This window comes from Myotis myotis, unplaced genomic scaffold, assembly GCF_014108235.1.
Source record: "Myotis myotis isolate mMyoMyo1 unplaced genomic scaffold, mMyoMyo1.p scaffold_m19_p_37, whole genome shotgun sequence".
NCBI lineage: Eukaryota > Metazoa > Chordata > Mammalia > Chiroptera > Vespertilionidae > Myotis > Myotis myotis.
Window position 1 is genome coordinate 157,096 of NW_023416343.1, and position 68,123 is coordinate 225,218.

The 68,123-nt window shown below is 62.3% G+C and overlaps 2 protein-coding genes across 3 annotated transcripts; both read left to right on the forward strand.

Annotated features, from left to right (window-relative positions):
- Positions 1-2,401: 2,401 nt before the first annotated feature.
- On the forward strand, positions 2,402-5,718 carry RAN (RAN, member RAS oncogene family). Its single transcript, XM_036303470.1, has 6 exons — positions 2,402-2,544; positions 3,089-3,134; positions 3,336-3,546; positions 4,736-4,923; positions 5,074-5,244; positions 5,325-5,718. The coding sequence occupies exons 2-6, from the start codon at positions 3,099-3,101 to the stop codon at positions 5,367-5,369; spliced, it is 651 nt and encodes a 216-aa protein (XP_036159363.1). The 5' UTR covers positions 2,402-2,544; positions 3,089-3,098; the 3' UTR covers positions 5,370-5,718.
- A 14,723-nt stretch (positions 5,719-20,441) lies between these two features.
- On the forward strand, positions 20,442-56,893 carry ADGRD1 (adhesion G protein-coupled receptor D1). 2 transcript variants are annotated; one of them, XM_036303453.1, is made up of 26 exons: positions 20,442-20,961; positions 21,047-21,083; positions 25,210-25,293; positions 26,847-26,942; positions 29,179-29,301; positions 30,468-30,647; positions 31,279-31,533; positions 32,529-32,590; positions 33,089-33,244; positions 33,570-33,626; positions 34,211-34,328; positions 34,662-34,772; positions 35,398-35,473; positions 36,059-36,200; positions 43,332-43,405; positions 44,942-45,065; positions 47,137-47,240; positions 48,009-48,120; positions 48,687-48,840; positions 49,658-49,724; positions 50,196-50,262; positions 51,438-51,529; positions 52,353-52,479; positions 52,834-52,875; positions 53,406-53,498; positions 54,294-56,893. In XM_036303453.1, exons 1-26 carry the CDS (start codon positions 20,893-20,895, stop codon positions 54,387-54,389), a joined length of 2,718 nt encoding a protein of 905 aa, XP_036159346.1. In that variant the 5' UTR covers positions 20,442-20,892; the 3' UTR covers positions 54,390-56,893. The 2 variants fall into 2 exon arrangements, with proteins under 2 accessions (XP_036159346.1, XP_036159347.1); XM_036303454.1 differs by lacking the exon at positions 26,847-26,942 and having other exon boundaries at positions 54,294-56,892.
- The last annotated feature ends 11,230 nt before the right edge of the window (positions 56,894-68,123 follow it).

Consider the following 68,123-nt stretch of genomic DNA (forward strand, 5'->3'; position numbering starts at 1 on the left):
GGTTGAGCGTCCATCTATGAACCAGGAGGTCACGGTTTGATTCCCGGTCAGGGCACAGGCCCAGGTTGCCGGCTGGATCCCCAATGTGGGGTGTGCAGGAGGCAGCCCATCCGTGATTCTCTCTCATCACTGATGTTTCCATCTCACTCGCCCTCTCCCTTCCTCTCTGAAATAAATAAATATATGTATTTTTTAAATCCTATATAATAAAAGCCTAATATGCAAATTGTCCCCTCAACCGGGAGTTTGACCAGGGGGCAGGGCCAGGAAGGGAGGCCTGGAAGGGAGCAGGGGGCAGGGCCAGCGATAGCGGGCGGCCAGGGGGAGGGAGGTGCCCCAGCCTGTAGCCGCTAGGGATCCTACCTGTGTACAAATTTTGTGCACTGGGCCTCTAGTAAGTAAATAAAATACAACGCTGTAGAGTAATCCATAGAATAGCTCACACCCTCGTTCACTTACGCATTTGCCCAATTGGACATTCACGGAGGTTCCACTGACTGCCGTCCCGTCACAGCGAGCACTGTGATCCGTCTCCACGTGCCTTCGTGCTAAACTCTGGGGCATCTCCCTAGAAATGAACACACAGGGCTAGGAACGCAGGACACGTGTGTTCTGTTCGTTTCTGCTGTCCCGGAGGCGGGACCAATTCACGCGCCCACCAGCAGCACGGCTCTGCTGGGAGCTGCCACCGTCCCTGGGGCCCTGGCCCAGAGTCCCCGGCAGGCAGACTGCCAGACGTGTTGGGCCCAACCCGCGTCACTCGGGCTCCCAGCAGACGTGCCTGCGAGTGCGCTGGGGGCTCGAGGCGAGGCCCTCGGTCACCTGGGTCCTCCTGCTCCTGGACGTCCCCGGGGCCTCATCTGAGTCCCGTTGTGGGAAGGGACGCCCGGCTGCCTGCAGCGGCCACGCGTGGATGCTGGCTTGGGGAGGGGGCCTAGAGGTCAGTTCTCACACCGTCGCCGCCCGTCTGGCGTGGCTCAGGGGTTGAGTCCATCCTCTGAACCAGGAGGTCGCAGTTCGATTCCCCGTCAGGGCACAGGCCCAGGTTGGGGGCCCCAGTGTGGGGCGTGCAGGAGGCAGCCGGTCCATGATTTTCTCTCTCATCATGGATGTTTCTCTCTCTCTCCCCCTCTCCCTTCCTCTCTGAAATCAGTAAAAATATATTAAAAAAAAAAAAATTTAAATACCCCCCAAACAAAAAAACACAGTGGCTGTCCCTACAAATGCCAAAACCAGCCTTAGACTTGGGAGCTTGGAGGACTCCGTTCGGCCCACTCATCGCATTTTCTAGCCTGACCACCCCATGGAGGGGGCACCCCAGTGTCAACGTGAACACGCACACACACACAAAACAAACCTGTAAAGAATTTTGTGAGTTTATTTGAGCCAAACTGTGGACAACGCAGTGGTTCTCAACCTTCCTAACGCCGCGACCCTTTAACACAGCTCCTCATGTGGTGGTGACCCCCAACCAAAAAATTACTTTCGTGGCTACTTCATAACTGTCATGTTGCTACTGTTATGAATCGCCATGTAAATATCTGATACACAGGATGCATTTTCATTGTTGCAAATTGGACATAATTAGAGCATAGTGATTAACCACAAAAACAATATGTGATTATAGATGTGTTTTCCGATGGTCTTAGGCGACCCACAGGTTGAGAACCGCTGTTAGATGCAGACAGACGACAGGCTCGGTAACGGTCGGAAGTTGCCCTTCGTCGGGGAAAATACTGGCCCGGACACGACCACCCCCCGTCAACCGCTTTTAGTGAAGTGTTTCACTCCAGACCCTCCTTTGGGGTTCCCGGAGGTCTCGGGGTTTGCAAAGCCGCCGGGCAGGCCTCCCCCGAGCGCCCAGCTTAGCATGTGGCCTCCCCGCTTTCCCGTCCACGGCGGGAGCAATAGCTTCTGGACCCGGCAGCCTTCGGCCCCGAGTCTGGAGCCTAAAACCTCAGGAGCTGCACCGGGTTTGCCACGAGGATGAGCCGCGCGGGTTGCACACGCGCAAACCCATCACCCCGTTTGCAGGAAACGCCCCAAAGCCTGCGGGCCGATTCCACACTGTCCCGCCCCCCGCCTCCCCAGGTCCCGATGGAGACCCAGGGGCAGGGATCGGGGACCGCACCCCCACCAGGGCGCCGGAGGGGCTGCCGGGCCTGCGTGCTTGCGGGAGGCCGGGGTCTTTGTGTGGGCGCGGCCCGCGTTTCCCGCCCAGGCGGCCCGGCCCGGCCCCTCCCAGCTCTGTGACCGCGGCGGCCGGAGGGCGCGCCGCCTCGCGACGGCGCATGCGCAGGCGGGAGGCCGCCCCGGCGGAGGGCGCACGTGGCCCGCCGGCAGCCCTGCGCGTGCGCGCCCGCAGACGGGTGCGGCCGGCGTGCGTGCGTGCGCGCGCGCGCCAGGCCACGTGGGAGCCGCGCCGCGCCGTTGCCCCGCCCCCTTCGGCGCGCGCCGGCGTCGGCTGCGTCTCCGGGCATTTGAATCGCGCTTCCGCCATCTTTCCAGCTCTCAGTCAGTCGGCCCGGGAGACGGTTCTGGAAGGTATCGGCGGCGGCGGAGCCGGGCCGGGGGCCGGGGCCGGGGCCCGAGGACGGGGGCCGGGGCCGAGGGCGGGGCCGGGGCGGCGCGGCGGCGGCCCGGGCGGCGGCCAGCAGCGGGCGGTTACTGCGGGCCCAGGCGGCGGGCGGGCGGGCGGGCGCGGGCTCCGGCTCCTCTCCCTCCCGGTGGCGGAGGCCGCGGGCCGGGGTCCCAGCGCGGGGATCGGGCGGGTGGGCGGGCGCTGGGTCGCACCGGAGGGCCGGGGAGGGGCGGGCCGGGGAGCCGAGGCCCGGCCGGCCGCGTGACCAGGCGCTTGGGGCGGCCCGGCCTCCGAGCGGCTCCCGGGCGGGCGGGCGCGCGGCCGGCCCGGCGCTGAATGAGCGGGCGGGGACCCGCCGCCATTGCGCGCCCTCGTGCCGCCGCCGCCCTGCCCGCCCGCGCTGGGCGCGGGGCGCCGGCCTTTGTGGGCGCACGTGGGCCGCCCGCCATGTGCCCCGGCCCGTCCGCCCGCCCCGCGCGGGCCTGACGCCTCCTCTCCGCCCCGCAGTGACATCGCCATGGCCGCCCAAGGGGAACCCCAAGTGCAGTTCAAGGTACGTCGCCCCCGGGGCGGGGGCCGGAGGGGAGGCGGCCCTGGGCGCGGGGGGCCGTGCCCCCGCCTTTGTTAGCTGGGGCTCCTGCGGGTCGCGGGCGGGCGGGCAGCGTGGCCGGAGCCGGGCCGCTTCCCGGGGTCCTGGGCGGGAAGGGCCCGCGAGGCCCGGGCTTGGGCGCCGCTCACGGACGCGCCTCCGCAGCTGGTGCTGGTCGGGGACGGCGGCACCGGGAAGACCACCTTCGTGAAGCGCCACCTGACGGGCGAGTTCGAGAAGAAGTACGTGGCCACCCTGGGCGTGGAGGTGCACCCGCTCGTGTTCCACACCAACCGCGGGCCCATCAAGTTCAACGTGTGGGACACGGCCGGGCAGGAGAAGTTCGGGGGGCTGCGCGACGGCTACTACATCCAAGGTGGGTCCCCCCGCGGGCCTGGGGGCAGGGGGCGCCCGCCTCTGCAGGGGAGACGCTCGGATGCAGGTGCCGGGCGTCCGGGGGCGCGGTGCCCTGGTTGGCACGGAGGCTCGCGGTGATCAGGCCGCGGCAGCGCGTGGAGACTTGGTTTTGGGGGCGCATTGGGGGTCGCCCCGGGAAGGGGACGCGGACGGGCCGACCACACACTGGGTCCGAGGAGTAGCGTGCTGGTGGCCAGCGTGGAGTGGGACCCGCTGATTTCTTTTTAACGGCACTGAGTTTTGCAAAATAAGAAATTCCCCCCAAAATGCTTGGTTTAAAAATGGCAAAGGAAAGGGATGTTCATTGTTGCTCCAGAAAGAGACCGGAGAGAAAACTGGCTTCTGGGACTGGGCTCTGGGTCTGAGCCGCTGGCCGCCTTCCCCCCTGGCCGCGCTGCTCGCCCTCCGACTCCCTTGGTCGCTGTGGGTGCAGGTCCATTCAAGCACAAACACCCTGTGGACTCGCCACCGAGGGCCTAGTAAAGGGCCGGTCTCTGGACCCCCGCCGTGCGGGGTGGGCTCTCTGGGATGAAGGCTGGTTGCCGTGATCTGGGGGTGCTCGTGGGGACGGGCGAAGAGGGGGTGTTTCAGGGCAGCGGGGGTGGCGGGCTGGCCTTTCCTGATGGCCCTTCCTGCTGCCCCTGGGTGACCAGTCACCAACGTGAGCCCGCTTACACCGTCCCCATCTCGGACGTTGTGTGTGAATATTTTTGTGTTTTCCGCTTTTGTTGCTGATACTGGTTACATTTTCATTTTTACCGAACGTTTCCTTCTCTCTGTTAAATTTACATTTCACGTCCTTTTTATTTTTAGTGTGTATAGCACAACAGACTTGCACCGAATGTAAGAAAGGTTAAAGTGGCGTCATTTGGGGGCCTGGAACAGGTTAACTCAGTTTATTTCTAATGGGAAAAATGATTCGGTTTTCGAACAGCCTTCTGGAACAAATGAAGTTTGAGAAACGAGGTTCCACTGCACACACATACTGTTTAGTACAACTTAGAATTGGGAGACCTTGAAATTGAGAAACAGTTAGTTGACCTGCAGTTTGGCCTGAGACCACGAGTTCGAATTCATAGTTCCTATTATTTCTCATCCGTGTTGGAAATTCCTGGGAAAGTGCTAATCTCTGTAAACCCACCTTTCAGCCCAGTGTGCCATCATAATGTTCGATGTAACCTCGAGAGTTACTTACAAGAACGTGCCCAACTGGCATCGAGACCTGGTGCGCGTGTGTGAGAACATCCCCATCGTCTTGTGTGGCAACAAAGTGGACATCAAGGACAGGAAAGTGAAGGCAAAGTCCATTGTCTTCCACCGAAAGAAGAACCTTCAGGTGCGGGCCCTCGTTTTACAGAACTGTCCCCTTCGGTGAAAGCTCAGTGGCGTCCATTACGGCGACTCGTAATGTGTGGATCGAAAGGATTTTGGCTTTTGGGTCGAAACGTCTCCTAGAATAACTGAATTTTACTTCTCTTTTTCACAGTACTACGACATTTCTGCCAAAAGTAACTACAACTTTGAAAAGCCTTTCCTCTGGCTTGCTAGAAAACTCATCGGCGACCCCAACTTGGAGTTCGTCGCCATGCCTGCTCTCGCCCCTCCAGAGGTGGTCATGGACCCCGCGCTGGCAGCACAGTATGAGCACGATCTAGAGGTGAGTGTCCTCCCCGGGGACGCTGGGAGCTCGCGCCGGCCACTGCGCCTGCAGCGTGACACGCCCGTCTCTCTGTCCAGGTTGCTCAGACCACGGCGCTCCCAGACGAGGATGACGACCTGTGAGCGGAAGCTGGAGCCCAGCGTCAGAAGTCTAGTTTTATAGGCAACTGTCCTGTGATGTCAGTGGTGCCGCGTGTTTGCCACTTTATTATATAGCTAAGCAAAGAGAACCTGTGCTTGATCCTGGGATGCTGAGATGAATGGGCTTCGAGTGAATGTGGCAGTTAAAATACCTTCACTTTTCGGACCTGCATATTTAGCTGTTTTGGAACGCAGTTGTTTCCGTATTGAGTTTCAACTATAAGAATGCTGCAGTCGCATCACAATACTCAGTGGTGAAACCTTGTTTGTTACTGTCATTCCCATTCCTTTTCGTTTAGAATCAGAATAAAGTTGTATTTCAAATATCTAAGCAAGTGAGCTTATCCCTTGTTTAATGAGCATTTGAAAACCGCTAACGAGACTGTGCCGTTGCTGTTTAGAATGCCTTTACTATTGTCACTTAATTGGGAGTCTGTTACCTTCGATTTTCCCAGTCTTTATTTTTTGTACATTTGGGTCATTTCACATGAATGTTATGGCAGGTCAATATTTATTTGGTAAGTTGTTAAGAGCTGTAAATATTGCCAATGCAGTTAAGCTAAAGTAGCACCTCTTCCGCCCCCTCCGCCCCCCGCCTTCTGGCCCTCGGTGTCACCTGGGAAGTGCTCGTTCAGGATTTAGCAGCCGCCAGAGTGAAGGTGGTGCGTGTGACCGGCACTTGAAGAACCAAGGATGCTTCTGTTTGATGGCAAAGGTCGCCATGTGGTAGCACAGAGCTGTTGGGGGGAGGGGGGGGTATGTGCAAGTGACAGCAGGGGCTGGTGGGAAGCCGCCTCTGTTAGGATGAATGTAAAGGCCACATTCACCTGCGTTTTGCTCTGGTGGTAATGTCGACGTGGAGCCGAGTCCAGGAGGTGTTCCATGTTTGCCACTGCTTTCTAGTGACTCCCAGCTTTGAAGATGCCAGACCAAGGATGTCAGTCGGACACACCACAGCTTTCGTGCTGTCATTTTGTGAGTTGGTGCAAGGATGTGGACCACCAGCCAGCAGGCCGCTACGGGGAGGAGTAGGTCTTGTCCTCGGTGTCTTGTACGGTTTCCATGGTGAGAATGAGCGGGCACCGCCTTGCCTGGCGGTCCTGGGGGCACCGCCCTGTAGAATTGGGGGTCTTACTGGACGAGCTGCTGTGCTCATGTAAGCAGGTGCGGCTACAGTTTTACCAAAGCTCTTGAGTGGCCCAGTTTTCCCTTACAAAGAACCACTTAAATATGCAGAAAAATAAGATTCAAAGGGTAGAATTGATTTTCACTTAAGATAGAATAAACATGAACATATTTGCATTGCTGCTGTGTGCTGAGCTATATTCAATTCAGACCCAGGTGTGGGAGGGTCAGGATGAGCCCTTGCAGGTGCTTTGCTGTGGGGGCTGCGCGTGCGTGTGCAGAACTGAGTGGTGGGTCCTCGATCTTGAGTGTCCCCGCGTGGCTGCGTCTCAGAAGCTGCTTGTTTGCTGGGGGTGGGAGAGCATTCACCCGTCGGCGGGAGGAAATACCCTGCAGAAGCTTGGGCTCCCCGAGTCGCCAGTGTCTGAAACGTAGCACAGGTCGCCTTGTGGGGAACGGATTTCTGTCCGGGTTATACAAGGGGAGGCGGCCTGTTTCTGCAGGCTGGTGTCGGGGGCCTGTCACTGTGAGCCTGTGACCTACGGGAGAGACCAGCCCTGGGTCTAGGTCACTGGCTGCACTGGTTTGCTGCCTGGGAGGCGAGTCTTCTTTCCATTTGCTGAATATCCCACCTAAAGCGAGAGTTAAGGGGGGGTGGGGGGCTGTCAGGTGCGGGTGAAACGGTTTTGAGAAGCAGCTTTCTCGTGTGCGTGGCCAGTGCTGTTTAAAGCCCCGACAGACTGGTTTTCAACCTCAAAATACTGGGTTTTCAAAAATAAGCACCAATTTCCTGGCTGATGGCGGGGACCTGAAGTGACTCCCTTCGTGAGGATTTGCTGTTTCTTTGGTAACACGACCGACTCAGGAAATCACATGCTGAGCAGATGCCGGCGGCATTGGTTCGACCCGTGCAGGTGGGACCAGCCGCCTTCCCTGAGGTTCGGGGGCCCCGGCGGCCGGCACTGCGGACGGCATCAGCCCAGGCCCCTCGCGCCCCCGGGACCCTTCGGGCTGGAAGCCTGTCCGCAGGGAAGCCTCCCAGAGGTCTCAGCACCACAGCCCTCACGGCCTAAGGCTGAGGCCACAGGAGGGGGGTCTGGCCCAGCCTGGGTCACCGTCGCCCCCGTCACGGCAGCCTCCGTGTTCCCTTTTCAAATTCTGGGGAAAGTTGGTGGAAGGAGCCAGCGGGGCTGAGGGTTCCCCGAGGAGGAGGTTCCGCAGCCCGGCCTGCGGTCGGCGCCTCTGCGTCCCGCGCTCACGGTGCGTCCCTGGGCCTGGGCCTGGGCAGCCGGGGGGAGTGGGGGGAACTGGTCCGGGCTGGGGTGTCCCCCCCCCCCCCCCCCCCCCCCCCCGGTCTCACTGCCATGAGGGCCAGGGCCTGTCTGCTCACTCCTGTCCCCAGGGCTCAACTTCCCGTGGGAACGAGGGAGACAGGGATGGGGGCGGGTTGGGTGGGGCTGGCCCAATGGGATGGGGGAGCAGGCTCTTAGCCTCGGAGGCGCTCGGTGGTGGTGTCGCCCAGAGCGTCGCCGTCGTCCTGGGAGCCCAGCTGCAGAGAGGAGGGGCACCAAGGCCCTTGTGAGGCGGGGACCTGCCTGAGGGCTGGGAGGGGCGGGTGGCGAAGGGCCAAGTGGGCGGAGACCTGGGCCAGGACCTGGAGGGGAAGGGGCTCGGGCAGGGGTTCCGGAAGCCCATGTGCTGAGCCCCGCGGGTCCCCAGGGAGCCCAGCCATGGCCGTCCTCCACGCTGCGACGTTCCAGAAACATCTGGTCACCGACCCGTCAGCAAAGACTCGAATCCGCATCCACTGCGTGCCCGGCACCGCCTTCTCTTCAAACCCACAGGCCGCACCCACCTTCACTCAGGTCCCCTTGACCAGTGAAAACGAAGCACCACGTGCAGTGCCTGCGGGCGAGATGGTGCCACAGTCAAGCCGCTCACACACTCACCGCCTTGGCGATGCGTTCGCGTGCCCCAAGAACATTGAAATGATTCTCTAACCACCGGGTCCCACCGGCCAGGGTGACATTCTAACCTCAAACAATGACGAGCGGGGACCTCGGAAACGGGAACCAATGAGGGGAGCCCCTCGAGGACTCCAGCTCTGCCCTGGCTCGCTCTCAGTGGTTAGGGCGCCAGCCCACAGACTGAAGGGTCAAGGGCATGCGCCCCAGTTGCAGGTTCGATCCCCAGCCCTGCTTGGGGGGTGGGAGGGAGGCAACCAAGAGATGTGTCCCTCTCACATCCATCTCTCTCTCTCTCCCTCTCTCTCTCTCCCCCCTTTACCCCCCCCCCCCTCTGTCCCTTCCTTCCTCTCAAAAAACAAAATGGAAGAAGATCCTCCGGTGAGGACTTTAAAAAATCCCACCCGGCCAGCGCGGCCCAGTGGTTGAGCGTCGCCCTATGAACCCGGAGGTCGCGGTCCCAGTAGGGGCGTGCAGGGGGCAGGCGATGGGTGATTCTCATCATTGATGTTTCTCTCCCTTCCTCTCTGAAATCAATAAAAACATATTAATCATAAAAAATACTCCCTGGAGCGTTTCCAGGCTGTGGCCCAGAGAGGGTGACCAGGTGGAGTCCAGCAGCCCCCAAGTTGTGATGGGCTTGGGTTCAAGGAGCAAAAGCGGCGACTGCAGCGTGCAGGCCAGAGTCGTGGGTGGGAGCCTTGGGGAGCGCACCCCAGATCCGCAGGGGGGATGAGTCCTGTGGTCTCCGTCTCAGTCCTGGGACCTACGTCTGGGGGAACCGTGGAGCCAAGGAGCCCCGGGAAGGCTTAGAACAAGTGTCAGCCCCCCGGCCGGGACCCAGAAGGGGGAGCTCATGGTTTGTGGGCATTGAGTCAAGTGCTCCACAGGTTGCCTCAGAAACCCCCCGAATGGGGCTGAGACCTAAAGCAGCTCTAATCTTCCCCAGAAGCTTAAAATCAAGCCCTGAAGGAATCAGATTGTTTCCAGACAACGTCATGCACCCAGAGCAGAGCCGGAGGAGAGGTGGAGGGTGCAGGGGAAGCCAGCGTCGATCATGGAAGGTTGGCGATGCTCTGCGGCCAATAGAAAAACTAGCAGCACGCAGAAAGGCAGGAAAACGGTGGCCTGTGATCATGTTAATCCACCAAAACCAACCCAGAGAACAGCACTCATTATTAGAAAAGCACATGAAAGCCCCGTAAGTTTATTTTTTATTTTTTAAATATATGTTTATGGTTTTCAGAGAGGGAGAGAGGGAAACACCAATGATGAGAGAGAATCATGGGTCGGCTGCCTCCTGCACGCCCCCCACTGGGCATGGAGCCCGCAGCCCCGGCCTGTGCCCCGACCGGGAGTCCAGCCATGACCTGGTTCATAGGTCGACGCTCAGCCACGGAGCACACTGGCTGGGCCACTTGCTTTGCCCACGTGACCGAGCACCTGCCCTCCCTGCCCAGGGCACAGGCTCCTGTCCTGGGGCTCTGTCGGGCGTGACTCCGAGTCCCTTCTGTCCCCTGAGGTGGACCCTCCGTGGTGCCCGGACCCCACCCGCCCTATTCGCTGCCTCTGCCCCATCAGGGTCCTCACTGACGGGGTGACTCCCGCACGAGCCACACGGGGGCGCGCACGCTCCACGCTGGTGGCCACGGGCTTGCTGGTTGGAGTCTGTACACACTCCCGTTGTCACCCCTCCAGTTCACCTCCAAAAGGGGTCACGCACCTGACGTTGTCCCTTGAGTAATAGACACCTGTTCCGTTTTAAAAAAGAGATTTTTATTCATTTCAGAGAGGAAGGGAGAGGGAGGGATAGAAACATCAGTGATGAGAGGGAATCACAGATCGGCTGCCTCCTGCATGCCGCCCCCCCCCGCCCCCCCCCCCGCCCCCCGATGGAGCCCCCAACCCGGGCCTGTGCCCTGATGCAACCGAACCCCAACCTGGTTCATAAGCCGACGCTCTATCCGCGGAGCCACGCCGGCCGGGCGAAAGCCGCTCTCATTCATGAGCGTGGCCTGTCCTGCGTCTGACAAACACAGCCTTGCCCAGCGCGAGCACAGGCCACGGGGGCCACGGGGGCCACGGGGGCCACGGAACCAAGCTGGGGCTGGGATCCCCACACCAGGGCAGCAGAGCGGAGGGCGGAAGCCGCCGGGCAGGGTTGCCATGGAATTCCAACACCGTTTCAGAGAGCCCGGGAGAAGTGGGACCGCACAGACAGCCGTCGGCACCATGTCGTTTCAGGGGACGGTGGCACCGTGGGAGGGGACCTGCCTCCACCCGGGCCTCACGGGGCCGGACGGCGGTCCACAGGCTGCCCTGTGCAGCGTCCTGCATTAGCTCTGAGCTAGCAGGGGAGCCTGCCCCCCACCCCTCCCCGGTCTCAGCCTGTCTCCGGGGCGTGGGCTGGCCGTTCCTGGCTCTGGGACCCTCCCGTCCTCTCTGCACTGGGATAGGATCTGAGGCGAGAGGCCCCGAGGAGAGAGACAGACTTGAGGTGCAAGGACGGACTGGCACCAGCCAACCCCGGTTGCCAAGGAAACCGCTGGAGCCCGGGCACCAGCCACAGGCCCCTTGACGACAGGGATGCGCGTGTGCGAGCATCGCAAGGTGACTGCGCGGTGCCCGCTGGGCGTGGACACGGCTGGCAGACCAGCGGGCGTGTTTGCTTATTTATTTATTTCTTTCTTTAAACATGTTTTACAGAGAAGAAGGGAGAGGGATAGAGAGTCAGAAACATCCATCTGCTGCCTCCTGTGCGCCCCCCACTGGGGATGTGCCCGCAACCGAGGTACATGCCCTTGACCGGAATCGAACCCGGGACCCTTGAGTCCGCAGGCCGACGCTCTATCCACCGAGCCACACCGGCCAGGGCTGCTTTTCTTTTAAAAAATTAAACTGATTTTTAATCGCCGTTGATGTGCAATGCTGTCGGAAGTTCAGGCGTCCAGCATAGCGAGCAGACGCTTGTGTCACGTGTGCCGTGGTCCCCGGGCACTTCCAGTCCCCGCCTGTCTGCGTACGTAGCTATGACGACGCCGTTACCGACGGCATTCCCGGGGCTGTGCTTGCCGTCCGGGACTGTGTTTGTGCCTGGTCCTGTGGGTAGCGTCAGCTGTCTGTTCCGATTCGAGCCACAGAGCCTGTGAGGAGGTCAACAAGGAGGGGGGCTTGTCTGGCCGGCCTGGCGTCGGGGCCCCACATGTGACACGGCGCCCCGGGAGGTCCCCTCTCCTGCCAGGAGGGAGGCCCGTGCGCCTCGGCCCCTGGGAGGGAGCCTGGTCACGACCTCCTTGGAATTCGGGCCCTCCCTCCGGGCCTTCTCTGCCAACGTGTGTTTTACGGCCAAACAATGACCAGGCCTGGCTGCTCGGCCCGTGTGGTGGATTCGCAAGTGGGAGGAGACCTGGCCAAGGGCGGGCTGGGCGAGGAGGCACAGCTGGCGGTGGGAGGGGCGGCTGCTTGGCTGTGAGCTTGGAATGTGCAGACGCTTTCTCTCCCAGTGGTGGCGGGTCAGTCGGGCCCGGAGTGTGGGCGGCGACCCACTGGCTTTAATATATTTTATTGATTTCAGAGAGGAAGGGAGAGGGGGAGAGAGAGAGAGAAACATTGATGGTAGAGAATCATGGATCGGCTGCCTCCTGCACGCCCCCTACTGGGGACCGGGAATCGAACCCGGGACCCTTCAGTCTGCAGGCCGACGCTCTATCCACTGAGCCAACCGGCTAGGGCTCATCATGGATGCTTCTATCTCTCCCTCTCCCTTCCTCTCTGAAATCAATAAAAATATATTTAAAAATAAATAAAGAAATAAAAAGATAACCCACCACCAGTGACAGGGCACCGCTGGGTCAGACGCTGGGTTTGCCCACGGGGAGGAGATTTGGGGGAAAAGTCAGAGGGTTGGGGGGCCGGGAGGGCGGGAGAGGGAGGTAACTTGGCCGAGCTGTGAGCGTTCCCATCATCCCTTCGATCCCTAATTGCAGGAAAACACACATAAAAAATGAGGGTCGGAGGGACGCCAGGAGCGGGCCGGGCGGCGGCCGTCTTGGCAAAGCGCTTGCCTTGGCCTGGCTGCCGGGAGAGGCGGGGAGCTGCCTCCCATCGCGCCGCCTGCTCCGTCCCCAGAAACGCTGCCCGCGGGGCGGCGGGAGCCCATTAGCCAGGACGGGGCAGCTGCCTGCTCATCGCTGCCCTTATAAACCCACCGGACACTCAGCCCGGGAGGGAGTGGGAATTACCCAGAAAGCCCCACGGAGAGGCGGCCTCTGTGGGAGCTGAGTTCTGTTCTCCGAGTGGAGAAGGACCGAGTGACGTCAGGGAACCCCATTCTCTGCCTCAGTGAGGCGGGGGTGGGGCTTGCACGGCCCCAAGACCCTCTGCTGGTTTCTAGGTCGGGGAGCCCGGCCGGCGTGGCTCAGAGGTGGAGCCTCGACCTGGGAACCAGGAGGTCAGGGTTCGATTCCCGGCCGGGGCACAGGCCTGGATTATGGGCTCGCTCCCCAGTGGGGGGCGTGCAGGAGGCAGCTGATCAATGACTCTCTCTATCATTGATGTTTCTCTCTCCCTCTCCCTTTCAATCCCTCTCTGAAATCAATAAAAATATATTTTTAAAGACCGCCTGCAATCCAGGTGCCTGCCCTTGACCGGGACTCGAACCCATGACCTCTTGGTGCCTAGGACAGTCTCTAACCACTGGGCCCACTGGCCCGGGCGCCTGGCCTGGCCTCTGAGCGATGGTGGGTGGTTCCAGCGCGTGCCAACCGGGCAGCAGCAGCCGGAGCTCGCGGTTTTCCACACTCAGCGGCCTTTCTCCCCAAAGGCAGATGCTGCGCCGGGGCCGGGCCGGTTCCCCCAAACCAGCAGTTACGCCTCGGAGAGCCTCGCGCTAAATATAGACGTAAGTAGAGGCCGGAGCTCGGGAAGGCGCGGCGGCCTCTCATCTGCTATTTTAAAGTCTCCAAACCGGGAACGAATAACGGCCTTTGTTTTCTGCTTCTGAGCTAAAGTACCGGGTGCGCTCGGGGCGTGTGGTTGGGGGCGAGGGAGGGCTCTTTGCCGTGGATCTGACTCACATTCCAGACCGTGGAGGGGGGGATGCTGCCTCCGGGGAAACGGGCGACGGGTGGGGGATCGCGGCTGAGACACCGGGGCAACCGGCCGTGTCCCGAGTGGGAATCCCTAAGACGCGAGCTCGGGAATGTGGTCCGCGGTCCTGGGTCCAGCCGTGCCTGCAGCCAGCTCACCGTTGGCTTTCCCTCCAGTGGCACTGGGCATCCTCCTCTCGCTCCCGGCCAATGGCGTGGCCGCAAGTGGCCCTCAGTGAGGGCTCTGGTGTCAGTCACTCTCTCGGTGCATTTCCTCTGGTTTCAGCCTCATCTGTGACCTTCTGTCTCCTTCCCTGCTGGCCGGCCTCTCTCCCTCTCTCTCTCTCTCTCTAATCCTCACCCGAGTTCCATTGATTTTTAGAGAGTGGAAGGGAGGGGGAGAGACACAGAGAGAGACACATCAATGTGAGAGAGACACATGGATTGGTTGTCTCGCACACGTGCCCTGCCTGACCAGGATCAGGATCGAGCCTGCAACCCAGGTACGTGCCCTTGACCAGAATCGAACCCAGGACCCTTCAGTCCGCAGGCCGACGCTCTATCCACTGAGCCACACCCACCAGGGCCCTCCTCACTTTTCATTCAACCTTGCAAAGGACCCAAACAGTCAGCCCCCCTCATTAGTGTCGCTGCGTAAAGGTTACTATTTAACTTCCTGTGTTAGTTTGTATTGGACTCAGGTAACCTGGCAACCCCGGGTCCCCCCCTCCCCCCCTCCCCCGCCCGCATCCAGCAGGAATCCTCCGTGCGGCCACAGCATCACGTATTTGGCAAGAACTTGTGTGATCATCTTCGCTCCAGCGTCCTGGGCAAGCATCACCGGAGGAGCTGGCCGCGTCCTTCCGTGCGCGCGTCCGGGAGCCCGTCAGCCTGAGTCCCTGCCGAGAGCTGACGCTGAACGGCCTCACCGAACGGCCTCTCCATCAGCCTCTCGCCCCTCCGGGAGATAACCACGCCCGGCGCTGGAGATGAACGCTCCCTCCCTCGCTCGCAGGCCGACCCCAGGAACTCGCGCGGTTAACATTCCCCCGGCGTCTCGCCCGCTCTCGGGCAAAGCCAAGTGTGAGCGTCTCCCAGTGAGAGCCCAGGGCACGCGGCCGGCAGCTAGCTCTGCCTTATGGCTGCGGCCAGCCAGGCCAGCGAGGGGGCCTGTGGGTCAAGGGCTCGGAGGGCTGGCGCAGGAAGTGCGTTTTTAAGAAAGAGATTCAAGCACGAAACATGCTCAGCCCTGGCCAGCGAGCTCAGTCGGTTAGAGCCGCGCTCCCATAGGCCAAGGTGGCCGGTCCGACCCCTGGTCAGGGCACGTACAGGAACCACCAGCGAATGCACCAATACGTGGAACAGCAACTCTCTCTCTCTCTCTCTCTCTCTCTCTCTCTCTCTCTCTCTCTCCCCCCCCTCTTGCTCCCTCCTTCCTCTCTCTAAACAATAAAAAACAAACAAAACATTTGTTTAAAAAAAGAAAGAAACATTGTCTTGAAAGGAAGAGGCTATGGGACTGGGAAACTCTCCAAAGTCTTTGAATTGTCGCCCGTGAAATCGCTATAAAAACTCAGTCCTGCTCAGCCGGGGGAGGTGGGGGGAGGGGGCTCAGTGGTTGAGCGTCAACCGATGAACCAGGAGGTCAGAGTTCGATCCCCGTCAGGGCACAGGCCCGGGTTGTGGGCTCCGTCCCCGCGTGCAGGAGGCAGCTGATCAGTGGTTCTCTCTCAGCATTGATGTTTCTCTCCCTCTCCCTTCCTCTCTGAAATCAATAAAAAAATCAATAAAAAAATATATTTAAAAACAAACAAACAAAGCGCAGAAAGGGGCGGGGGGCACGGCTGTCAGGAGTTAACATGCTGTCAGCAGTGCCGCAGGAAGGAAAGCTGATAACGCTGGGAAGTGATGTGAGACCATAACTGCCGGAAGGGGCGTATTCGTCACCATTCCCTTTGGTGAGTGATGCCATCACTAAGACGTTCAAGCAGAGACGTTGTTGAGATGCCTTAATTTCCGCGACACTTTCCCTGCCTTTGCACCACGCAATGCCTTAGCCAAGCCTGTATCTTCCCTTCTGTGTGTGTTGGGAGTTTATTGTTTCTCTTTCTTTTCTAGTGTCTCACGTGGACCTTCAGACGATTGATTTGGCACCTTTCCTTCTTGTAGTCGAAGCATTCGGTGCTATGAATTTCCCTCTAAGCACTGCCTTAGCTGCATCCCACACGTTTTGATAGGTTGCACGTCCATTTTCACTCGGTGCCTAATATTTCCTAATTTCCTTTGGGTGTCCCTCTTTGACCTGCGGGGCATTTGGGAACCTGTGGTTTAAGTTCCAAGTGATTGGATATTTACCTGTTATTTTTCTGTGACTGATTTTCCAGCTCAATTTCATTCTGTTCAGTGAGTTCGCCCCTTTGAACGGGTTAAGGCTTGCTTCACAGACGAGGACACGGCCCGTCGTGGCGCACGTCCCGCGAGCACTTGTGTATCTGCCGTTGTTGGGTGGAGTGTCCCGTAAACGACAATTGGATCCAGATGGTTGATCATGTCGGTGTCTTCTAAGTCCCGTGCTAACGATCTGTCTCCTCGCTCTGGCTGTCACTGAGAAAGGAGTGTCCAAGCCTCCATGTCTGTGGTTTTGAATTACAGGAGAAATAGACACATATTTTCCTTCCTTGCCATCTTTTTAAAAAGTATATGTTTTTACTGATTTCAGAGAGGAAGGGTGAGGGAGAGATTTAGGAACATCCGTGATGAGAGAGAATCATGGACCGGCTCCCTCCTGCACGCCCCCGACTGGGGATGAAGACCACAACCCGGGCCTGTGCCCCGACCGGGAATCGAACCCTGACCTCCTGGTTCCTAGGCCGACGCTCAGCCCCTGAGCCTCCCCGGCCGGGGGCCCGGCTGCACATACCCATCGAAGGCGTGCTTCCTGCAGACGCTGGGTCCTTCTATTTCTGTCCAACGCGGGAAACCCGGCGCTCGCTGCGTGAGTTTGGATCATCTGGACTCGGCGCGGTGATGGATGCGATCGGAACGAAGTCAGCGCTCTTCCCAGTTCTTCTGTTTGTTCCATCTCTGTGCTCTTTAGCCCTTTTTATTTATTTTTTTTCCTGCTTTTGGATTATTTCAGGGTTTGTCATGGTTCCATCTTGTCTTATTATCAGCTAAGTCCTTAGCTCTCGGCACCGGCTTTTCCACGCTTGTCCTAAGGTCGAACCACATGACGTTGCCCCAGGGGTTGCCAAGGGGATGTCTCTCTGACTGATCGCACTCTACCGTCCAATCAGACGAGCCCCCAGCCGTCTCCTCCACGCCCCCTCCCAGCTATTGTGACATTTTCAGACAGCTTATTTTTATTTTTTTAAATGATTTTTATGGATATTTAGAAAGAGAGGAAGTGGGAGGGAGAGAGAGAGAGAGAGAGAAACATCCATGATGAGAGAGAACCATGGACCGGCTGCCTCCTGCACGCCCCCCACTGGGGATCAAGCCTGCAACCCGGGCCTGTGCCCTGACCCGGAATCCAACCCTGACCTCCTGGTTCCTAGGTCGACGCTCAGCCACTGAGCCCCGCCGGCCGGGCATCATAGTTTATTTTTACAGACACATGCTGTCTACCCACGGCGCCTCCCACCCTTTTTACGAGACACCGTGATTTTTATAGCAGCTACAAATGAGAGGAAAGGTCTTTTCTACCCGCCCGAGTCGTAGCCATTCCTGGCCTCTTCGTTTCTTTCGGGGGGTGGGGGGCGGTGTTTATCCCTCTGTGTGCGCCCACATTTCTCTCGAGTGGAGAGCCCGGGCCGGGACATTCCTGCAGGGACTGCTCGTCTGACAAAGTGTCTTTTTTATTGAGACATAAATTCACACGCATAGAATCCGCCTCTTCAGAGGGTAAGAGTCAGCGGCTTTTAATACATTTCTGTTGGTTCCAGGTAGGAAGGGAGAGAGAGAAACATCACCGACGAGAGAGAATCACCGATCGGCTGCCTCCTGCACGTCCCCTACTGGGGATGGAGCCCACAACCCGGGCCTGTGCCCTGACTGGACTCGAACCCGGGACCCTTCAGGCCGCAGGCCGACGCCCTATCCACTGAGCCACACCCGCTAGGGCTCATCATTGATGTTTCTGTCTCTCCCTCTCCCTTCCTCTCTGAAATCAATAAAAATATGTTTTAAAAAAAGATAAAATAGCCCCAGCTGGTGTGGCTCAGTAGAAAGAGCGTCGGCCTGCAGACTGAAGGGTCCCGGGTTCGACTCCGGCCAAGGGCATGGACCTCGGCTGCAGGCCCCAGCCCTGGTCGGAGCATGTGCGAAGGCAACCAATCGATGTGTTCCTCTCCCTCCCGCTCTCTCTAAAAGTCAGTGGAGAACGGTCCTCGGGTGAGGATTAACAAAGACAAATACGAACAAATGTGAGCATGTCTTTTATTTATTTATTTTTAAAGACATTTTTATTGGTTTCAGAGAGGAAGGGAGAGGGGGAGAGAGTGCGAAGCATCCATGATGAGAGAGCACCAGGGCTCGGCTGCCTCCCGCACGCCCCCCACTGGGGATGGAGCCCGCAGCCCGGGGCTGTGCCCTGACTGGGAATCGAACCCTGACCTCCTGGTTCCTAGGTCGATGCTCAACCACTGAGCCACACCAGCCTGGTGTGAGCGCTTCTTTGTTTTGTTTTGTTTGTTTGTTTTTTAAAAAAATGAAGGTGGGCTGGCCGGCTCTCGGAGCCAGGAGAAGTGAGGGAGGTACGGGTGGGAATGAGCCAAGTGCTGGCCTGTGGACGCCGGCGGGCGGGCGGGCGGGCGGGCGGGGGAGGTGGGGGGGCGGGCTCTGCTTCCTCTGCTTCGATCCGGTTTCTATTACCCCCGTGGAGCGGGGACCTCCCTGTGTCTGTGAACAACGCGGATGTGAAAAGAGGAACCCGCTGGCCTCGTCGGGGCTGGCACGGCCGAGGCCCACGTGGGGCGCGGTCTGTTTCATTCCTCTTTCGCCAAGATCCGAACCGAGAAAAAATATCGGCGTCCGGGCCCCTCCCTGAGCTCAGCGCTCACTCTCCTCCCCAGCGGAGGGGAACCGATGGACCGCAAAGATAAAGGCTGTAAATTAGATTTCCCCCGCGGCGCCTCACGCCCGGGCGACGGGTAAAGGTCATCGCTGTGCGGGCCCTGTGATTGGAGTCCCCGGTTCTCAAGGGCCCCAGATAACAGCTCCCGGAGGTGGTCTGGCACCTGGGCCGCCACGCGGGGCGGTTCGGGGTCCGGGTCGCCGGCCAGGGCTGCAGCCCCCGGACCCCCCCTCCCCCCCCCCAACACAGCAGCGTGGGGTGGGTTTGGACGTGGGCTCTCTCCTCCCTCCGGGAGACCGAAGTCCGTTCCTATCCCCTGTAGGGAGGGAGGCTCCTCGTGCACAGGACTCCGTTCCCACGTGAAGTCAGGCCCAGGGAGACCGCGTTGTCGCCTACACTGACTGAGCGGGGTGCTGCTCTGCAGGAACCGGCCAACACCTATGGGTGCTGCCCTGTTTCCAAGCCCAGCCTGAGCCTTATATGCATCATCGATGGAGGGGGACCAGACGCCAGTGACAGGCAGTGGGAAACAGAGAAGTGCGGTAACTTGCCTAAGGACACACAGCGAGTTGGGGGATGGGACAGAGAGGGTGTGAGCTACATCACAGGGCAGGGGAGAGCCGGGACGCACCGTGTGTGTGCGTGTGCGTGTGTGCGTGCGTGTGTGTGTGTGCGTGTGTGCATGCGTGTGCGTGTGCGTGTGTGTGTGTGCGTGTGTGTGTGCGTGTGTGTGTGCGTGTGTGTGTGTGCGTGCGTGTGTGTGTGCGTGTGTGTGTGCGTGTGTGTGTGTGCGTGTGTGTGTGCGTGTGTGTGTGCGTGTGTGTGTGTGCGTGTGTGTGTGTGCGTGCGTGTGTGTGTGCGTGTGTGTGTGCGTGTGTGTGTGTGTGTCTTGGACTAGAGTGGATACACTTTTCATCTTTAAAAAAAAGATATTGCCGAAACCGGTGTGGCTCAGTGGATAGAGCGGAGGCCTGCGCACTGAAGGGTCCCGGGTTCGATTCCGGTCAAGGGCATGTACCTGGGTTGCGGGCACATCCCCAGTGGGAGATGTGCAGGAGGCGGCTGATCGATGTTTCTCTCTCATCGATGTTTCTAACTCTCTATCTCTCTCCCTTTCTCTCTGTAAAAAATCAATAAAATATATTTAAAAAAAATAAAAATAAAAAAAAATAAAAAAAAGATATTTGTATTGATGTCAGAGAGGAAGGGAGAGGGAGAGAGAGAGAAACACCAATGATGAGAGAGAATCCTGGATCGGCTGCCTCTTGCACACCCCACACTGGGGATGGAGCCCACAACCCGGGCCTGTGCCCTTGACTGGGAATCAAACCGTGACCTCCTGGTTCATAGGTCGATGCTCAACCCCTGAGCCACACCGGCCGGGCTCCCCTTTCATCTTAAGGAAACGGAGGTGCAGGCGGGCGGAGGGCCTGGCTGTTGCAGGTGGGGAGCACTGTCCCGAGGGCTGTGGGGGGTCTGGGGTCGGCTGCAGCCACACAGCGTCCCCGGGAGACAGCCCCACAGCGTCCGTTCACCCCGAAGGGTTAATTAAGGAGAGAGCGGGTGCTGGCCGGTGGGCGGGGCTCGCTCCCTCTGCACCCCTTTCTTGGGGCAAACGCAGTTTGTGTTGTGCCCTGTGCACTTGTTAATATTCATGGCGATCTGGGGGTACAGATCAAAAGGCAGCCCCCCCCCGCCCCCCGCATCTGCTGCCTCCCGCCCAGCGTCCTGCGGAGCGGACGGAGCTAGGACCCAGGAAGGAGGGGCAGCCGGGATATAAATAGCGGACAGACCAGAACAAAGTTTGAGGAGCAGCCTGACACCACTGCCTCCCTCCACCCCGGGAGCCGCGGACGAGGTCAGACCCGGAGGACCTGGCGGGCGAGCGGGGGACGAAGGTCCCGTGGTCCTCGGTCCCACCGTCGGGGAGGAGGGCCGTCGGCTCAAACCTGGACGGAGGCATGAAGGCTGCGGGCTGAGCCGGCCGAGCGCCGGCCAGGCTCCCTCCCTCGCGGGGACCGGCGCCTGCCCTCGGCCGACGTCTGCTGTCGGAGCGGCTCCTCGGCATCCCCGCCGCCGCCCGCGGTCTCTGCAACGTGCGTCCGTGCATCCATCCATCCGTCCGTCAGTCCGGAGGCTCCCCCCGCGCGCGGGACAGGCACGGATCGCTCTCTGCTTTCGAGAACCTGGGACAGCGTCCCTCTGCCCGGGGCGCGGCCGCTGAAGGCCCAGTCGCCGCTCATCCTGGGGCCGCCATGAGGGAGCCGCCGCGTTCCCGGCCCCGCTGGCCCTCCTGGCTGCTGCTCCTTTGCTGCAGTTTCCAGGTAACGTCCTAGGCGGGCGCTGGGACCCGGGCGCTGGGACGGGCTGGCTCGCGGGGCAGCTGACGCTGCTGTGTTCTGTGTGCAGGTGCGCCCAGCCCTGTCCAGCTTGCAGGCCCATCCAGGTAAGGAGCTTCCTTCTCGTCCGGTCCGGCGCTACCTGCTCGCCCTGCCTCGCGGGCACTAGGGCGCCGTCTGTCTGTCTGTCTGTCTGTGAGGAGGTGGGGGGGGGCCCTCCCGGTCGCCGTTCTCTTTGTTGTTGTTGCTGATCCTCACCCGGGGATATCTCTCCATGGATTTTCAGGGCGAGTGGAAGAGAGAGGGAGAGACAGAGAGAAACATCGATGTGAGAGAGACACATCTATGGGCTGCCTCCTGCAGGGCCTGGGCCGAGGGCCTGGGCCGAGGAGGAGCCTGCAACCCAGGTGCATGCCCTTGACCGGAATCGAACCCGGGACCCTTCGGTCCACAGGCCGATGCTCTTCCCACTGGGCCACACGGGCCGGGCCTGGTCGCCGTTCTCGTCCTCGAGGTCCGACCTTTGAGGCCCCAGCTGCGGCGGGAGAGGGGGGTGTCCACGCCGGGGCCTCCTGCTCTGCGTCACTCGGAACCTGTGACTCAGGACACGGGGCGTCCTCAGGCCGAGCAGGTCCGTCCGTCTGTCTGTCTGTCTCGCACGACGTGTGTCCAGTGCGGACCCACGTGGGGGACTCAGAGCCTCAGCCCTGCCCTCGTCGCCGTCCTGGGCCCGGGCGCGTGGTGCCTGCAGCCCCAGGAGGTGGGGGAGCAGCGGGAGGAGCCCCTGCCCCCAGGCGGCCCCCCACCCCATCCTTTTTTTAAAAACATATATTTACTGATTTCAGAGAGGAAGGGAGAGGGAGAGAGGAACATCCATGATGAGAGAGAATCACAGATCGGCTGCCTCCTGCACGCCCCCCACTGGGGATCGAGCCTGTAACCCGGGCCTGTGCCCTGACCGGGAAGGGACCCGGGACCCTTCAGTTCACAGGCCGATGTGCTATCCACTGAGCCACACCGGCCAGGGTGCACCCCCCCCCCCATCCTTTGCTGTGTGAGTCCTCGGCCTAGATGCTGTTTGACGAGGCTTTCCGGGGCGTTGGGGGGACAGGCAAACAGCTTCGCCGGAAGGTGGGGCCACCCATGCAGACGGGGAGGCTCAGGCGCACACACGGGAGGCCCGCGTGAGCAGCCAGGTGGGCGTGTGGCCGCGTCCCCCGTTGGCTCCCTGGCAGGCCTGTGTGTGGTGGGAGGAACCCCACACGAGTGTCCCCACACCCTGGGAGGCAGGCCTGCATCTCGGAGCTGCGGGCGCCCCCCTCCCCCACCCCGTTACTCCGTGAGCCACCCCACCCGCCACCTCAGGGGCGACTCTCTGACAACCAGGGGCTGTGGGTCCTGCCCCGGGACTGAGCCGGTCTGTGGACGGAGCCCGTGGGCGGGGTGGGCGCGGGACCCGGGGGTGAGTCAGAGCTGCTGGGACTCGTCTCCCTCGGGCGGTGACGCAGGCCGAGCGGGTGTCACGCCCCGACTTATCGGCGTGAGAGGGGCGTGGCCACCCGTCCTTCGTCCTCGAGTTCTAGCTCAATCGCTGCTGGGAAGGGGGCAGAGACGTCCCAGTGTCGCGGCAGAGAGAGGACACGTGGCCGAGACACCCTCCCCGTGTCGCCTCGTGGGGAGGAAGCGACAGAGGACGGGGCGGGGGGGGAGGGCAGGGGGGACGTGTCCTCACCAGGACCACTGATGGGCGGCCCCAGACCCGGCTGCTCACACAGTTAGAGGCTGGGAGACACTTCCCACGTGTGCCAGGGCCACGCCGTGTCCACACACGTCCACACATGTCCACACGCGTGCCTGGCCCTCAGCTCCCAGGAGCGGTTGAGTTCAGTCCTGCTCCCTGTGGGGCTGGGCTGGTCTCCTCTCGGGGCCTCGCTGGGCAGGGATGATGTGTCTGGGTCCACCCGCTGCGGCGGGTTTTGCACAAGGAGCCGGAGAGAGGAGACGGCAGCCAGACTTGCGGGCGACACGTTTCAGGTCACAGCCGGTGCCGCGGAGCCACACGCGGGGGGTGGTCGGCTCGGCCCCTCGGGCGCGGGCGTGTGGCTGAGGCTGAGCCGGAGCCGTCGGGCGCGTGGGAGACAGTGGTCCCGGCGTGGCTGCCCGGGGCCCCTCTGACCGCAGACCGTGGCTCCTTCCGCAGACGGCGCGGGCCCAGGAGAGCCGGGCCGGCGGCTCTCCGTGTGGACGCAGCCCTCCCTCTCCTGGGCCCTGTGTCAGCGGTGGACGGACGGACGGGAACACGGGCCGGTGAGGAGGAGGCCTCTGGAGGCGCCAGCTGCTCCGCCCGCAGCAGATGTGCTCGCCTTTCCCGCCTCCTTCTCCCCGAGGAGCCGAGAACCAAGCCAGGCTGTTCGCCCTCGGCCCGAGGAGGAGCCAGAGGTCAGACAGGGAGGCCGGCGACAGGAGGACGGAGACGCGTGTTATATGTACTGGTTAGGCCTCCCCGAGGATGGTTTTTCCATCGATTTATTTTATTTCCTTTTTAGAGAGAGTGCGGGAGGGGAGGGGAGAGACCCAGAGAGGGAAGCATCGCTGAGAGAGAGCCCCCTCAATGGGCTGCCTCCTGCACGACCAGGGCCGGGGAGGAGCCCGCGACCGAGGTCCATGCCCTCGACTGGAATCGAACCCGGGACCCTTCGGTCCGAGGGCCGACGCTCTAGCCACTGAGCCACACCGGCCAGGGCAGCACCTTTTCCTGTATTAAAAAATAATGTGCATTTTGTCTTTGTTTACGTCCTTTTCCCCAACGTTCTTTCGGGGGAAATGTTCTTCACATAGTGGGAGCTTTGTTCCTGTCGTGTACGCGCCACACGGAAACAGCAACCGGTACGTGGCCGCCCCGTGTGTCACGTGACCGTGGCCCCCGTCCCGTGTGGCTCGGCGTAGGGCTCGGCGCCGACTTTAAAAAATGTCCGTTGTCGAATCTACGCCCGTCTGCCTCTGAAGCGTCTCTGTTTTGTTACATGTAAGTGTCGATCCGTTAGACGTCGCTGGCGGAGAGCGAGGTCCTTGCGTGGCTGACGGTTCTCAGGCCTCGGACCAACGCCGCGTCTCCTCCGATTTGAAATGCCCCCTCAATCGCAATTACTTGTTTGCGGGCGTTTTCCCACGGCCTGTGCCCTTGCTGCCCCCGTCGTCTTTATCGGCCGGCTTTACCCTCATCCTCTCCTGCCCTCGCCAGGTTTCCCTCGTTTTTCTTGCTTATTTATTCATTTTTCTTTTTTAAAAAAAAAATATATATTTTTAAATTTATTTCAGAGAGAGGAAGAGAGAGAGAGAGAGAAACATACATGAGGAGAGAGAATCACAGACCGGCTGCCTCCCGCACGCCCCCCACTGGGGATCCAGCCGATAACCCGGGCCTGTGCCCCGACCGGGATTCGAACCCTGACCTCCCGGTTCCCAGGCCGACGCTCACCACTGAGCCACGCCGGCCGGGCAGCGCGTGTTTTCTCTCTGTTGGACGCGCTCGCACCTGCGCGTTCCCGCCGTGGTGTCCAGCGCGGCCGCTGGAGTCCAGGGAGCCGCCGAGGGCCGCAGAGGCCATCTGCCCGCCTCCGCGCTGCATTCCTTCATTGTTTGTAACGGCTTCTCACTCGCTAAATTCTTTTCTCATTTGTCATGGTTTTCTGTTTTTTTTCTCCGTGTTGGTTATGAGCACACAGCGTCTGAAAATAACGGTCCCATTATCTTCTCTTTCAAAACGTTTATTGTGGGACGAGCACACGGGTCACTAGTTCTCCGCGCTGGGGCCGGGCAGACGTTAGGCCGTCTGGTCAGCGTTTAGTCCTGCACTTCTGGGGAGCGGCCCGAGGGGGCCAGGGGGGACCTCCGTGGAGTGTGGGACTGGACGGGGCGGCCCCTCCGGCGACGGTCCCCGTGCTCACCGGGGAGGTGAGAGAAAAGCAACTGGCCCAGCGGCCTGGCTCAGGGGCTGAGCATCCGCCTATGAACCGGGAGGTCAGGGTTCGACTCCCGGTCGGGGCCCAGGCCCGGGGTGCGGGCTCCATCCCCCGTGCGGGGCGTGCAGGAGGCAGCCGGTCCATGGTTCTCTCTCCCTCCCTCTCCCTCCCTCGCTGACATCCATAAAAATAGAATAAAAATAATAAAAAGCAAGAGAGGGCATTGAGTGTACCCCCAGCGCGGAGCTGACGCCTTGTCCTTCGTCCCCAGGGTTCAAGATCTTGCTCACTGCCTCCCACTACTGGCCCCTGGAGCATGTGGACGGCATCCACGAGCTGCAGGAAACGGCCGGAGGTACACGCGGGTGCGAGGGCGCCAGGGAGGGCACGGGGCGGGGCGGGGCCGCGGGAGAGACGCGGGGCAGCAGGTGCGTGGCCGCCGGGACGTGTGGCCGCCCCTGTTCATCGCTCTTGCAAAGCGGCAGACTAGAGAGCAGGGACTTTGGGGCCCGAAGGTCGGAATCGGTTCAGAACATGCCGGCGTACGCTCCCTGGCAGCCGGGAGCCGGATGCTGCGTCTCGAGGGTTAAGCTGTAGGCGGGTCCGTCCGTCGCCTCGGGACTCGGGACTGGGTCACCTCGGTGCCCATCTGCGGGGGCCCAGCTGTGACGCACCGAGGGCTGTGCCCACCGGACGGGCTGGCGTGTTCGCCGCACAGTCTCGCTCTGCAAAGGTGCCCCCGCCTGCCAATCAGCTGGTTCCCGCATCAGGGCACCTCCCCCGTGGAAAGCGAACTGCGACCTCCCGGTTCAAAGGTCGACGTGCACCCCCACCCACCCGCCCCTCCTGGACGCACCCACCTTCATGGAAAGCGTCTCCTTCTGACTCGATCCGGACCTCTGCCAGGAGACGCCCTGACATTCCTGAGCGCTTTCTTTTCTAATCAGAACTTTTATTCTATTTTTAAAATGTTTTTATTGATTTCAGAGAGGGAGGGAGAGGGAGAGAGAGGAACATCAATGGTGAGAGAGAACCATGGACTGGCTGCCTCCTGCACGGCCCCCACTGGGGATGGAGCCCGCAACCTGGGCCTGGGCCCTGACCGGGAATCGAACCGTGAGCTCCGGGTCCTTAGGGCGACGATCACCACTGAGCCACGCTGGCCGGGCTCAATCAGCCCCTTTCGGTGTTTGGAAAACTCTCATCCATGAAAACCCTTCTTGTGAGAGGACGTCATCCCTCAGACACACACAGTCTGTGACCGAACCGTGGCTCCCGACGCCTCCATCCCCATAACGTCTCCGTGTAGACGTTCGCCCCGAGCCACGCGGGCGATGAAGGGCTCCCTGCAGGCCGTGCCGAGCCCGTGGTGTATGGCACCAGGCGGTGCAGGCCCCTTCCCATTGGCTGAGGAAACCCCGCAGAGCGAGCCGGGACAGCCCGGCTGTGGGGAAACCTCTGTGGATGGGCAGCGTTGGTCTCCGTGGCTGGCTCCTCTGTCATGTGTGCACATGTCTTCATATCATGTCCCTGTCTCCACGCCGTGTCTCTGTCCCACCCGTCCTGTACCATCATCACCATCCATCCTCCCGTGGTGAGCTCAAGGCCATCTCTCTCAACGGGATGTCCAGGTGGGCGTGGAGCCCGCTCGCTGGGCCAAAGTGTGTGGCCAGGTTCCGTGGCCTCATCCCGTGGCCTCATCCGTGGCCATGGCGCTCCATCCATGGCCATGGCGCTCCGTCGTGAGCCGTCCTGTGGCTACACAGCATGGGGGGGGGGAGGTCCTAGAGGGCTCCCGCGGCGAGGGGAGCGCCCCGCCCGGACGGGGAGCCGCTGAGAGATGTGCCCGTGGCTCTGTGTTGCGTGTCACTCATCTGTTGTGCTTTCTTCCTTTTGTTGCCCACCCAGCATGGCGAGCCCGCAACCTCACCGTGCCCCCTTCCCATAACGCTACCTTTGTGCCCACCAATGACTCTGCCTACTCCAATGCCTCTGCGACCATAGGTGAGCACGCGCCCCGTCCGTCCGCCGCGGGCGCCCCCGGGGTGTGTGGTTCCGTGTGAATTCTCTCTGTCACAGTGAGCGGGCGGGCACGCCGACGCCCAGGAAAGGAGGAGACCCGGGGTTTCTGTGGGTTTTTTTCAATATATTTTTATGGACTTCAGAGCGGAAGGGAGAGGGAGAGAGAAAGAGAAACATCAGTGATGAGAGAGCATCGTGGATCGGCTGCCTCCTGCACCCCCCCACTGGGGATGGGCTCGCGACCCGGGCCTGTGCCCTGACGGGAATCGAACCCCCGTGACCCCCTGGTTCACAGGCCGAGGCGGAACCCCTGAGCCACACCCGCCCGGCAGGGCCAGGCTCTTCCGAACCGTCTGCTCCTTTTCAGCACAAAACAGACCCAGGACGGAGGCTCTAAAAATAGAGACTGTTTGGATTCTTCACGGGCTTGTGCTCTTGGGGGGAGGATGTTAAAAGCCCCGTAAAACACGGGGCCTCTCGCCAACATTAAACATCGCTTTTCTTCGCTGGATTCTTTGTTAAATCGTTAGACGCTGTTTTATGCAGCGCACACCCGCCCGTGTCACGGGGAAACGGTTATCTTATCTGTTACTGGAATTTTTTAAATCATTAGAAACCGTGTTGTAAAACACACGCCCGCTGCTGTCAGGGAGAGACGGTCTTCTCTAATGACTCCCACGCTCCACGCGTCCCTACGCGGCGCAGAGCGAGGGGGTGACGGCCAGTCTGCTGGACGTCGGCCCCATAACCTGGGGCCGCACTCTGATCTCCCCGCCTCTTTTTTCTTTTTTTTAAAGAAAAGACTTACGGTCTTTTTTCCCCTCCTTTTTCTTGATTTCAGAGAGGAAGGGAGAGGGAGAGATAGAAACATCACTGATGAGAGAGAGTCATGCACGCCTCCTGCACGCCCCACGCTGGGGATCGAGCCCACACCCCGGGCAGGCGGCCTGACCGGGAATCGAACCCGGGACCCTTCCGTCCGCAGGCCGACGCTCCACCCTGAGCCACCCCGGCCGGGGCTGATCTCTTTTTACCGCGTGACCATTGCTCGCCCAGCTGGGAGGTGTTTGGCTTCCATCATCAACCTGGCCCCCAGCCAGTCCGGCTGAGGGCTTCCCGCAGCCGCATTCGGCGACCCCTCCGGCACATGGCCGAGCGCAGGGGAGGTGTCCAGGCGACTTTGACCCCGTGAATTGCAAAGGCCTGATTGCTCCGGCTTTTACAGCCCTCGCTTATCGACTCTGTCAGCCAGCGATGCGCAACCTTCTCCATCGCACGGCACACATGGGCTAACTACGAAAATTCTGCGAAACACCCCAAAATAGATTTTTTTGCGGATCTGAAAGTATATATATATATATATTCACACCAGACGGCTATTGTTGTGTTAGCTGTTGTCATTGTTTTTTGTTTTGTGTGTGTGTGTGTGTGTGTGTGTGTTTTAAAATATATTTTTATTGATTTCAGAGAGGAAGGGAGAAGGAGAGAGAGAAACATCCATGATAAAAGAATCATGGATTGGCTGCCTCCTGCACGCCCCCTACTGGGGATCCAGCCTGTAACTGGGGCCTGTGCCCTGACTCAGAATCGAACTGTGACCTCCTGGTTCATAGGTTGACACTCAACCACTGACCACGCCAGCCAGGCAATGGATATTAATTTATTATTTACTATTCACATCAGCTTATAGACCATTGATAATTTAATGATTAATGCTGAAATATGAATTAAGGCTGATACAAATATCCCATAGCAATACGTACTAGTAGAGACATCTAGTCTAGATATATAAAAGTCTAACAACTATTCAACCAGTAGCTATGACGCACACTGACCACCAGGGGGCAGACGCTCAATGCACAGGCTTGGAAACATGGAACAGACTGATGAATCTCAGAGGGAAGGGGGTGGGAAGAGATTAACCAAAGATCCTATATGCATACTAGAGGCCCGGTGTGTGGATTCATGCACCGGTGGGGTCCCTTGGCCTGCCTGCGGGGATGGGACCGAAGCCGGCAGTCCGACATCCCCCGAGGGGTCCCGGATTGCGAGAGGGCACAGGCCAGGCCGAGGGACCCCACGGGTGCACGAATCCGTGCACCAGGCCTCTAGTTCCCTTATAAACACGAACGGTGCCGAGTGTGGTGGGCTGCCAGTAGGAAGCACCTCTGGGCTCCCGGCCTCAGGAGCCGCTCACGGCTGGTGCCCTTCTCCCCAGACCTCGTGGAGGGCAAGGCGGGCAAGGGCATCTACCTCCGGGAGCAGAAGGGCGTCACGCTGCTCCTCTACGGGCGCTACAAGGCCTCCTGCGTCAGCAACCCCGCCCAGTGCGGCCCCGAAGGTGAGTGGCCGTATTTGTTTGGTTTTGTTCATATATTTGTACTGATTTCCGAGAGGAAGGGGGAGAGAGAAACATCGATGATGAGAGCACCGTGGATCGGCCGCCTCCTGCACGCCCCCCGCTGGGGATGGAGCCACATCCCGGGCCTGTGCCCTGACGGGGAACCCAACCAGGGACCCTTCCGTCCGCAGGCCGGCACTCTATCCACTGAGCCACACCGTCCAGGGCTGGATGGATATTTAAATGGAAGCAGCCCGGGGTTCAGAGCAGCTTCTGTGGGTGAAACGGACTCGGCGACAAGCCGGCGGGGGCCTCGCCGTCGGCCTTCGCGCACCGAACGGAAGGCTTTGTTTTCCTTCCTGGACGGAGAGGCGTTTGGCCCAGACGGGACTCAACAGAACGCGTTCTTAGAGGCAGCAGCGTGTCTGGGGAGCGGACGCCGCGCCTCCCGCGGGGAATCCGTTTAGTGACGAGCGTTTCGCCGTGTGCCGTCGCCGGGAAGCGGCTGCTCCTCGGGTTGGGGAAGCCCGGCAGGGGCCCGGGTATCCTGGGCTCGGCGGCCGCCACGAGGAGAGGCTGGGGGGACCCCATCTTTGGGGCTCAGCCGCCACCTTCGCAGGGAGCGGGCTGCGGGCTCCAGAAGTGGCCAGGTCCTGGGACAGCACAGCGGCCCCCGAGCAGCCCCCCAAGTCCCGTCTGTCGGGGTGACCACATCACAGGGCACGTTTCTGCGTGTTAACCTTCACCCGGGGACAGTTTTCCATTGATTGTTTTTGTTTTGTGTTTTAGAGAGAGTGGAGGGGAGAGAGGGAGGGAGAGAGAGAGAGAGAAGCATCGATGTGAGAGAGACACAGCCACGGGTTGCCTCCTGCACACACCCTGCCCAGGGCCGGGGGTCGAGCCACATGCCCTTGACCAGGAATCGGACCCGGGACCCTGAGTCCGCCGGCCAACGCTCTATCTGCTGCAGCCAAGCCGGCGAGAGCCCGGTCACGAGCTGAGTGGCCTCGGGCCCGTGGCCTCGGTCTCTCCATCTGTGTAATGGGTTTGCTGTGACAGTCAGGAAACTCCTGGGGAAGCACCCGGTGCTCAGTGAGCCCTCGGGGAACATCGCTGTTGCTTCTGTCTGTGGAAGGAGGTTAAGGCCCCGCCTCTGCCTTCGCCAGGGGTCACCTTTTCTTTCTTCTGGAAGACACACGGGGAGCAGTCCCGGTCCAGGCCCTCGGCCTACGCGGGGCAGGTCGTCTCCGACGGGTTCAAGGTCTGCTCCAGCCGCGGCCGGGGCTCCGTGGAGCTGTACACGCGGGACAACTCCAGGACGTGGGAGGCCACCTTCAGCCCGCCAGGTGAGGGCGCCGTCGCCCGGGGGCCCGGGGAGACCTTCCCCACACAGGAGCCGAGGAGCCTGGCAGGGAACCCCTTCCCTAGAGGGTTGCTGGGAAGAGCTCAGAGGGAGGGCAGCCTGGGGCGGGGGGAGGGGGGGGAGGAGCGGGAGGGGGGGAGGGGGGGAAGGGGCGGGTGTGGAGAGGCCCACGTGCTCTCTCTGTGGACTCCCGCTTTCTTTTTTTAAATTTGTTTTTATTGACTCAGAGAGGAAGGGAGAGGGAGAGACAGAAACATCCATGATGAGAGAGTCATGGACCGGCTGCCTCCTGCACGCCCCCCACTGGGGACGGAGCCCACAACCTGGGCTGTGCCCTGACCAGGAATCGAACCCTGACCTCCTGGTTTATAGGTCGACGCTCACCACTGAGCCACGCCGGCCGGGCAAATATTTCACTTTAATTTGAAGTAGAACAGGGTCTCTCTGAACTGCGTCCGGGGCTTGGGCAGTGGGTCAGAGCGACGCGAGGACGTGCCCCAGGGGACAGGGACCCGCCGTGCGGGAAAGGGGGCTGCGTCTACGACCGGAGGAGGCCGCCGGGCACAGGTCCCCGCGCTCAGCCCCGCCGCCCGCCACCCTCCCGCCGCCCGCAGGGCCCCACTGGACCCACGTCCTGTTCACCTGGAAGCCGGAGGACGGCCTGAAGGTCTACGTCAACGGCTCCCTGAGCACCTGGGACCCCAGTGGGAAGGCGTCTCCCGCCTACGGCGAGCCCAGCGCCAACCTGGTCATCAGCTCCGAGCAGGACCAGCCCCGGGGCTACGAGGTCGGAGCTTTCGACGAGTTCATCCTCTGGGAGCGGGCGCTGAGCCCTGAGGAGGTGGCCATGTACTTCACCGCGGCCGTGGGTCAGTGCGGGGGGGGCATGGCTGGTGGGGGGCCTGAGTATCCACCCCAACCCTGCCCGCCTCTTCTCCCCACCATAACCCTGACCCTGACCCTAACCCCTAACCCCTAACCCCAAACCCTAACCCCAAACCCTAACCCTGACCCTGACCCTGACCCTGACCCTGACCCTGTCCCTAACCCCTAACCCTGACCCTAACCCCTAACCCCTAACCCTAACACTAACCCTGACCCTGACCCTAACCCTGTCCCTAACCCTGACCCTGACCCTAACCCTGACCCTGACCCTGACCCTGACCCTAACCCTGACCCTGACCCTAACACTGACCCTGACCCTGACCTAACCCTGACCCCTGACCCTGACCCTATTTAAAATTACCCAAATGGAGTCCTGAATAGAAAGCATAACAGAACCGTTGGGGAGGACGGGGCCCCCCGCTTTCTGGGGCCCCCCTGCCTCCGTCTGGGAGGGAAGGTGCTCGTCCCTGTCCCCGGGATCAGCATCTAACTTGTCCGGACGTGAGTGAAGTCTCCTTCTAGTGGGTATTTATTTATTTATTATTTTAAATATCTTTCTGTGGATCTCAGAGAAGGGAGAGGGAGAGAGAGAATCACGAATCAGCTGCTGCCTGCTCGCCCCCCACTGGGGATCGAGCCCACAGTCCGGGCCTGTGCCCTGCTGGGGAATCGCACCCGGGACCCTTCAGTCCGCAGGCCGACGCTCTATCCACTGGGCCACACCGGCCGGGCTGTTCCTTACCTGAGCGTGTGAACAGCTTGTGTAAACTCCCTCCACTCGGCGATTTGCAGGGCGGGTGCGGAGAGCAGCTGGGACACACCCGGGAGCAGCGTGACCCGGAGACGCGTACAGACCCCGCCCCCCCCTGCAGCTCACCTGTCAGCCCCCCAATCCATACCCCTCAGAGCCTGCCTCGCCGCGGGCTCAGCCTGGCGCCGAGGTGCCGCGTGGTCCTCACGTCCTCCCCTGTTTCCCCAGGGAAGCACGTCTGGCTGTCCACAGCCCCGAGCCTCCCCGCGACGCCCCCGGCCAGCAGCCTGGTGAGCAGACGGCACGTGCCCCTCCTGTTGGGGCCGCGCGGGGTCTGGGGAGACGTAGCAGGTGGGCTGAGCTGGGCCGAGGTCACGGGGAGAAAGCTCTGCTGGTGCGGCTGCCGCCTCCAGGCCGAGGACTCGAGAGGCAGGACGGCCCGGAGCGGGGGGCAAGGGGGCGGGGGGCAGGGGGCACCGGGAGCTTGTGGGGAGGCCGCGGCCTCAGACCCGGCTTCCCCCCAAACCCCCGTTAGAGGACAGGGTCCATTCACACCAAAACCGTCCCGTCTGGCATTTTAAAAAAATATATATTTTTGTTGGTTTCAGAGAGGAAGGGGAGGGAGAGCGAAACGTCAACGATGAGAGAGAATCCTGGATCGGCTGCCTCCTGCCCGCCCCCGGCTGGTGGGGACTGAACCCGCAGCTGCCGGGAATCGAACCCTGACCTCCCGGTTCCCAGGTGGACGCCCGACCACTGAGCCGGCCGGGCTGGCTTTTCTTTCTCAGGTGCCCACCGGTGCCTACCAGCCCATCATCACCGGCCTGGCGGAGGAGAGGGGACGCGTCCAGAGCCCGGGCGCTGCCCTGAGTTACCTCCAGAACCTGTCACTCAGCCTGCCTGCCAAGTCCCTGTCGGCGGAAACCGCACGGAACCTGACGGCGGTGAGGCCTGGCCTTCGGGGCCCAGGGAGACGGGGGAGATGGGGGGAGGGGAGAGGGGAAGTGGGGAGGGAAAATGGGAGGGGCAGATGGGAGACGGGGCGGCTGCCAGGGCGCGGGGGACACCGGGGCTTGGTCCGGCCGACACAGAGCTCAGCGCACGGAGCTCTGACAGTAAAGCCGGGGCCTCAGCGTGTCCCCAGCAGCCAGGCGGAGCGGGAGCCGCGTTCGGGGGGCCGGGCAGTGGACGTCATCGCCCCAACGCTGCCGCCGGCCCCCTGGCGTCTGGCTGGAGGCCGCGAGCTGAGCGGGTCCTTCTGTCCCCCAGACTTTCCTGAAGGCGGTGGGGGAGGTGCTGCTGCCCAGCTCGACGGCCGTGTCGGAGGTGAGAGCGCCTGCCCGGGGGCCTCTGTCCCCCCCAAAGACGGCCCCACGCGCATCCATCAGGACGATGCCTCGCCCTGGCCAGGTGGCTCAGTGGGTGGAGCGTCGGCCTGCGGACCACAGGGTCCCGGGTTCGAGTGCGGTCCAGGGGCACGGGCCTCGGCTGCAGGCTCCATCGTGGGTGCTGGCCGGGGGCAGGCGGGAGGCGGCCCATCGATGTGCCTCTGGCCGCGGCGTCTCTGCCGCTCCCTCTCCCTCCCGCTCTCTCTAAAAATCAATGGGAAACGCATTTCCTCGGTGAGGATTCAAAACAAAAAAATAGGAAGAAAAAGGCCCAGCCCCAGGTTCATGGTTTCCAGGGGACGTCGCCTGGCGCCCCCCCTCCACCCCCCCCAGCCGGCTGTGACGCTCGGCCCCAGCACACGGGCCACCATGGACCTCAGACCCAAGCCGGCTCTAGTGTCTCCTCCCTCGGACCCATGTCCGCAGAGCACGTGTGTCCGCAGAGCACGCGTGTGAGCTTGATCTGGGGCGTCTGGGGCTTCAGTCCTGAGATTCTGAGCGAGCTCCCCGTGTTGTTGCCAGGACAACGCCGTGGTGCTGGGCCTGATCGAGACCGTGGACGTGGTCATGAGCCACATCTCCTCCAACCTGCAGGCCAGCGAACCACAGGTCGCCATCGTGGGCTCCTCCTCCGTGGCAGGTGCCTGGGGGCAGCTGTGGGGACGGGCGGTGGGGCAGGTGGGGGGGGAGGTGGGGGGGGGGGCGGGACGGGCGGGACGGGCGGGCGGAGATGCGGGAGGAGTGGCCTCAGACCCAGAGTGCCCCACGGCGTGGCAAGACGGACACGTGAGCCACGTGGCTGTGGTTCCTTCCCTGAGACTCCAGGGTGTCAGGTCCTTGCTTGTAACAGGGATTGCACCCCCAGAGCGCGTTCTGCTACAAAAGGCCAGAGCAGGCGGGTCCCCCCGGCCCTGCCCGCAGAGGCGCTGACCGCACCCCCTCCCGCACCCCCGCACCCCCTCCCTCCCCGCAGAGTTCTCCGTGGCCAAGCTCCTGCCCAGGGCCCTGAACTCCTCCCACTACCGCTTCCCGGCCCAGGGCCACAACTACATCGAGATCCCCCAGGAGGCCTTCCGCAGCCACGGTGGGTGCCTGGGGCCCCTGGGGGCAGGGGGTGCACCGTGGTCTCCCCTGGGAGCCGCTCTGTCCTGGGAGCTCGAGGTGCACCCTGGGAAGTTCCCGGGAGGCTCCCTCATTACCTGACTGCAAGTCCACGCCTCCAGCCTGGGACCCCTGAAGTGTTCACGTCTCAGCAACCCCCCCCCCAAGAGCTCAGGAGGCCCCCTGAGCAGCCCCCAGCGAGCGGAGGGAATCGGCGGAAAACAGGACGCTGTTCCCGGGGAGCCCTGGGAGGGAGGACAGCGGGCGATGGCCCGGGTGCCGTTGGTGTTGCTGTAAAGACTCCGAGTGCAGGCGGCAGACGCTGCCCACCCCCCAGGGCGGCGGCTGGTGACGCCTGCGCGGCCCTCGGGGCGTCCTGGCCTCTGGCCTCCGGGGCCCCAGCGTCCCCAGGTCTGGCCGCGGCTCAGGGGCAGCGGGGAGGCAGGGACAGTGGGAGGGTTAGAACCAGCAGGGCCCCTCGCTCTCTCCTCCCCTGGCTCTCAGGCGGGGGTCTGCCTGGCGGGTGAGGGGGCCTGGCGGGGGCTGCGTGTTCCTCCTGCTCACTCGCCCCGGATGCTGACGGGGCCGTGGCCTCTGCCCTCCCGCAGCCTGGACCACCATCGTGGGGCTGCTCTACCACACGATGCACCGCTACCTGAGCAACATCCGGCCGGACCGCACGCGGTGAGCGCCTGGCCACACGGCCAGAGGCAGCGTGTGCGTGCGTGTGCGTGTGCGTGTGCGTGTGAGTGTGTGTGTGTGTGTGTCTGTGTCCTCCTGTGGGTCAGGGGCGCTGGTGCCGATCTCACTGCGAGCACGTAGTTAGTTAACTGGATTATTTTTTAAAAAATAATTTTATTGATGTCAGAGAGGAAGGGAGAGGGAGAGAGAAACATCAATGATGAGAGAGAATCACGGATCGGCTGCCTCCTGCACGCCCCCCACCGGGGATCGAGCCTGCAACCTGGGCCTGTGCCCTGACCAGGAATCGAACCGTGACCTCCTGGTTCACAGAGCAACGCTCAACCCCTGAGCTGTGCCGGCCGAGCAAGGGAACAGGTTTTGACCGACACAATTCAAGCTGCAGAATTCAAACACTGAGCATAGGACTCCCCCCCGGGTGCCAGCGCCCATGGGCCCAGGAGGGAGGCGCGGGCACGGACGGTGGGAAATCCAACGTCATCCCCACGAAGCCCCCGGCCCCCACACGCCAGGCTTCCCGCTGCGCGCCCCGGCCCCCCAGGTCCTGATCTTTCCTGTCCTGCCCAGGATCGCCGAGGCGGCGGCTTACAGGAGCTGCCCGCTGTCGGCCGCCAGCTACCTCATCTCCCTGGAGGTGGTGCCGCCGCCCACACTCTCCCAGAACCTGTCGGGCTCCCCGCTGACCACCATCCGGCTCAGGCACAAGTTGGTGAGTTGAGGCGGATCCGCCCTCGTTGCTGGTCTTTGCTTGGGTTCCAGGCGTGGCTGTGTAGAGCAGGGGTGGGGGCGTCCGGCCCGCGGGCCGCGTGAGGCCCCAGAAATCATCGGGTCTGGGCCTGCCAAGGCATCAGGGGCGAGTTCATTAACCGTTTGGCCACAGATCGCAGGCCAGTGGTTAAGTTGATGGTTTTTGGCGAGTCGTACTGATGCTTTTTTGTTGTTGTTGTTGAGTCATGGTATTGGTTTTGGCTGCATCATGCTGATGATTTTTTTGCTGAATCATGGTATTGGTTTTTGCTGAGTCATGCTGATGATTTTTTTTTTATTTTTTTTTTTGCTGAGTCATCGATCGGCCACCCCACACTGGGGACCGAGCCCACAACCTGGGGCATGTGCCCTGACCTGGAATCGAACCATGACCTCTTGGTTCGTAGGTTGACGCTCAACCACTGAGCCACGCCGGCCGGGCTGGCGCTGGGATTTTGGAACGTGGCCGTGAGACACTGCAGGCAGCAGGGAACGGCTGTGGGGGGTCGAGCTGTGTTTGAGGTTGAAGTTGCCCTAGTGGGGAGGGGGGAGGGGCCACCGAACCAGAGCCACGGACACGTTCTGGAACCGACTCGCACCGAGTCTGAAAGGTGTGGGCGAGGTCCGAGGGGCTCGGCGGCCAGGCTGGTGGCGTGAGCGTGGGAGCCTGCGTTTGGCGCGGGGCCCGGTGACCCCGCGGCCCGAGTGTGGGCACAGCTCTCGGAGTTTCTGCAGCTGCTGGCGCTGGGGGAAGCCATCGCTCTGGGCTGTAAATTATACCTCCGGACGTGTGGTTGGCAGCTAATCCGCATTTGCTTTTAACCTTGTCAACCAAAATAAATCTGTGGGTGGAATCTAGCCAGGACGGCCGCCCGGGTACAGCCTCTCTCTATACACTTATTGTTTTGGCTTTTTATGTGAAACGGTTTTGAACTTAAACATCGCCAAGCAGGACAGAGTTCCCAAACACCGTCCGCCCATCGTAGCCTCACATTAATTCTGTTTCTCAGTTACAGTCTACGTTCAGCATCACCTTGTACTACCTTCAGGTGTACAGCTCAGCAGTCAGACACTCCGGTGCTTGACACGGTGGTCGAGCATCGGTCTGTACACAGGAGAGAACGGGGAGCCAGGTCCCCACCCCATGACCGCTCCGTGACCGTGTGTGTGTGTGTGTGTGTGTGTTTAACTCACGTCTGGACACACGGCATTCGCGCTGTCGACCACCGATAACACAGAACGCGCCTCGTAGGTTAAAATCTCGCTACGGTTGTCACGATCCCGCCAGAGGCAGAGCCTGAATTAGCCGTGCAGAGTGGGGACGTGCGGATGAGTTGGGGACAGGTGCCCAGGGCTCTGCTCGGCCGAGTGACCTGGGCCGGGGCTGCGGGGCGGTGGAGGGAATGGCTTCCAAAGGCCCGAAAGCCGCGGGGCCTCACGCGAGGCAGGCGAGGCCGTGTCAGAGGAAAACCGCGCTTCTCGGAAGCGGAACTTGTTAAGGGCGTTCAGCCTGTGGGCGCGAGGAGCTGGGAGCCTCTCCTTCAGGGAGGACCTGGGCAGGTGGGGGGCATCGTCTCCGCAGTCCTGGATGCTATTTTTTATATGAACCCGCCCGCCGTATGCACCAGCCCTGCTCCTTCCGATGACCACCTGTTCCCATCGACGGCACACGCGCTTTCTGAGCGGCACTTCGACACGTGCGAAGACGTGGGAAACTGGCTGCCGGGTTATTTTTGAAGCAGAGAGTTTCGGGCCTGCGGGCGGGAGGGGTGTTCATCACTCCAGAGGCCGTCATGGAGGCCGGGAGCCAGGCCCGCCCGGGGGGGGTGGGGTTTCCTTTGAAGGTTGTGCTCACGTTTCTGAGGACGCGTGGGAGGCTCTTTTTGAGTTGAAATGCTTTGTCCCATGGGGAGCATTCGTCCGTCCGTCCATCCGTCCGTCCGTCCGAGGGCAAACCGGTGTGCGGTGCGGGGGCGAGTGGGCGGGAGCTGGGGAGAGAGGCGGACACGCACGTGGGTCCCTCACCCTCGTGGACGGGGCCTGGGGCCCAAGGTCGAGGCACCCGGTTTTCCTGGCCCAGGGTGGGGTGCCTTCGAGGGGACCTCCTGCTTAAACCGGGTGCTGCCCGGCCGCCTGGCTCAGGCTGGAGGGACAAGCCCCCTCTGCCACACACCAGGCGACGCGTCATCATCAGGGCGTGCAGCGAGCACGCGTGTCCAGATGCGGCCCCTTCACTCCCGTCGCTTTGTCACGGCGGGTTCCCTAACGGGTCCCGAGCCCCCCCCCCGGCCCCCAGCTCTGTGCTCCGGGGCCGCCTCGGCTATTGTGGGTGAGAGACACGTTTTAAAATCGATCCGCGCGGCGGGGCTGCCCTTCAGAGAGGTTGCAGCAATTTATGTTGTCGCCAAAGGGGCTGCGGCGCCGACGTTCCCGCTCAGCCTCTGCTTGGCTCTGCTCTCGCTTTCGTTGCCTGCATTTCTGTCTTTAAAAAATTTTTTTTAATTGATTTCAGAGAGGAAGGGAGAGGGAGAGAGAGAGAGAGAAACATCCATGAGGAGAGAGAATCACGGACCGGCCGCCTCCTGCACGCCCCCCACTGGGGACGGAGCCCACCACCCGGGCCTGTGCCCCGACCGGGAATGGAACCCTGACCTCCTGGTTCACAGGTCGACGCTCACCACTGAGCCACGCAGGCCGGGCTCTGCTCCCAGTTTTGCATCCTCCTTCCCATCACATCTGGCCGTTGCCTGCGAGGAACGTTGCCTTTTCCTTCCTGGAGCCCCTCCTCTGCTCGCAGCTGCTTCATCCCGCCCCGCTCACCGGGGGACGCGCCCAGAGGCCAGGCCGCGGAGTGGGCAGCCCCGGGAGTGGGGGCGCCCAGCAGACGTCAAGGGCTGTGCACGAGTCTCGGAACCTCGGAGACCCACTTAAGAATCCGTTGTCTAGCCCTGGCCGGTGTGGCCCAGTGGATAGAGCGTCGGCCTGCGGACCGAAGGGATTGGATTCCGGTCAAGGGCACGTACCTGGGTTGCGGCTCCTCCCCGGCCCGGGCCCTGGTCGGGGCGCCTGCAGGAGGCAACCAGTGGATGTATCTCTCTCACATGGATGTTTCCCTGTGTCTCCCTCTCTCTTCTGTGCTCCCTAAAAACCCGGGTGAGGATGAGCAACGACAAAAAGACGTCGTTGTCTCCCTCAAGGTCAGGAGGCAGCCCCCCCCTCCCCCGCCCTTCCCAGTCGTCTGGCTGCTCACATTGAAATGGAAACGTGGACCAGGGAGACCGGAGACCGGACGGAGCCCGCGATGAGCCTCTCCCAGCGGGTGTCATCTGTGCGGCCGCCATCTCCTCCTCCGGGCGGATGTGCTGCCGCGTCCCCGAGGCCCTCGCCTGCGCCGGGCGCTGAGCGTTTCCCCTGGGGTGGCAGTCAGAGCCCGTGGCTGCTCGCCAGTCAGGAGCTCGGTCACGTCTTTGATCCGCGATCGGTTAGATCTGAGAGCCATGGCTTCACCCTCTCGAAAAGGCATCTCTAATGTGCGGGGAGAGAATGTCAGGCTCCCAGCAGGCTCTGCTACCTTCAAAGGAGGGCGGGATTCGGCCCTGGCTGGTGTGGTTCAGTGGATAGAGCGTCGGCCTGCCGACGGAAGGGTCCCTGGTTTGATTCCGGCCAAGGGCCCGTGCCTGGGTGGCGGGCTCCATCCCCACTGGGGGGCGGGCAGGAGGCGGCCAATCCATGATTCTCTCTCCTCATTGGTGTTTCTATCTCTCTGTCCCTCTCCCTTCCTCTCTGAAATCAACAAAAATATATCTTTTTTAAATGGGATTTTTTGCCTCTGGGTGTCTCAGGCCTGGAGAAACTGGGGCTAAACCAGTTTACTCATGAATGTGGGGAGTAGGCACCAGTGGCACGGGGTGGGGGTGGAATGAGATGAACGGAAATGGTGCCCCGCCCACACGGGCGAGGGTCCCGGGCCCCACACACGCCTCTCCTTAGGCCAGTGGTTCTCAACCTTCCTGATGCCGCGACCCCTCCTCATGCTGTGGGGACCCCCAATGTCATTGTTCCAAATTGAACATAATGAAAGCACAGTGATGAATCACAGAAACAATGTGTAATTATAGATGTGTTTTCCGATGGTCTTAGGCGACCCCTGTGAAAGGGTCGTTCGACCCCCAGAGGAGTGGCGACCCCCAGGTTGAGAACCGCTGCCCTAGATGGTTCCAGAACGTGCCCATGGGTTTCGAATCCCACTTCTTTCCTGTGTGAAATCGCTCGCCTTCCCGGGAAAAGCTCATTATGTCTCACGTGGTTGGTAGCAGCTGGAGACCACAGACCCGACGTGTTATTCCCGGCAGCCCCGGAATTGGCTGTAAAACAGATCAGAGTTTTATAACCTTTCCAACCCACCCCGCATCTGCATGGAAATGCGAGTGTCCGGCTCCCCGGGCATTCGGACGGCCCCCGGGCGGCCGGGATGGAAATGCCGGGATTCACCTGCAATCCCGCCGGCCGGCGCGTGTCCCGGGGGCTCAGCTCCGTGGTTTGCGCTGTGAGAATCGTATCGTTTCCTCCCATTTGGGGCTTGGCTAGACTCAGAGGTGGGTTTACTGGCTCTGCCTGTGGCTTGGGCCCAGGCGGGGGCGTTTTCCTGTCTCCGTGTCACCAGCCTGGACACGGGGGACACGGGGGATGCAGGGGACACGGGGACATGGGGGACACGGGGGACACGGGGGACACGGGGGACACGGGGATACTGCTCAGCTCCGAGTGGCAGACCAATCCCAGGTCCCGCGGAATCGCCCACTTTTGCTTTCTGTGTTTTCCCTCCAAGCCTGCAAGCGATTTCCCCTGCGTGTTCCCCTGCGTGTCCCCCTCACCTGCGGGCGGGGACGCATCAGCACCAGCCGTGGGCAGAGGCAGGTGCCGCAGGCTCTGCAGCCTCCCGGGCTCCTGGCTCCCAGAGAGGAGGGTGTGGGGACCTTGAGGACCACAGTGTGGAGTTTAATTCCCCCGGAGGGTCCCCGATTCCCACGCTGACACTGGAGCTCCCCGAGTTCCCAGGGCCTCAGGACTAGGGACTTGGGACCACGGGACTGGACTGTGGGGGTGGGGAATGGGTCAGCCTGGTCCCAGGTGGAGACATTCAGACACACGTCAAGGGGGGATGTCTGGTGTAGTCGGGGGGCCCTGTGTCGGGGGCCCTGTGTTGGGGGGCCCTGTGTTAGGAGGGGCCCTGTGTTGGGGGGTCCTGTGTTGGGGGGCCCTGTGTCGGGGGGCCCTGTGTTGGGGGCCCCGTGTTTGGGGGCCCTGTGTTGGGGGGCCCTGTGTTGGGGGCCCTGTGTTGGGGGGCCCTGTGTCGGGGGGCCCTGTGTGGAGGGAGCCCTCACTGTCGTCCCCAGGGCTGCACAGAGCCCCTCGGCTCCAGGACTCAGGGTCCAAGGTGACTGTCACCCCCCCTCACCCCGATGACACCACCCCATTCCTGGTTCCTGGCCACGGGGTGGCCCCTAGCGGGAACGGCCTCGCCTCCCTCCCAGTTTCTCCAGGAAAGTGGGGGTGACCAGGTGCTCCTCGTCCTGCAACACCACACCCCGAATTCTAACAGCCTCCCGGGAGCCTGGCCAGCCCGTTCCCTCCGGTTGCAAACTCCAGCACAGACAGCACGGCGTTCCCACGGCCGGGAGGGTGTGCCCGCGGCCTCGCCCCCGGAGCCAGCGCCTCCGCCCGCTGACCACACACAGGGATGGATTTTAAAGCCGCTTGGAGGGTGGGGCCGGCAGCCTCCGCCAGAGGCCGAGAGGTCGCGGGGCGGGCAGGGCCCGGAGCCCTCGGTGCCTCCCTCCCGCGGGAGTCGGAGCCGCTCCTCCAGGCCTGGCTGCGGCGCTAACATTCCTTTCACGGCTCTGAGCAGCGCACACACACGCGTGTACACACACACACACACACATGCACACACACACCTGCTGTGACGGCCGTGAGACGCTGTGCCGCGGGCCATGGGTCCCTGCCAGGTTCCTGCTTGGAGCTTCGACTTTGTGGGTGTTCTTGTGCCTCGGTTTCCCCTGCTGGTGGCTTTTTCCCCTTAAACATGTTTTTATTGATTTCCGAGAGGAAGGGAGCGGGGGGGGGGGGGGGGGGGGCGGACAGGAACATCCATCTGTATAAAAAGCTGAGATGCTAGGTGTCCAACCGTTTGACGGTTCGGTCGCTGTGAGGAGCGCTGACCACCAGGGGCAGACGCTCGACGCACAGGCATGGAAACAAGGAACAGGCTGATGAGTCTCAGAGGGAAGGGGGAGGGGGGAGGGCGGAAAGCGATTAACCAGAGACTTTGCATGCAGACGAGAGGCCTGGCGTGCGCCGGTGGGTCCCTCGGCCTGGCCTGCGGGGATGCGGCCGAAACCCGCTCTCCGACATCCCCCGAGGGGCCCCGGATGGCGAGAGGGCACCGGCCGGGCGAAGGGACCCACCGGCGCACAAATCCGTGCTCCAGGCCTCTAGTCAATGATGAGAGAGAATCATTGACCAGCCGCCTCCTGCACGCCCCGCACTGGGGATCGAGCCCACAGCCCAGGCCTGGGCCCCGACCGGGAATCGAACCCTGACCTCCGGGCTCATAGTCAACGCTCAACCCCTGAGCCCCGCCGGCCGGCTGCCCCGCTGGTGGCCTTCTGTGGACTGTGTGGCTGCAGAGCAGGGCTCCCGTGTCTGAGCTCACAGAGGCAGAGCAGACGGCGGGGGAAGCCTCTCTCAGCCTGGGGGTGGGGGGAGAAGACAGGGTCTCAAATCCACGTGTGTCCTCGCCGGACAGGACGTGAATCACGGGGAGCGTGGGGGTGCAGGGCACAGCTCTGCGCGGGCGGGTCTCTCGGAGGGATGGAGACCTGCAGGAAGCCAGGTTGTCTGGGGAAGAGCGTTCAGAGGGGGACCCAGCACGTGCAAAGGCCCTGAGGCTGGGGCCCTGGGCCCTCTGACCCATGAGGGGGACTGTCGGTGGCTTTGCGAGTCCCCACCCGCGGCCTCGCAGCTCGGGGTGTGGCTCTGGCCTCAGCGTTGGAAACCCGGCCTGACGGGGCGCCTCATTCTCTCATTTCAGACGAACAGGCAGTACCGCGAGGCCACCAACGAGACGAACCGCGTGTTCCTGTACTGCGCCTTCCTGGACTACAGGTGCCGCCTGGAGGGAGGCTCCGGGCGGGGGCGGGGGCGGGGGCGGGGGTGGGGCTGGGGGTGCCACCTGGGCCAGGTGTGCGGGCCCACGCTTGTCCACGTCCTGATCCGGGTCCCCATTTATTTTTTAAATATAGTTTTATTGATTTCAGAGAAGAAGGGAGAGGGAGAGAGAGAAACATCCATGATGAGAGAGAATCCTGGACCGGCTGCCTCCTGCACGCCCCCCACTGGGGACGGAGCCTGCAACCCGGGCCTGTGCCCTGACCGGGAATCGAACCCTGACCTCCTGGTTCCTAGGTGGACGCTCAACCCCTGAGCCCTGCCGGCTGGGCTGTCTTTGTTTCTTATGTTCCTTTTTCTTCCTTCGTTAGAATTTGGGGGGAAATTTTATGCCCTTTTTATCTCCACTGTTGACTCCTGAGGTGCCTGTCCCTTTCACTGGAGGTCTGGCCCCGGTGCCTGCAATCCGCGCATCAGGTCGCCCGAGATGCGTTCTCGTCAGGCAGCCACCGCACGGCTCCAGTCCTTTGGCCTCAGATAATCCGTGACCCTCCAGCGACCGGAAACAAGGAAATAGCAGTTGCCTGCGTCCCTCCCTGGTTTCCCCTTTTGCATTTCGGGGCGCGAGGGAAGTCTCTGTCTTCCTCACGCGCCGCTGACCTCCCTCGCGGGGCACGTCGTGGGCCGCGTGCCCGTGTCTGTCTGTCCGTGGGCCGCGTGCCCGTGTCTGTCTGTCCGTGGGCCGCGTGCCCGTGTCTGTCTGTCCAGGGAAGCGTTCTCTCCCGTTCGGAAATATTGTCTCCCTGGGCGGAGACGGGATCCCAGGCCCCTTTTCGTTCCTAGACGCGAACTGTGAGCACTGACTCAAGCATCTACGCGTGCGTCCCTCTTTTCAAAAGCAAAACGCCAGCCCGGCCGGCACGGCTCAGGGGCTGAGGGTCGACCCAGGAACCAGGAGGTCAGGGTTCGATTCCCGGTCAGGGCACAGGCCTGGGGTGTGGGCTCGATCCCCACAGGGGGGGCGTGCAGGAGGCAGCCAGTCCATGATTCTCTCTCATCATGGATGTTCCTCTCTCTCTCTCTCTCCCTCTCCCTTCTTCTCTGAAATCAATAAAAATATTATGTTTTAAATAAAAATAAGTAATAAGAAAGTCAATGGAAAAAGTGTCCTCAGGCGAAGGTAGTAATAATAACAGACACAGGACGGGTGGTTCCGGTCGGAGAAAACATGGCCTTGGGTTTCGTGCCTGAGCCCTGAGCCCTGAGCCCTGGGGCCCTGTGTCCCTCCTGTGGGTGCGCGTCCTATCGCATCCGTGTGCCCCGCCTGCGGTGTGTCCCGTCCCCGGGGGGCACTGGGTTACCCACGGCCCAGGGCCTCCCAGGGGCTGAGGTGGAGCCGTCCACCTGCTCCTCTCCCCGAGGCCCCTCAGGCCCCTGCGGCCGGACCCACGCGGCCGCGTTCTGCTGGCTGAGGACGGGGACGCTCTCGCCGAGGCCGGGCCGGCCGCCTCCGTGACCCTCCCGTGTCCGCAGCTCCGGGGAAGGCGTCTGGTCGAACGAGGGCTGCGTCCTGGTGGAAGGGGACCTGGGCTACTCCGTCTGCCGCTGCACGCACCTCACCAACTTCGCCATCCTCATGCAGGTGGTGCCGCTGGAGGTGAGCGGGGGCGCCCTCCGCGTCAGGGGTCCTGCTGGGCAGCACCGGGGGCGGGGGGCTGTCGGCCATGGGGACCGAGGGGAGGCCGCTGGTCAGGGAGACTCAGTCAGGGACACCTGTGAGCTCTGCTGCATTGGCAAAAAGAATTGGCTTTCAGGGTCCTCGGGCAGCCCCAGTGCAGGGCCCTGTCGCCCAGACCCCCTCCCCCAGGTGCAGACCCCATCCCCCAGGTGCAGACCCCCTCCCCCAGGTGCAGACCCGTCCCCCAGGTGCAGACCCCATCCCCCAGGTGCAGACCCCCTCCCCCAGGTGCAGACCCCCTCCCCCAGGTGCAGACCCCATCCCCCAGGTGCAGACCCCCTCCCCCAGGTGCAGACCCCATCCCCCAGGTGCAGACCCCCTCCCCCAGGTGCAGACCCCATCCCCCAGGTGCAGACCCCATCCCCCAGGTGCAGGCCCCGGCCTGCTTGTGAGGAGCTGATAGCCTCTGGGGAGAGGCAGGTACACACATCAGCAGTGGAGGGGTATTAACTGGAGAATAAAAAGCCAACAAGAGAGGCAACAGGCGCTTATTTCCAACCAAACAGCAGCTATTCTGGGAAGCCCTGGTGCAGGCAGACACCCAAGTGGCTTTCCCCTCAGGAAGCGCGGGGGGTGGGGGGGGGACGGGGGGATGATGGGAATCGAGAAGGGATCCCTGTGGGTGCTATAAGCCAGGTCGTTCCGCAGCCACGCAGGGTGGCGCTCACCGAGAGCGTCCTACGGCCCAGCCCTGGGGCTCCCGGTCCGCTCCCCGTCAGCTTCGCAGGCAGTTTTTTGGGGCACGAAGTTGGCAGAGGTTTTGGGGGTGAGATGAGCCAGGCCTTTCCTCTGAGGCGGCTCCAGCTGCACTTTGAAATGGCACCATTTCTGTCACTTTCCCCAGAAGCCATTTGTACAGCAAAGGTGTAAGGCGGAGATGGAGGGGGTGGTACAGATGATCGGTGAACACTTCCTTCTCATTTTAATGTTCACTAACTGATGAGAGAGAGAGAGAGAGAGAGAGAGAGGTTCTGCTTACTGGTGCGTTCGTTGGCTGACTCTCTTATGTGTCCTGACGGGGAATCGAACCCGCAGCCCTGGCCCAGCGTGCTCTAAACACTGAACATCCCGGCCAGGCCTGACAGCACCTTTTGACAGTGTGGTCAGAGAGGCTCTGCCAGGAAGCAGCCTGTGAGTGAGCCGAAGGCCGGGAGGACGTTCCTGGCTCCGAGAGGCACATGTGGCAGCAGGAGGGGGGGCGGGCGGGGAAGGGGGTGCTGTGCCCACATGGAGGGCAGCGAGCAGGGCCTCCTCCCGGTCCCATCCTCACTGAGCTGGAAGGTGGGGGGCCTGCTGGGCTGGGGCGGGGGCAGGCAGAGGGGAGGGAGGGAGGCAGCCTCGTCCAATAAGCTTAAGACAAAACCCTGAGCACAGTCACGGCCGGTTGCCAATCGGCCCCCACACGGTGTCGGCCACAGATTTAGACCGTCTGTGGGCGTCTTCGCAGAAGCAAATCCTAGCCACTCATTGCCAGGGAAGGTCGGCTTGAGAGTGGTTTAAAATTATCCGTGCAAAGAGCGGAAATTATCCGTGCTAAAAACACACGAAGACGCATGCCGAAACGGCACCTTCTCGTGAGCCATAAGGGAAACAAAGGCACCCCTTCTGGCTACTGCCTAGGGAAGGGCAGGGCCGGGGTGTGCGGAGCGGGACCCCAAGGCGAGGCTCCCCGGTGGGAGGGAGGGTTCTTGCAGTCCCAGGTCGCGGCTGGCGGGGCCCTGGGGGCCTTTGCATGTGCAAACCCAGGGCTGACCCTGAAGGACACAACCTCTTCGGGCGGCAGCAACAGGGCATCGGGGAGAGGCAGGACCTGGAGGCCACCGCGCACTCACGGCGGCGGGACAGGGGCCCCCCGATCTGAGCAGGGCACCCGCCCATGGGTCCCGGCCTGGTCCCGGCCTCACTCCCCGCAGGGCGAGTCCCGGTCCAGCCCCGGTCCAGGCCCGGCCGCTGAGCTGAGCCCTGACCCCGTGCTCCGCTCCCCGCACAGCTCACGCGCGGACACCAGGTGGCGCTCTCGTCCATCAGTTACATCGGCTGCTCCCTGTCCGTGCTCTGCCTGGCGGTCACGCTGGCCACCTTCGCGATGCTCTCGTGAGTCCCTGCCGCCGCCACCCCCACCCGTGTCCGTGTCCCGGAGGCTGGCGGCTCCGTGCGACCATGAACCCCCTCCCCGCCCGCTTGGCCCCCTCCCCCATCCCCTCGATCTCCCTGCCGCAGCCTCTGTATCAGGAGCTGGGTCTGGACGCTGAAGGTCACAGCTGGGTGGTTGCTCCTCAGTCACTTTTTAAAAATATGTGTTTTCTAGCCCCAGGCTTGGCTCGGTGGCTAGAGCGTCGGCCCGCAGACTGAAGGGTCCTGGGTTCGATTCCCGTCAAGGGCACGTGCTTGGTTGCGGGCTCCCGGGCCTGGTCAGGGGCGCTTGCGGGAGGCAACCAACCGATGTGTTTCTGTCTGTCTCTCCCTCTCCCTTCCACTCCCTCTCGAAATCAATGGGAAAAAATATCCTCAGAGAGGAAGGGAGAGGGAGATGAGAGAGAATCAGGGACCGGCCGCCGCCTGCACGCCCCACACTGGATCGCGCCCGCAACCCGGGCCTGTGCCCTGACGGGGAATGGAACCCCGACCTCCTGGTTCGTAGGTTGACGCTCAGCCACCGAGCCAGCCGGCCGGGCGTCCGCAGTCACTTTTCATGTTGAGGCCGGGGGTGCAGAGGGACCTGGTGGAGGTGGGGGACACCGGCTTTCATGAGCCGTGGGGACTGCCCGAGCCGGGTCATTTCCAAGGGCAGCCGGGAGCCATGGAGGGTCCAGGAGTGATAGCAGCTGGGCCTCACCCCTGCCCCCCGCCCCCCGCCCTCAGCTCGGTCAGCACCATCCGGAACCAGCGCTACCACATCCACGCCAACCTGTCCTCTGCCATCCTGGTGGCCCAGGTCCTGCTGCTGGTCAGCTTCCACTGCCGGCCGGGCACGGTGAGGCCCCCCCCCCCCCCCGTCCTCCCCAGATGCCACCGGGGTGGCACCTCCTGCAGCTGGAATTCTCCAACCGGAATGCAGAGGGACCCCCAGAAAGCTGGCCGGGGTCCCCCAGGGAGACGAGAGGGTGGCCTGCAGATGGCATGGTGTCTGGCTGACTGACACCTCGGGGTGGACAGACTGACATCCAGAGTCTAGGGGGGAAGCCACGCCACTGGCTGCACCCCCTTCCCACAGGCCTCCCCTCGGGGACCAGCGCGGCGGCCAAAGCTCCAGTCCTCCCTCTGAGCCAATCCCGTTGCAGAGAACGGGGCTCTGCGTGCTGATTGGCGGATCTGATTCCCACATCTTCCCGGACCAGTCGCTGTGCCTGGGAGGGAGCCTGGGGCAGCCATGGGGTCCCCGGGGGTCCCGTGCCCCACAGACGGGAAACGGGAGGGAGCCCGACTCCCAGGGCGGAAATCAGACCACGTGACCCAGAGGACGCCCCAGACGTGGGCGCTGCGAGGCGGGGGCCCCGGAAACGCCCGGGAGACTGACCTTCGGCCTCTCTGGGCTCGCAGGTCCCGTGCCAGGTGCTGGCCGTGCTCCTGCACTACTTCTTCCTGAGCGCCTTCGCCTGGATGCTGGTGGAGGGGCTGCACCTCCACGGCCTGGTCGTCAGGGTCTTCGGCTCCGAGGACAGCAAGCTCCGCTACTACTACGGGGTCGGCTGGGGTAGGTGCCGGGCGGGGAGGGGAGGGGCTGGGGGAGGGGAGGGGCGGGGGGAGGGGAGGGGCGGGGGAGGGGAGGGGCTGGGGTAGGTGCCGGGCTGGGGGAGGGGAGGGGCTGGGGGAGGGAAGGGGCTGGGGGAGGGGAGGGAAGGGGCTGGGGGAGGGGAGGGGAGGGGCTGGGGGAGGGGAGGGGCTGGGGGAGGGGAGGGGCTCCGGGGGAGGGCAGGATGGGATGGGATGGGATGGGTTAGGATGGGATGGGGTTCCTGGCCTTCTCTGCACCTGGAAGAGGCCAAGCTAGAAGGAGAACCATGTTGGCCAAATTGGAGCAAAGGCCTGACATCCTGGGAATCACTTGTTCCCGTTTCTGACTTCTATGGGTGTTCTTTTTTTATCTGTTTTTTTTCTTTTTTAATGTTTTTTCTTCATTTTAAATATATTTTTATTAACTTTAGAGAGGAAGGGAGAGGGAGAGGGAGAGAGAAACATCGCCGATGAGAGAGAATCATGGGTCAGCGGCCTCCCGCACGCCCCCCACTGGGGATGGAGCCTGCAACCCGGGCCTGGGCCCTGACCCGGAATCGAACCCTGACCGGGAATCGAACCCTGACCTCCTGGTTCATAGGTCGATGCTCAACCCCTGAGCCTCGCCGGCCGGGCTGTTATCTCCTCGTTTAGACCTTAGGTTCTTGGGGGACGGGGCTGCTCTGCGTCCGCACCCTGCCCGTGGTTCTTTGTGTGAATCGGGCACAAAACGAATAAATGGACTAAGGAGTGAGAGCCGGGGGCGCGGGCTCATGGGCGCCCTCTGGTCTCCGCAGGGTCCCCGCTCCTGATCTGCGTCATCTCCATCTCCTGTGCCCTGGACAGTTACGGGACCACCAACAAGTGAGCGGGATCCCGCGGGGACAGGGCCGCGAGGGGTCCCGGGCCTGGGCGCTGGTCCCCCAGGTTCCTCTGGGGCAGGGCCTGGCCGAGGCGGGGGCAGGGGCATCCAGGATGGGGAGCTGGTGGGCAGAGGGTGCTGATGGGACTGTTTTGTCCCCGTGGCCTCCCTGGACACGGGTCACCCCTGGAGCCCGGGGTGGTGACTCCAGCCCTTCCGGGGGGTGGTCATCTGGGAACCCCCGGATGTGGGGGGTGCAGGCGGGCGCACCAGGCCGGGGTCGGCACTCAGGGCGCAGCCGAGGGGATTTCACGCTGGTCGCCACCTCCCGGCACATTTCCAAGGGCGGCGGACGGCCGTGGTGGCACCGGATGAGGAAGGGCAGGTGCTGGGGACCAGGCTGGGGTCGGGTCCCGGAACGTGACTTGCTCTCCGTACAAGAGGAAGGGCTGACGGTCCGCTTCCCTCCGCAGCTGCTGGCTGTCCCTCCACAGCGGCGCCATCTGGGCCTTCGTGGCCCCAGCCCTGCTGGTCATCGTGGTAGGTGCCTGTGCGAGGTGGGAGGGGCAGGAGCGGGGGGGGGGGGGGGGGCCTGGGCCCTGAGACGCTCCCCCTAGTGAGCGGGGCTCTGTCCCCTGATGGGGCCGTGGCCGGACCCGTGTCCCAGATGACAGGGGGAGACGGCCCGCGCGTCCCGGGTCCAAGCGAGGCTGCAGGTTGGGGGGGGGGGGGGCAGACACGCGGTTTCTGACCCCGCGGGGGTTTTCCCCCCACGTCTCCTGGTCAGGGAGCCCCCGGGGCCAGGGCTGCCTGGGGAAGGTTGGCGAATGCCCCTGGGAGCCCCCAGGGCCAGGGCTGCCTGGGGAAGGCTGGCGAACGCCTCGGGGAGCCCCTGGGGCCAGGGCTGCCTGGGGAAGGCTGGCGAACGCCTCGGGGAGCCCCTGGGGCCAGGGCCCAGGGCTGCCTGGGGAAGGCTGGCAAACGCCCCTGGGAGCCCCCACGGCGGTTTGGGGTCCCTGGGTCACAGGGCCACTCGGGGTCGAACAGGAACGGGATTTCTAAGCTGGTGGCCAGGAGCCGGTGCCGCAGGGCTGGGTCAGGGGTCGGGGGTCAGGGGTCAGATGAGCCCCCTGCCGGTGTCTGGGCCCTGCCTCTGGGCTGTTCTCCTGGGAGCTGGCTCCTCTCTCCGATGGGGTTGTCCCTGTGCTGGGAACTGACTCTGGGATCCACGAAATTCTAATACCAACCGTGGCTGGGGAAACGCCTTTGTTCTTTATAAAAAATATATATTTTTATGGATTTCAGGGAGGAAGGGAGAGGGAATGAGAGAGAGAAACATCCATGATGAGAGAGAATCATGAATCGGCTGCCTCCTGCTCGCCCCCCACTGGGGATGGAGCCCACAACCCGGGCCTGTGCCCTTGACCGGGAATGGAACCCTGACCTCCTGGGTCATAGGTCAACGCTCAACCACTGAGCCACACCAGCCGGGCAGAACCGGTCTGTTTTGCTGTCTTTTCTCTGCCCCACGGATATGAGCCCCCAGAGGGCAGTCTTGGGGGGCTGGTGGGCAGGTGCTCAGGGACCTGGGTGACGTCCCTCCAGGGGTGTGCAGCCCTGGCTGGGGAGGGCGGTGCCAGGAGGAGTCAGGTGCTGGGCAGGTGCCACTCCAGCCCTCACTGTCCCCCCTTCTCCCCCCCCCTCTCCCCCCACAGGTGAACATCGGCATCCTCATCGCCGTCACCAGGGTCATCTCCCAGATCAGCGCCGACAACTACAAGGTCCACGGGGACCCCAGCGCCTTCAAGTACGCGGGCCCTGGGCCGGAGGGTGCCCCGCCCACGGAGGGCAGTTCGGGCAGTGGAGGGGGGAGGTCCGCCCTGGCCGTAGGAGCAGTCAGACCCCCACACCCCAAACCACAGGCCAGGGAACCGGGGGGCTGGAGAGCGGGGCGCGGGCGCCGGCAGCGGGCGTTGAGCGGGAGAGAGACTGGCCGCAGCGAATCGTCTGATCCGAGGGGAACGGGAAACCTGTCGGCGGCAGGTCGATACGGCCGTTCCTCTACCGAGTCCCCAGCCCGTGGGCTGACTGGCAGGTGGCCGGCCTCAGGCTTCTCGGCCTCTGGAGACCTTGGCGGCTGGGCCCTGGGGCAGAAGGATGACCCTGGGTCAGGGGTGACGGGTCAGGGGTCACGTCCATGCCCTTCGGTGGCGAGAACATAAGCGGGGCTGCCCTGCGAGGCTGCCGTCCCCCAGCCGGAGTCAGAAGCCCGGGCGCAGCGCCATCCGGTCCCACGGCTCTGCACCCGCTCAGCTATGGGCCCGGGGGCCAGGCCCCCCTTTCCACGGGGCCACCTTCCCCAGCGAGCCCACTAGCGGCCGGCAGGGCTCTGGGTGCTGGGCACGTCCCCCCACCCCCCCTGCCGTGTCCTCGGTGGGCGCCTGGGACCCGCTTCCCACCGGCCCCTGTGTCCGGCGCCGGGTGCCCAGCGCTGCTCTGGTGTCCTTGGTGACTGGGCCCGGAGCTGGCCCGTGGGACCCGCGTCCCCGTCCCGGGCGGGCGGTCAGCTCCTCGCCAGTGCCCTCGCCCGGCCCTGCCCGCCACCCCAGGCGTCACCCTCTCTCCGCCAGGTTGACGGCCAAGGCCGTGGCCGTGCTGCTGCCCATCCTGGGCACCTCCTGGGTCTTCGGGGTGCTGGCCGTCAACAACCAGGCGGTGGCCTTCCAGTACGCGTTCGCCATCCTCAACTCCCTGCAGGTGGGCGCCTGGGGTGCCCTCCGGGGCCGTGTAGAGGGCAGCCTGCCAGCCCACCCCCCTCCCCTCCCAGGCAGAGCCCGTCTGGGAATCGCCTGTCCCTGAATCTTGGCCCCAGCACGGCCCCCACCCCTGGTCCTAGCGGCTGCTGCCAGGTCACATGACCGTGGGTCACATGATGCCCCTCCCTCCTCACGGACCGAGAGCACCCGCTCCCTCCGGCTCCCCAACAACAGGCTGGGCCTGCGGGAGCTGCTCCCCCCCCCCCCCCCTCCAGCCCCGTGTGCGGCCTGGCGAGCAGAACGTCCGGAGCGTCTGTACAGCCGCGGGGCTGACTCTCCCCTCCCTTCCTTCCAGGGCTTCTTCATCTTCCTCTTCCACTGTCTCCTGAATTCCGAGGTGCGTCCCCGTCCCCGCCCCCCCCCCCCAACGGCGGGAAGCCGGGAAACGGGTTTTCGTTTCTTTTTTAAAAAACATGTACTTTTTTTATTGACTTCAGAGAGGAAGGGAGAGGGAGAGAGAGAGGGAAGCATTGATGAGAGAGAACCATGGACCGGCTGCCTCCTGCACGCCCCACACTGGGGGTCGAGGCTGCAACCCGGGCCTGTGCCCTGACCGGGAGTCGGACCCCGACCTCCTGGTTCATGGGCTGATGCTCTAACCACTGAGCCACGCTGGCCGGGCGGATTTTCATTTCTGAAAGGCCAGGGAGCTCAGGTGGGGGTGACAGTCTGAAGGGTGGGCTGCTTCCCCTCAGCCCCTCCATCTCTTCCTGTTGCTAAGCAACCTCCAAGCCTCCGCCCTCAGGATGTCCTGCAGGGAGGCGGGGGGGGTGGGGGGGGGGCGGGCAGGAGGCCCCCTCAGGGAGCCCCGATGGTTGCTGCTTCAACCCTGACGCTGTTGCTAACGAACCCCGTTCTGCCCCCGAGGTGAGAGCCGCCTTCAAGCATAAAACCAAGGTCTGGTCCCTCACGAGCAGCTCCAGCCGCAACGCCAACCCGAAGCCCTTCAGCTCCGACGTGGTGAGTGGTGTGGTGTCGCTGGGGCCGCCCTGGGCGCCCACACCCCTGACCCCATGACCCCAGGGCGCTGCCCTCGCGGGCCCTGGAGGGTCCGTCAGATGGACACAGGCTGCTCGCTGGCTGCGCTGAGCCCCCGCCTGACCGAGGGCTGCGTGGAGCTGAGGCCCTGGGCTCCTCACCCTGAGCCTCCGGCCCCTCCCGCCCTCGGGTGCCCCCTCCTGGGCTCATGCTGTGCAGGCGGCTGCCGGGCAAAGGGGGGGTGGTTGCTGCTCAGCCTCTCACACCTGACCTCTCACACCTGACCTTGGCCGCAGGACCCTACACACCCTGGGCCGATGTTACACCCACATCCTGTCCTCTGTCCTGGATGAACAAATAAAGGATGAATAGATGGATTGATGGATGATGGACACAAGAGCAGGTTGATGGATGAATGGATGGATGGATGATGGACAGATGATGGATGGATTGATGGATGATGGATGGATGGATAGATGGATACAAGAGCAGGTTGATGGATGGATAGATGGATGAATGGATGATGCAGGAGTGAATGAATGCACACCAGAACCTGGAAGGGATGAGGCAGGTGGGAGAAGGGCACCCTCTCCAGTTCAAGATCCTCATTTCTGGGGAGCAGTGGGGCCCCCACAGGGAGGACCCTCAGGCCACTTTCTGGCCCAAGGCCCGAGGCCCAAGGCCCAAGGCCCCCCAAGGCTCGCTCCCGCCCTCATGGGGGCTCAGGTCTCTGGCCCTGGCGCAGGGCCTCACTCCTCACTCCTCTGCGTCCTGCAGATGAACGGGACCCGGCCGGGCACAGCCTCCTCCAAGCTCAGCCCCTGGGACAAGAGCAGCCAGTCTGCCCACGGTGTGGACCTGTCCCCTGTGTGAGCCGAGACCACGCACCCCCCGGGCTGGCCTGCCGCTCGGAGCACTGCCCCCCGACAGCACGCGAGACACACTCTGCCTTTGCCCGGGGGACCCTCTCCATCGCCGTCTGGCCGTGGGGTCCCCGTGACCGCCGTCCCCGTGGGACAGAGGCTGCCACTCCGCCCGCAGCCTGTTCACAGCCAGGGCGACCCCCTGGCTCCGTCCCCCAGCGGCCGAGCGACGGCCCCCGGGGCTCCCCAGAACTCGGCGGCCTGCTGTCCTTCTCCATGAGCCTCCCCCGTCGGACCCGTGACTGAGCTCGAGGCCCAGCGGCCCAGCACCAGGCGGGGGACTCGGACCACAGGGCTGGGTCCTGCTGGGGGTTCAGGTCCCCGCGCAGCCCCAGAGGGTCGGGCGAGGCAGGTGGGGTGCATGGAGAGAGCGAGGGGTGTCGGCCGGCAGGACCCACCCAGCACCGGCTCCCTGAAGCCACGCCGCGGGCGACCACACGGTGGGAGGCCTGTGCTGGGGCCTCCGCTGACGCCCAGGCCGCGGGCTGACGCGCTGGCCGCTGAGTCCCCGGAGCTTAGGGGCCACGGCCGCTCCTCAGACCGTCCCTCATGCGCGTGGACGCTTCAGACGCAAAGGCGGCCTCGAAGCTCCCCCTTCCTGACCCTTGGCCGTGGGCGCCCGCCAGGGCCCGTCCGATGTTTCCTGAGGCCTGACTTCCCCCATCGCTGACCAAGGCTCCCGTCCTCACGGGCACCTGGGCTACTTCACGTCCCTACAACGGCTGCCCGCTGCCCGCTGCCCGCTGCCCGCTGCCCATTGCTCACAGGGCAGGCGGCTGGGGCCCATCGCTGCGTCTTCTGAGTGGATGTGAGTCTGTGGACGCGGCCCCGGGCCACGGCTCACGGTCACTCCGTGTGTGGTCGCGATCCTGCCGAGCTCGGTCGCTGGGGTTCGAGGTCGCAGACGTGGCCCTGCCGCCGCCGCGGGATCTGGGAGGAGGCGGCGAGAGGCCCGCTGTGCCGGTCGGTGCGGGCCTGGTCCAGACCCTGGAAACCCCTCCTCTCACTGTGACCGGGCGGCACCGCCCCTCATCCCCACGCCTGCTGTTTCCGTGGTCCTGTGGACCCTCCCGCCCTTGGCACCTTCTCTTTTTAATCTTCACCCGAGGATATTTTTCCAGTGATCTTTATAGAGGAGAGCGGGAGGGAGGGAGACGTAGGAGAGAGAGAGAGAGAGACAGACAGACAGACAGACAGACATTGATTGGTTGCCTCTTACCAGCGGGGATCGAACCTGCAACCCAGGTACGTGCCCTTGACCCTGAATCGAACCCACGCTCCTTTGGTCCACAGGCCAGCACTCTAACCACTGAGCCAAACTGGCCAGGCCCTCTGGCACCTTGTCAGTGTCCCGGCGAGTGTGACAGTCACCACAGGCACCCTGCCTGCGAGGGGTCCCTCCAGCCGCACGTCCGTGGGGGGCGGAGGGGGTTCCTCCCAGGGGGCCCTGCAGAGCCCCCACGTTTGGTGAAAAGTGCCCGGTGCCAGCCTGGCCCTGGCTCCTCCCCCCCCTTCCCGGAGCCCCGGAGGTGAGAACACTGAACCCCTCGATGACACTCGGATTTCCTTTTCTTCCTTCGTCCTGGGGGGCCTTTCGGACGAAGCTCCGTGCTTCCCTCCCCACGCACCACGCACTCTCGTCGCTAATGTGTCAGGAGACCAGCGAGGCCTTTTCCCGCTGAGGAAGGAGCAGCCGAGTTATTTATACGCTCGGGGTCCCTGGGCGGCATCACCCCGCGTCCCGGCCAAGGGGGGACCTTGGGAAGAGGGCGTGCGGGAGGACGGTGGGTGCCCGGCAGCGGAACGTGTTGTGATTCTGACGAAATAAAAGCTTCCTGTCCCTAACGTGGGTTCGATGGCTTTGGTTCGTGGGAGGGGAGCACGGGCCCAGGTGAGGCAGCGACCCCCCCCACCCCCAGGCAGCGGGAGGGGCGGGGAGAGGACCCTCAATGGTCCAGACTCGCCCGCCTGCCTTGCTGCCGCTCACCTGGAGCCCCGTGGTTCTCCCCCATCAGGCAGGCGGGCTCTGGGGAGAGGCTGTATTTAGTTAAAGAATCAAGTTCTCCCCTCACCTGCCTCCATGGCTCGGTGGACCGGGAGCCGGCGAGAGGCGGGCGGAGTGCTTTGGGGAGACGATGCGGAGGCGGAAGAAAAGCCGGATTTGCTTGAGGGCCCGGGAGACACATGAACAATTATTGCTTTTTCTTAACCGGGAAGCTCGCTTGCCCGGGCTCGTGCGGCTGGCCCGGCTCTGACACGGTCCTGAGTCCGGAAGGTGGGTTCAGGGCGTTCGGGGCAAAAATAGAATCTCGGGACCGGCCATGGTTATGGGAAATACGAGTCATGCTCTGTTAACCGCCAGTGCCTTGTGTTGGCTAAAGAAAGGACATTCTAGCCCTGGCTGGTGTGGCTCAGTGCATAGAGCCTCGGCCTGAGGACTGAAGGGTCCCGGGTTCGATTCCTGGTCAGGGCTCCTGCCCTGATTGCAGCTCGATCCCCGGTGGGGGGCGTGCAGGAGGCAGCCGATCCGTGATTCTCTCATCATGGATGTTTCTCTCTCTCCCTCTCCCTTCCTCTCTGAAATCAATAAAAATATATTTGAAAAAAATCTTAATTTTTTTTAAAAAAAGGAGGGAAGCGCAGATGCCAAGTTCCACGAGGGGGTGAGGTGGGGGCAGGTGCACTGGCGGGCACCGCGCAGGCAGGACGGAGTGTGCGAGGGAGTGAGTCGGTTCCCGGGGTCCTTCACGAACTCTGCACGGCGGCGGCCGCGAAGCCGGTCCCCCGGGGGCCGCCCAGAGAGGCGTGGGGAGCCGAGACCGGGACGAGGGACGTCTGCCCCCCGGGGGGCTCTCACAGAGGCTCCACGGCGTTCCGGTGTCCCCGTGCGCCCTCTCTCTGCGGACGACGCGTGCTGGGCCTGCTGGCCGGCTGGGCAGTGTCTGCATCTGCGTGGGCCCCCAGGCGGGCACAGCAGCTCTGAGCTGGGCGGTGATGCAGGCGCACACCTGCCGCTGGGCTCGCACCCAGAGAAAAAGCCTCCCCCCCACCCCCCACCCCAGCGTGGGGGCGGCTCCTGAGTTTCAGGAAATTACATAAACTTCACTGCATCTGTTCTAGGAGGTTCTCCTGCATCCGCTGCGTTGTTTCAGCACCACTGACACCAGCCCGTGCAATCCACCGCCGAGGTCTCGGTTTCCATGGAAACCATGTTCTGACCCCAGGAGAGCTGGGGACCAGAACCTGTCAGGTGAGTGCTGGCTGTCAGGGGTGGGCCCTCCCCTCGGAGGGGGGCTCTGAGCCCCGGGCCTCAGGAAGCCGGTGATAAATCATCCCCACCTTGAACTTCAGACTTTAATTAAACCGATGGCATCTCTAGCCCCGGGCTCCCTCCCTCCCGGGCTCACCTGGGTCTCGGGGCAGGAGGGAGACTGGAGACGTTTTGGGAAACACGGCGTTTGATGGGCTCGATCCCGAGAACAGGCGGGCAGAACACTCGCGTGCGGAGGCTTTGGGAAGCTCAGCTGTTGGCTCCATCGAGTGCCCCGAGCTTGTCGTGCGTCTGACGGGGTGACAGGTGTTCCAGGGAGAGTGATGGAGGGCTCCCTGCCCATCACGCCCCTGCCGCCCCCGCCCCCTGTGCTCCCCCCTCCACCGGCCCGTCCCCAGCAGGGAACAAGCCCCAGGCGGTTCCAGGATGAGAACGGTCCCTCCTCTGTCGCGCACACACCTGTCACCGCGGTTACATTTGTTTTCCACGCACAGAGAACCTTCCAGGGGAATGGGTGCAATGGGCCATGAAGTACCTTTTACTTTCTGTCTTTGAATATTTTTATTGATTTCAGAAAGAGAGAGGGAGACAGAAACATTAATGATGAGAGAGAGTCATGGATCGGCTGCCCCCTGCACGCTCCCTACTGGGGATCGAGCCCACAACCCAAGCAGGTGCCCTGATGGGAATCGAACGGTGACCTCCTGGTCTGTAGGTCGACACTCAACCACTGAGCCACGCCGGCCGGGCAAGGGGGTGGGGGGTCCCCTTTAAAGAAGAGGCATCTATACCGAGAACCCTCGCTCCCGGCGGGGACCCCTCCCAGTCCAGGGCCGCGGGCTGGCAGTGTGTGGGCCTGTGGTCCAGGGGTGCAGGGTGGGCCTGGGGCTGGGGCCGAGCAGCTCCCGGAAGATGGCGGCAGAGCCCGTCACGCACTTGGGTCCCCTCGGTCCCGGTGACCTGACTCCAGCTCAGCTTACACTCTGTCCCGGGAAAACAGGCAGATGCTCCCAACTGCCCTCCCCGTGTTGCCAGGGAGACTGGACGGGAAGCAGGGACACTGTTCCCTGCAGGCGGGAGGGAGGGTGGAGCAGGGGTCCCGCCCAAGTGCACCCCTACGGGTGTGCCCTGAGTGTGTCTGTGGTGGCCGGGAGCCGGAGGCGCCTGGGTGGGGGCCCTGGGAGATGGGACAGAGGACACGGGGGGACAGGCATCTCGGGGGTGATGCCGCCGTGCGAACAGCGAGGTGCTGTATATTCCGCGGGATGCGCGTACGTTCAAAACATAATCATTCGTGAAATTTAATCACATCCCAAACAGAATGAAATGCATCGCGCGGTGCCTTCGAAGTAGCAGAGTTAAAATATAGGCCCACAAAACAGCAGCGGACGTTTTGCAAGAACACGTTCCGATAAGAAATCAGTCACGGCCGAAAGGCTTCCGAAGAATAAAATCTGAGGAAGGAATCTAGCCGACACTTTTTAAGTAAATAAGATAAAAAGCCAATCGAGAAAAGACGCGGTTAAACACGGTTTTATGAGTCCTCGGAGCGGGAGGGAAGGCGAGGAGGAGTCCGATGAAAGGGGAGTGAAGAAGCAATAAAACCAGGTGGAACCGGGTGCGGACGGATGACAGAGGCGTCACAGGCTGTGCCCCGGATCGACTCTCCTCGTTGCTTTTAGGTCCAGAGAAGCAGATGGCAAAGGAGAGGGGCTGAGACCCACCTCCTGGACCCAATGGACGGTGTGGCCCCGCCCCTCCGGCCCCGATCCCGCCCCTCTAACGGGCCCCGCCCTCTATCATGCCTCGCCCCTATCGCTGGGCCCGCCCTTAGACAGCCCCGCCCCTACCTCTGGCCCCTCCCTTATGGCTAGCCCCGCCCCTACCTCTGGGCCCGCCCCTATTTCTGGCTCCACCCCCTAGCGTGGCCCACCCTATGGCTGCTCCTGCCCCATGTATGCCCCGCCCCTATGACTGACCCCGCCCCTACGGCTGGCCCCGCCTCTAACTGGCCCCGCCCCTACGGCTGGCCCCGCCCCTATTGCTGGCCCCGCCCCTACGGCTGGCCCCGCCCCGTGGCTCCCTCCTGGGCCCTCCCACTGGAGCGCACACACCTGCCCTGAGCACACACACACCTGGGCTGACCACGGGTGTGATGGCCTTTCCTCTGGGCTGGAGCCCAGAGCTTCCCCCCGGGGTCTGCGTGGGGCTGGGCTGGGCTGGGGACGCCCCATCTCCGACACAACCCGGACCCTCCAGGTGACCGTGGAGAGTCTGGACTCCCCCGCACCCCCGCACATGCTCCCGGTCTATTCCCACCCTCCCGGCTGCCGGCCTCCTGTGCCCGCTCCTGGGGCGCTGCCTCCCTGACTCCCCCACACCCGGCCTTGGCGCCCCAGAACTTCCCCCAGCGCCAGGACATTGTCATTCCGAGCACGAAGGCCGTCCTGAGGAAGCAGCAAAGATGACGGATGGTGCGTGAGGCCAGGACACTGGTGTCAGCAATTTTCCCCCTCGTTTCTCATCTTGGTTTCATTTTGCCTCAAATAGGAGGACCCGGGATGACAAGCCACCGTCTGGGGAGGGCGCCCTGGGAGAAGGCGGCTTGGGGTCAGCAGGTGTGGGCTGGACTGCAGGCGGTCGGTCTCCTGGTCAGCGAGGGGGGAGGTAAAGGAGGGGGTGACGGTGCCTCTCAGAGCCCTAGCGTCTCCTTCTGCGCATGGGCCTGATGGGACGGCCCTCGGGGTTCTGGGTTCAAGTCCCTCCTTTGTCCAAGGTGTCCTCTCCTGTGTGTGTGTGTGTGTGTGTGTGTGTGTGTGTGTGTAGCCTGAATTTATTTCTATTTTAAAATGTGCAAGAGCCCTAGCCTGTTTGGCTCAGTGGCCAGAGAGTCGGCCTGTGGACTGAAGGGTGAAAGGTCCAGGGTTCGATTCCTGGTCAAGGGCACATGCCTGGGTTGTGAGCTCGATCCCCAGTAGGGGGCGTGCAGGAGGCAGCCAATCCATGACTCTCTCTCCTCGTTGATGTTTCTCTCCCTCCCGCTCCCTTCCTCTCTGAAGTCAATAACGATATATTTAAATCACCCACAGCACACAATACCCGATGGCTTTGCAAAACGCATGCAGAATAGATGTGGATGGAGTCAGACTGAGAATGCAAAATGCAGGCTGCAGTGAAAGGCAGCTAATAAGCAGTGCGGTGTTAACGTGAACGTTTCTGCTCCATGCGAATCGGTCCTCTATTTTTTTGTTGCTAAAATGCATGTGTTTGAACGCGTATGAATTGCACGTGGGTGTGGTGAGAATGGGGCATGCAGCCCACAGGTCAGCCCAGGATAGAGGGCTGGGGAGGGAGAGGTCTGAAGGCCAACAGGTCCAAAGTGGGCACCAGGGCCTTACAGACTGACCCTCCGGGACAGACCTAGCGTTCCAGAAACTTCCAGAAGCCCTCATGCTGCTGCTCTGAAAGCACCCCTCAGCGCACAAGACAGACGGTCGTTGGGAAAGCGTCGTCCCCCGTCGGAGCAACAGGAAGTGGGGTGAAATCATCAAAACTCAGCTCAGTGGTTGAGCGTCAATCGAGGAACCAGGAGGTCAGGGTTTGATTCCTGATCAGGGAACCTGCCCGGGTTGCGGGCTCCATCCCCAACAGGGGGCGTGCAGGAGGCAGCCGATCCGTGATTCTCTCTCATCTTTGTCGTTTCTCTCTCTCCCTCTCCCGTCTCTCTGAAATCAATAAAAGTATATTTTAAAATAATAATAATCATCAAAACTCGATTTTTTCAGTCTAGACAGCAGTAATGCGATTTCCTGGAATTATAATTCCAAGCGCACAGTGACTGCCTCTCAAATGTAATTTTCTCCCGTAGAAATGGATCCGCCGGACGGGCCTGGTCTGGGGACAAACTGCGGTGACAGCTGAGCAGGGACAGAAGCCGATGTCCCCGCTTCCCCGAGCCAAGTCCCTGTGCTCATCCTCAGATGGTACCCGCCTCATCGCCAGCCCGGGCACAGCCGGCCGGCGGGGTCAGCCCTCGCTGCCCAGGGTCAGTGCCGGTCCCTCCGGCCCTGGGGGAGCTGAGCTGAGCGCCCCCCAGACAGAGGCAGGAACTGGGATATCGTGGGGACCAGGACTGAGACGGTTCATCACAGGAGACACCCCAGAAACCCGCTCCCCTGTTTAACGGGCGTGTAACTCAGTTGTAAGGTTTCCCGCAGTGTGAAGGGACCAGAGTGGGGCTCCTGCCGGCACTTGGAGGCACAGGGGAGAGCAGCAAGGGGCCGGGTCACGGGGGAAAGAGGGGGGACGGTGGGAGGAGGTCGTGGGGGTGAAGCTGCCCTGGTTGTGGGGTATGAGGGGCGCCCTCAGGGGTCCAGCCAAGCCCTGTGTTCGGCAGTGGTTCCCCCGGACCCCAGCACAGAGAGGACATCCTTTGTCCACGGTGCAACACTGAACATCACGTAAATGGTGCCTTTATTTTTTTTAAATACGTTTTTATTGATTTCAGAGAGGAAGGGAGAGGGAGAAGGAGAGGGAGAGGGAGAGGGAGAGAAACATCCATGCTGAGAGAGAACCACTGACCGGCTGCCTCCTGCACGCCCCCCACTGGGGATGGAGCCCGCAACCCCGGCCTGTGCCCTGACTGGTAATCGAACCCTGCCCTCCTGGATCCTAGGTCGAGGTTCAACCCCTGAGCCTCGCCGGCGGGACTTGGGGGAGCTATTTAACCTGCCAATGGGAGAACACGGTGGTGTGTGCTGAGCCTTGAGTAATAATCGGACTGGACAGGCTCCCCAAAGAGGGAGCTGTTGCCAAACCTGCCCCCCGGTTTCCTGTGTGTGCACATTTAGGAAGAAAAGGTTCACGTTGACAACTCCCAGGTGCGCGAACGGACGGGAAGCTGTAAAAAGCCGCCTGCTGGTTAGCACGCGCCCGCTGTCACCTCCCCGAGGGCCGAGCGCATGGAACTAAATTCTGCAATGAAGTCGCCATCCGCTGCAAACCAGGCGTGGAGACGTCATTCCTAAGAGGAGCCTTTAGCGCCGCCGGGTGGGGCGGGAAATGAGGCCGCTAATGAAATCGCTTCTGGGAACGAGGCTGGAGGTTTCCGCAGAAATGAGCGCTGCTCCCTGAGGCTGTAATGCGTTACCGGCGGGCGGGGCGGTAACGAGGGGGGTTCCCCCTGGCTCGGAGGATAGAGAGAGCCTTGGCCCGTGGACTGAAGGGTCCGGGGTTCGATTCGGGTCCAGGGCACTGGCCTGAGCTGTGGGCTCCATCCCAGTGGGGGGCGTGCAGGAGGCAGTCAGTCCATGATTCTCTCTCATCATTGGTGTTTCTATCTCCCTCTCCCTTCCTCTCTGAAATCAATAAAAATATATGAGAGAGAGAGAGAGAGAGAGAGAGAGAGGGCCCTAGCTGGCTAGCTGGTTTGGCTCAGGGGATAGAGCAGACTGAAGACTGAAGGGTCCCTGGTTGGATTCCGGGTCAGGGCACATGTAAGGGTTGCGGGCTCCATCCCCAGTGGGGGGCGTGCAGGAGGCAGCCGATCAATCATTCTCTCTCATCCTCGATGTTTCTATCCCTCCCTCTCCCTTCCTCTCTGAAATCTATAAAAATACATATTTTTTTAAAAGAGCAATTCTCGCCCTGACCGGTTTGGTTCAGTGGATAGGGCAACGGCCTGCGGACTGAAGGGTCCCGGGTTCGATCCCGGTCAAGGGCATGTACCTTGGTCGCGGCAGGAGGCAGCTGATCGATGTTTCTCTCTCATCGATGTTTCTAACTCTCTATCCCTCTCCCTTCCTGTAAAAAATCAATAAAACATATTTTTAAAAAAATAAATAAAAGCAATTCTCACACTTACAATCGCGCACCATAGCACAGGTCGCGGGGCGTGGGCACCCTCTCCACCAAGGACGGAGGGGGGGGGCGGGGGGTGCCTCTTCCGGACACAGGACTTGGGGGGCTGTGCCTCCGGGGCCATCGCCCGCCGCTCCCCTGGCGACCCGGGAGCTTTGCCTTCATCAGCCAGGTCTCCGGTCGCAAATCGAGTGGAAAATCCCGGGACGGGCTTCGCTCCGGCGCACACGCCGCCGGCTGCAGCTCTCTGATACCGGCCGCGTCTGCAGGATGCGGCTCCCAAGCTCGTGAATCGGGTTTAAAATTCAAATTCCGTTAGAGCCGCGAGACCTGCCTCCGCTAGTGTTTCAGGTTCAGTCGGTGCAGAGCCCCCCTCCACGCCGGTCCACGCGGGACCAGGGAGGGAGCTCGCCCGGGAGTGGGAGGCTGGGAGCCTGGACGGGCATCCGCAGGTCCGAGAAGGCGTGGACAAGGGGGCGTGGGGGGGGGCGGCTCCGGCCAGGACAGTCCCAGTGGCCCAGTCCTTTGGGTCCCCGGCTCTGGCTGAGGTCAGCGGGCCTCGAAGACACGTGTCCAGGCCGGAAGTGAGGAGGAAGCAAACGCCCGGGTGCGTCCCCCTGTCCTCCCATGGGGTCCCACTGTAGGGGCAGCTGAGGCATCCAGGGTGGGGGTGGGGGGATTGATCCAAACTCCCAGCATGCACCTCTCCTACTCCCACCCCAAGTTCTCACACCTGTGATCTGGGCGGGGCTCCCTTGAAGGTCTCCCCGGGACTGCAGTGATTGGTTTCAGTTTGGTCACATGGCCTCAGCACATCCAATCAGAGTGAGCACCGGGGTTTGACCAGAGCCAATAGGAAAGGCTCTTACCTGCCACTGGCTCTGCCCTGGCTGCAGCCGATTGGTTCGGAGATGGTCACCTGACCCCCACATGGCCAATCGGAGTGAGCACCGGGGTTGTCTGTCCAGGGCCAATGGGAAAGGCTGCAGCGACTGGAACCTGGAGGCTGGATCACACTGTGCCTGAAGCCGGCCCTGAGCTATGGAGGTTTCAGGTGAGGAGCCAGCCAACCCTCCCGGGTGTTTCCGGAGCAGATCCGAGGTGGGTTTCTGTCGCTTTCGGCCTGAAGAGGCCTCCTGCATGAGGCTCGGACAGATCGGGAGCTAGAATTGGGAGTAAGCCCCGCCCAGCTGTGCAGCCTTGAACCCGGGACCCCTGGCCTCAGTTTCCTCGTCCGTGAAAGTAGTCCCCACCCCGAGTGCTTGTGGGACACCCACAGGCAGCCAGCCCCAGGGGACACTGCTCACACCAGAGCGGGCAGCCGATCCATGCGTCTCTCATCATTGATGTTTCTCTCTCCCTCTCCCTTCCTCTCCTTGAAATGAATTAAAAAAAAAAAAACCTACTATGCAGAAAGAGCCCTGGCTGGTATCTCAGTGGTTAGAGCGTCGATCCACACACTAGAGTCTTGGGGTTGATTTCTGGTCAAGGGCACATACCTGGTTTTGGGGTTCACTCCCCACCCCCAGTTAGGGCGCATGTGGAAGGCAGCCGGTAGATGTGTCTCTCCCCCATTCCCCCGCCCCCCCCCCCTTCAACTCTCTCTGCAAAGCAATGGGAAAAATATCCTCAGGTGAGGATTAACAACAACAAAAAACCGTTGAGAAAGAACTGTGAGCTTTCTGCGAAGAGGGCGTGTTCGCGAGGCTCGGAGCCAGGCCGCTGTCCCGACCCCACGCCGGGAGAGCCAAGCACACGTGGAGAAATCGATCTGCCGGATGGACAAAGGACGCGTCGGCCCCTAGATCAAGCCGTGCCTGAAGCCATCGCCCCGGATGCTTTGTTGGAGGAGGCAGTCAATTCCAGGTTCCGCACCAGCTGCTTTGAGTTGTGTTTCCGCCCCGGGAGACCGCGTTGGGAGAAGACAAAGCTGCCTGGTATCTTTCATGCCGTGCCAGGGGGATGGGGAGCGGGAAAGAAGCTCAAAGACGAAGAAATGCATTTTTAAACACTGGCTCTGGCCCAGCCTTTCCCAGCGCTTCCCGTCCTTCTTCAGAGAAAGGGCCCCGAGTTCACACACAGCGCTGGGCGCCCCGGCCTGACCGGAGGGCACCTTCTCATTCTCACCGAGGGCAGCGATGAGCCACAGTGTTTATGGACCTCGGGCGGCGAGGAGGGGACGCGCTGTTTCTGCCCCGTTGTCTGGGGAGCTGGCTCTGAGAGCTCACACTGACAGCACTTCCGCACGCGCCCCTGGATTCTCAGGCAAATCCCGGAGGAGCCCAATTCTATTTCTGCCAACAGCCCACTCCCCGGCTGGGACGCCCTGCGCCTCAGGCGATGTCTGATCAGCCGAGCTGAGCACAGCCGCCTCTCCCTCGCTCCCCCTGCAGTGGGGGGGGCGGGCGGGGGGAGCAGCCACCCATCTCTTGTGCCACCCGCTGACCCTCCCTCCCCGAGGATGTTCAGTCAACAGAACCGCAGGACTGGCTGCTAACAAGCCTGGAGGGAGGAGGGAGGCGGGAGGAGCCTCGGAGCAAGTACTTGGGGTTCTTTGGGCTTCAAGGGCTGAGGCTCCTGCGTCCCAGGGGTGAGCTCTGAGCCCAGCCCCCTGAGGACTACGAGGAGGAGGAGGAGGAAGGGGAGGGGGAAGAGGAGGAGGAGGAGGGGGGAGGGAGGGGGAGGAGGAGGAGAGGAGGGGGAGGAGGAGGAGGAGGAGAGGAGGAAGATAGTTCCTGGAACTTAGCCGGTTTGGCTCAGTGAGTAGAGTGTTGGCCTGTGAACGGAAGGATTCCAGTCCAGGGCACGTCCCTGGTCGGGGCGTGTGCAAGAGGCAACCCATCGATGCGTCTCTCTCACATCGACATTTCTCTCTGTCTTTCCCTCTCCCTTCCACTCTCTAAAAATCAATGGAAACATATCCTCGGGTGAGGATTAAAACAAAAGAAACGGAAACTCCTGGCCCGGGGCCTGAGCGCCTCAAACGCTGGGCTCCTCGGGGGTCCTATTGGCAGAGCCAGCTGGGCCGGTCCCCTGAGTGAGAGGGGGCTTTGGGGGGCCCAGTCCCGCCTCTGAAACGCCCCCCCCCCCCCCCCAGTGAGAAGCGGGAAGTCGGGGGAGGGGAGGTCACACGATGACCAAGATAGCCGTCACTCGATGCACCCACCGTCCCTTCGTGGGCCACCTCTCAGCACCTTTGTTTTTTTCAGCATCCATGTGGTTTGGGCTGCAATGCTTTTTTACAAGCATTTCCATCTGCTTCTCATAAAAGTGCGTGTGGTGTTACATTGTTGCAATAACAAGCTCGTGTGGTGTTACATTGTTGCAATAAAAACCCCACGTGGGTGTTACATTGTTGCAATCACAGCGAGATGAACGGGCACCTCTCCAGTGACACCACCTGTCTCAGGAAATCATTAATGAAACTCGGAATCAGTAACTGGAAACACTGAGGGTGCAAAGGCTGGAGCTGAGTCTGGGGGCGGGGGGGCAGGCGGGGACCGGTGCGGGAGCCGAGACCACGTGTGAGGAGCAGATGGCCCCCAGGCCCTGCCCCGGGGAACATACCCCGGGGGCTCCATCCACCGGACGCCCCTGGGTGCTCCTGGGAGGGGCAGCCCACACGCTAACAGAGACCACACGTTTAGGCTCTTTTCTGTGGTGGTGGTTGTTCTGTTGATCCTCACCTGAGCATATTTTTTTCCATGATTTCTAGGGAGTGGAAGGGGGAGAAGGGGAGAGACAGAGAGAGAAACATCGATGTGAGAGAGACACATCGATGGGTTGCCTCCCACACATGCCCCAACAGTCGCCGGGGATCGAGCCTGCAGCGGAGGTACGTGCCCTTGACCAGACTTGAACCCCAGACGCTCAACCGCTGGCCACACCAGCCAGCCCGGCATCGGTTTCCATGGTGACAGGTCACCGGCTGGCCATGTGGGGGGCCCGCTGCTGGGCTGGGTGTGTCTGAGGACCTGGGAAAGCGGTCACTGCGCCCTCCAGCCCCCGGGGAAGGCCCCGAGTGGACAGCTGGCCCCGAGTGGACACCAGCTGGGACAAGGGAGCCCTTTCCCTGGGAACTTGACCTTGGAGCGGGGACGTTCCGTCTCACGCGGACGGGGCTGGTCTCCAAACCGGAGGAGCTGTCGGGGCCGGGGGACAGGGGGCGGCCGCTTCCACTCGGCCCTGAGACGCCGGGAACTCGCATCCGTGGGAAACTGGACAGAGGCAGCCCCGGGAGAACCAGCAGAGGGGAGGCGACCTCTCCCTCCGGACACTGGCCGCCCGGCTTCCCAGTGTGCGCCCACCCGTCCGTCCCCCCCGCCCCCCGCGGTCCCGCTCCTTCTCCACGAGGGAGGGACATTCCCAGAGCTGAGGAGCCGTGTCCCACGGAGCCGGGGGGCTGAGACCCGGGTCAGGTCCTGGCCCGGCTGCACTGACGTCCTCCCCCGGGCGTCCCGGGCGGCCAGCCACCCCCTCTGCTTGGCTTTGACCATTTGCACCAGAATCTGTCCCTTTCTTTCTTTCCTTTTTTCTTTTTTCTTCTTTAATTGA

Bases quoted from the DNA above. Each gene is read 5' to 3' on its own strand.
- RAN (XM_036303470.1), top strand. From the start codon at position 3,099: ATGGCCGCCCAAGGGGAACCCCAAGTGCAGTTCAAG. The intron at 3,547-4,735 runs GTGGGTCCCCCC...CCCACCTTTCAG, and splicing joins CGACGGCTACTACATCCAAG to CCCAGTGTGCCATCATAATG. The intron at 4,924-5,073 runs GTGCGGGCCCTC...TCTTTTTCACAG, and splicing joins ACCGAAAGAAGAACCTTCAG to TACTACGACATTTCTGCCAA.
- ADGRD1 (XM_036303453.1), top strand. From the start codon at position 20,893: ATGAGGGAGCCGCCGCGTTCCCGGCCCCGCTGGCCCTCCTGGCTGCTG. The intron at 20,962-21,046 runs GTAACGTCCTAG...TTCTGTGTGCAG, and splicing joins TCCTTTGCTGCAGTTTCCAG to GTGCGCCCAGCCCTGTCCAG. The intron at 48,121-48,686 runs GTGAGGCCCCCC...CTGGGCTCGCAG, and splicing joins TCCACTGCCGGCCGGGCACG to GTCCCGTGCCAGGTGCTGGC.